At 38.6% G+C, this 72089-nt stretch overlaps 1 protein-coding gene across 1 annotated transcript; it reads left to right on the top strand.

Moving 5' to 3' along the window:
* Window positions 1–19258: 19258 nt before the first annotated feature.
* Window positions 19259–45984, top strand: LOC149145983 (ras-related protein RIC1-like). Its single transcript, XM_089448765.1, has 8 exons — window positions 19259–19578; window positions 20154–20226; window positions 20454–20501; window positions 20635–20682; window positions 20938–21009; window positions 23469–23624; window positions 44579–44682; window positions 45504–45984. The coding sequence occupies exons 1-8, from the start codon at window positions 19565–19567 to the stop codon at window positions 45595–45597; spliced, it is 609 nt and encodes a 202-aa protein (XP_089304891.1). The 5' UTR covers window positions 19259–19564; the 3' UTR covers window positions 45598–45984.
* Window positions 45985–72089: the final 26105 nt, after the last annotated feature.

The raw sequence follows: 72089 nt of genomic DNA, 5'->3' as shown, positions 1-72089 counted from the left end.
AACTCGTTGACACACGAAGACGAATCTTTGACAAAGGATTCAGTCTGACCAAAAAGAGGCTTAATCTTATTAGCTAAAAACTTATAAAAAAGATAAGTCAGCCCTCCTATGGTGTTGACTATGGGATGCATGGGGGGGGCTTCATTATGGATCTTTGGAAGACCATAAGTCCTAGGAGTGAGAGGGCAACTCTCAATAAGCTTCTTACTAAGGGAGCTAACAATGCTACTAGATTTTATGGCTAGAGCAACTATTTTAGAAATCTTCTTTAGGGGATTCTTATTAAGTTTTTTGTAGCTTCCACTATTACAAAGGTGATCTAAAAATTTTCTCCAGTAATCCTCTTTTTCTAAGATAAAAACAACACCCCCTTTGTTAGCTTTAAGAACAACGATGTCCTTGTTATTGTTCAAGGCTTTGAGAAGCTCAAACTCAGGTTTGTTAAGGTTGTTCGTAGGGGCTTAACCTTTCTCAAGATAACCGCACAGTCTTGTCTTATGATATCTTTATTAGCATATGGTAAGTCCCTTATCCTGAATTCAATGTCACAAATGATATCATACACAAGGATTTTTCAAGGAGCTAAGGAAAAATTTAAACCTTTCCCCAAAAGACTATAAACATGAGGATCAAAATAAAAACTTGAAATATTAACAACTCTATTACTAAAAGAAATTTTATTTCTATACTTAATACTATTGATATAATCATTAGAAAACAATTTATCATTATTATTATTAATAGAAAGGATATCATTATTATTACTATTATTATCATTATTATTACTAATATAAGAGAAGCGATTATTATTATTATTACTGACAATCCCAAATAATGATAATAAGAGTAATAATAATGATAACCTTTCTATTAATAATAATAATAATAAATTGTTTTCTAATGATTATATCAATGGTATTAACAATAGAATAAAATTTCTTTTAATAATAGAGTTGTTAATCTTTCAAGTTTTTCTTTTGATCCTCATGTTTATAGTCTTTTGGGGAAAGGTTTTGTTGGGTCCCTATAATACTAGTGATTACCCCATTACTATTGTAGTTATACCCCCTATTTATATTGTTGTGCCCCTATTACCCCCATATTGTTATTTCTGTGCCCCATAGAATCCCTCTATTGTTATTTTTGTGGCTTTATATTATTATTGTTAGGTCGGCTGGATTATATTGTGACTCCTTAGACTCCTATATATAGAAAGGAGGTTTTGTCATTTGTATCATCCAAGAATTGTTCATTTATGTAATGTAAAGGAGGTTGCCCCCTCGAAGAGACTGAATTCTAAGGTGTGGATCTCTCCTTTCTATCTTTTTGTGAGCTGGTTTCATAACATTTGGTATCAGAGTTTTGGATTCTAGGGTTTCGCTGCTCCAAACAGGTCATCGTGGAATTTTCGCTATAACTTTTTTTCTGTGACGTTTCAGAAGTCGCAAAAAAAACCCATTTGAGAAGAAAGCGCGCTGAATCTTGGGTCCGAATTTCAGAACTTTTCGCGCGATATTTGCGGAGATATGATCTGAGGAAGTTGGTCTTTTTGCAGACTCCTGAATTACATTCAAAACAGGTGACCTGTGGAAAATTGTCATAACTTTCTCTCTGGGGATCGGATTGAAGTTTCGTAAGAAGGTACAGAAAGAGGATGGACTGTAGTTTCTTGTGGGTGTTTTTCAGATCCAAAGGTTGAAACAGTGACTCGTGGCATGCCGTACAAGTTCGCTCTACTGAACTAGTCTATAATCAAGTCACTGTGGGAGATTTCGCATAACTCTTCCTTGGAGAATCCAATTTGGGTCAGACTTGTGGCATTGGAAAGAGGACACAGAGGGCTACTACAGGTCACAAATTCAGGACTAGATAATCAGAGAGTACAGAGATACATCAGAGGCAATATCGAGCTCCTACAAAGTGAAAAAAGGTGTGTAGATTTTCTTTAATTTTTGCTTAAGCTTGGTTTGAAAATTTATTTTGAAGGAATTCAAAGGGCATAGTAGAGCATTATTATCGGTAACTGATGCCCCGAGGAAAGAAAATGCAAACACCTAGTAAGGAACCTGAAAGCTCGGGCATGACTCATGAAGAAGAGGAAGAAATGCACCATGATATATCAAAATTACAAGACCAAGTGCAACAATTGTCCCTTACACAAAAAGGAACAGAATCTAAGATGGATGGTTTAAAGAAAGGTGTAGAAGCTAAGATGGACTGTTTAAAGAAAGGCGTAGAAGCTAAGATGCTTGACGTGGAAGCTAAGATGGATGATTTGAAGATAGATTTGAAGACAGACATGGAAGAATTGAAGAAGTTTCTACAAGAAAGGGTCACTAATGGTGAAAAGGTAGTAGAGGAAACTCATGATGAAAACAAAAGAAATGTTAATCATGATTCCATAGACTCTAATGTTGGATCGAAGACTCACCATGTTCCAAAAATCGATATGAGGAAGTTTGATGGCAAGGATCCCGCCACATGGATATTACAGATGGAGCAATTCTTTGATCTCAATAATGTGCAAAACACACAAAAGGTACGTATGGCAACTTTATATTTGGAACCAAATCAGTTTGTATGGTATCAATGGCTTTGTTCTCGTAAACAATTTATCACTTGGGCAATTTTTACGGAAGAATTGATAGCACATTATGAGGATACAAAAAGCAACACTTTTTTTAGCCAATTGATAAGTCTCAAACAAAAGGGTTCAATAATGGAGCACATTGAGGAGCTCCAAAAATTGAACATAAGGGTAAAAGATATTCCAGAGGAGCATAGGATTGATGTGTTCATAGGGTCTTTAAAGGATAATATCCAACATGATGTGCGCCTTTGGGAACCTGATTCTTTAGAGAAGGCATTCAGGTTAGCAAGAAAAATGGAAAGCAAAATTATGGCAACTAGGAAGCATACCATTCACAACTATAAAGACGGAAGTGTTGTTGCCCATAATCTTCCACAACCTACAAGGTTGACACCACAACAATTGGAAGAAAAAAGAGCAAAAGGGCTTTGTTACAATTGTGATAGCAAATACACAAAAGGTCATAAGTGTGCTGAGAAGAAATTATTCTACATAGATTGTGAAGAGGAAGAAGAAAAGGAGCAAGAAAGGTCAAAAGAAGAGGATATATTCCAGGAACAAAGCCTAGACGAAGAACAAATAAATCCGACCATATCTTGTAATGCATTGGCGGGAATTACCACTCCTCAAACCATCAAGATAGAAGGACAAATCAAGAAGAAAAAGGTAATAGTGTTGATTGATTCAGGAAGCACCCACAATTTTATTCATTGTAGGGTAGCAAAAGAATTGAATTGCTTCCTATATCCAGCACCAGAGTGTCAAGTGATGATTGCAAATGGAGGAACAATAAATTGTTCTGGAAAGTGCCATAATATCAAGCTATCCATGGGAGAATATGTATTGACTAGCCCAATGCTTTCCATTCCCTAGCTCCTAGAAAAATCCCTATGCATGATATTATTTGTGACATTGAATTCGAGATAAGGGACTTACGAGATGCTAATAAAGATATCATAAGACAAGACTTTGTGGTTATCCTGAGAAAGGCTAAGCCCCATAAGAACAACCTTAGAAAACCTGAGTTTGAGGCTCTCAAAGCCTTGAAAAATAATAATAGTAATAATAATGATAACCTTTATATTAATAATAATAATAATAAATTGTTTCTAATGATTATATCAGCAATATTAACAATAGAAATAAACTTTCTTTTAATAAAAGAGTTGTTAATCTTTCAAGTTTTTCTTTTGATCCTCATGTTTATAGTCTTTTGGGGAAAGGTTTAAATTTTGCCTTAGCTCCTAGAAAAATCCCTATGCATGATATTATTTGTGACATTGAATTCAGGATAAGGGATTTATCAGATGCTAATAAAGATATTATAAGACAAAACTTTGTAGTTATCCTGAGAAAGGCTAAGCCCCATAAGAACAACCTTAACAAACCTGAGTTTGAGGCTCTCAAAATCTTGAACAATAATAATGCCATCGTTGTTCTTAAAGCTGACAAAGGGGGCGTTGTTTTTATCTTAGACAAAGAGGATTACCGAAGAAAAATGTTAGATCACCTTTGTAATAGCGGGAGCTACAAAAAACTTAATAAGAATCCCCCTTATTGGCTGGACTGAATCCTCTTGTTCGCTGGACTGAATCCTTTGTCAAAGATTCGTCTTCGTTTTTCAACGAGTTAAAGGGTATAAGATTGGATCTTGGTGATAATATGGTGAGTTTCGATGTGGTCTCCTTATACACTAATATCCCCATTAACGAGGCCATTAAAGTCGTCAATCACATTACGGATCCAGATACTGCTTATCTAGTTGAAATCTATCTCACCTCTACTTTCTTAAGTTTTGAAGGGGAATTTTATGAACAAACATGTGGTGTTGTCATGGGTTCCCCCCTTTCCCCCATTGTGGCTTATTTTCATGGAGGACTTTGAATCCAAGGCCTTGTCCCCATCTCTATTCCAACCCAAGCTTTGGAAAAAGTTTGTGGATGAAACTTGTGTCGTCTAGTCTCATGGTAAGGAAAAGTTGGAGCTCTTTTTCCAGCATCTTAACAGTTAATATAGTTCCATAAAGTTCACAATGGGATGTGAAATTGATGGTAACCTGCCTTTCTTCGACGTTATTATTTCAAAAAGAGATGATGGTTCTTCCTCCCACCAAGTTTTTCAGAAGAAAACTCACATAGAGCAATATCTTCATGCTAGTTCGCATCATTTCCCTGCCCAAATGATAGGTGTTCTCAATACCTTAGCCACTCAAGCATTTCGAGTTTCTGATGAAAACCACCTCAATGATGAAAAAACCCACCTCCTTAATGTTTTTAATAAGAATGGTTATAACAGGAACCAGTGTCTTAGAGCTTTCCTTAGGGCTAAAAAAGGTCTTAGAAATAAAAAAGATTGTAAGGATTAGTTTTCTGGAGTACATATTCCATTTATTCAAGGGACCGTGGATAAGATTGCAAGGATCCTAAGAAAACATAGTGTTCCTTCAACATTTAGGCTCCTTAACACTATTTGAGGCTCCCTAAGATCATTAAAGTACCCTGTGAACCCGAAAGATGGGAAAGGTGTTTACATCATTCCATGCTCATGTGGGACTCCATACATTGGTGAAATTGGTCGATCAATAAATCAAAGGATTTATGAGCACACATCCGAAATCAAACATGGAAGGTCCCACTCCTCCGCTTTGGCAGAACATGCAGAAAAGACAAATCATCACATCTGCATTGAAGAGGCTAGGGTCATTGCAAGGATTGACCATTTTCATCACTGTAAGTTTAGGGAGGCCTTGGAAATTGAAAAGAGATTTATAAATATGAATAGAGACGATGGTTGGAGTATTAGAAGGTTTTGGATCTGTGCCCTGTCTTCCTAGGTTTTTATTGTTATTTTTATTTAAAAATAAAAAGTAAAAAATTTTATTTATTTATTTATTAATAATTATATTTGACTGTATATTTTTTTTTAATTCTAGAAGACCTTCACTTTGATTTGATAACAATAATAGTAATAATATAATTAATTTTTATTATTTCTTTTTATCGATAATATTCTTTGTAATAATAAAAGTAATTCCATTCATTATTTCTTTTTATCTTTTATATTTTTCTATATTGTATTATATTGTATTTTATTTATATTTTGACCATACCATATTTAGGACCTTCCTATACCATATTTAGGACCTTCCTTTAATTAAAACAATATATTAGTAATAATTAATTTAATTTATTCCTTATTTCCAACTTTTAATAATTTAATATTATTATTGTTATTAATTCTTGAGTCAAACTAGTTGTTATATTATAACGGCTAGTAAATATATCTCAACATCTAGTTGATTTGATGCCAAGATCTAGTTCTTCATCTTGTCCTGAAGATGAACCACACTAGTTGGTTCGAAACACGTCAACAAGATTTTCTCCTATGTGATAATCACCGAAAGGAGCATTATTATTTACTCACGTGGAACCTAACGGTGATTCAAAAGTTACTTCACCACTTAAACCTCAAAAGAGCTCATACATGACTCATAAGGAAATTGAGTATGTCCCATATCGGGTAACCAATTTGGAAAACCAATTATCATTGGTACAAGGATCAATTAAAAATTCTAGAACAAATGATGGGGGAAAACAAGGAAGAAATAGAAATAATACATGATTTCCATGGAAAAGCGTCTCTTGAAGAGTCTTCCTAAAAGTGATATGAAGATCCAAAAAAATAATGAAAATATAGAGAACAATTGTGTTGAAACTCAATCACATAAGGGGAGTATTTTATACCAATTAGAGAGAAAAAATAGTGAATCACAAAATCATGATTCATCTTCTCAAGTTCCACTTTTTCATGGATTCAATATATAACTAAGGAACTTCTTCATTTCGAAGCTTGACATGAGGAAGTTTGATGGTGATGATCCTAGGGCATGGATAATTCAAATGGAGCAATACATTGATCTACACCAAGTGACAACCTTATAGAAAGGTAAATATCGCATCCATGTATTTAGAACATAATCAATTTGTATGGTATCAATGACATTATGACAAGAAAAATAATTCTATTGTGTCTTGGTCCATTTTTATGGAGGAATTTTTAGCACATTATATGGATATTAAGAGCAATACATTATGTAGTAAATTGGTAAATCTTTGGCAAACAAATCTAATTACAAAGCACATTCAACAATTCCAAAAGTTGAGTCTCAAAGCACATTATGCGGATCGTTTCCAGCTATCAATAATGCCTTGGGTGAGACTCCACTGCGGATAAGTCCCCCCAAGTTTCCAACAGACGGGAGAAGAGATGTACTTAATGCCAGATGAGAGAAAGGAGATGTCCCCCAAGTTTCTCGCCATACACAAGAGAGTGAGGTCATCGTGAAAGAATTCAGTCGGAATTAACCGACAAGGTGGACACCTCAACAAATGGATGAAAGAAGAGAAAAAGGATTGTCTTTCAATTGTGATAACAACTATACTAAGGGGCATAAATGCAATGAGAAGAAGGTATTCCAAATAGATCGTGAAGTGGAAGAAGATCAAGAATTGGAACCATCATAAGATCTAGAGCCAGAAGAGATTACTCCAACAATTTCCTGGCATGCATTGACATGCATCACTAGTCCACAAACTATCAAGATAGAAGTATATATCAAAAAGAAAAATATAATAATGTTGATTCGTACAGTAGTACCCCTAACTTCATCAGTTACAAATTAGAAAAACTTCTTAATTGATTTCTATTTCTAGCACTAGAATTTCAAGTAATGATTACAAATGGAGGTACCATAATTGTTTAAGGAAATGGCATAGTATTAAGTTGAATATGAGAGAGTATTTGTTGGATAGTCCCATGATTACAATCCAAATGGATGGTATTGATGTTATATTAGGGGTCTAATGGTTGAAATCATTGAGAAAAGTGGCCCTTGATTTTTAAGATCTTTTCATGAGATTTTCCCTAGAAGGTAAGGAAATTGAGCTTAGAGGTATCTAAGGGAAACCCTCTAAAGTGATAAGGTCAAATAACATGACAAAAGTACTCAAAAAGGGACACCATGGTGTATTTGCACAATTGTTCTTATTAGATGCTCAAACATCTATATCCTCTACTCTAGTGGATCTTCAAAAGGTTATCAATAATCATTCCAAGGTATTCAGAGAGATGCATAAAGGCCTTTCACCTACTCAAGATTATGACCATGCTATTCATTTGCAACCTAGAAGTATACCACCTAACATTATGCCTTACAAGTATCTATATGCACAAAAGAGTGAGATTGAACATCTAATTCAAAAAATGTTAGAGGTTGGCATCATTTAACCTAGCCAAAGTGATTTATCTTCGTTAATGATGATGGTTACGAAAAAAGATGGTTTATGGTGTATGTGTCCAAATAAATTATTAAGCCCTATATAAACCCAATGCTAACCCTAAATCTCCTTATTAAGCCCTATATATTGAGTTATGACATTTCAATTGTTATATTATTATGTCTGTTAGAACCTTTCATTGTACCATCTCATTATAATTATATCTTTGTCTCCTACACACACACACACGCACACACACACTGAAGAGACCTAGTCTTAGGATGATCAAATGTTGTCCTATACATTGTATTCATTGTAAAAGGAAGCTTTCCCCTCAAAGTGGATAGTAATTATTGGTTTATTAACATTTTTTAAGACTCAAGGTTCATAACGTAAATTAACACCGAGGTATCATGGCCCCAATAAGGTGTTGTAGAGGATTGGAAATATGGCTTACAAATTGGAGTTGCCTCTATCTTGACATGTATATCTAGTCTTCCATGTTTCTTGCCTAAAGAAGGCAATTGATGACAATATCTCCATCCAAATTATTTTATTAGAGATTAATGATAAAGAGAAAGTCAAACTAGAACTAGAAACAATCCTTTAAATAAAGATTGAGTAGCTAAAATATCGAGCAATTATTGAGTACCTCATGAAATGGAAGAACCTACCAATAAAAAAGGCGACATGGGGTAGAAACACTCGTAGTTAGTGAAGTGTTGAGGACAACTTTGTTTGAAGGGGAGGGGTATGGTAAGCCATAGACATGCCTCATGCTAACCATAAAATCCCTTATTAAACCCTAGATATTGAGTTGTTGCATTTTTGTTGTTGTGTAGGCCAAAATATTTGATTCTACCCTTTCATTACAGTTGTACCCTTTGTCTCCTATATATATACCATGGAGACCCATTCTTAGGATCACATCTCATATTGTATTATACATTGTATTCATTGTAAAAGGAGGTTTCCCCTCGAAATGGATTGTAATTATTGGCATGTTATCCTTTTTAGGCACATGGTTCATATCACATAGTTAATGATTCAACCCTTATTTTAGAGTTGCAATTGTAGGGATGAGTGGTGGGCATTAGGGTGCCTTCAATGTCAAAACTTGTGTCATTTAGTGATGCAGTAAAAAACATATATACCATTCCAAATACTTTGCAATCTATTATTCTTATTGTCTATATAGTGGATCAAATTGAAGAGGTGTCATTGGTGGAGATCAACATCATCGATAACCCATCTATATTCAATATTTGAAAGAGGTGTTTATTTTTTATTGAATGTGTATTGACCTCCTTCATTGGTGTTGTACTAGTGGATTTACTTGACTTGGACAAAGAATTGCAAGATCTCTCTTTGCTTCAATGTTTCCCCCCTCTTGTTTAGTGTTACACATGTTAATTATCAGAAAGTATTTGAAGAGCGCCCTTTGTTTTGGGGAAGCATGGGAACTTTATATAACCTCATGGTTCTTAAAATTTGATCTTAACTCTATGTTATTTACTAGAATGTTTCTTTTTTGTTTGTTGGGTTATGTGAATCCTTAGAGGACTAGCATGCCTAACCTGTGGCTTGAGTAGCCACGAACGAGGGGCATCTACACCGTCAAAATCACATGGGGATCACAACCAACTTGAGCCACACCAACCCTTAGTATGGTTGGATTCTTGCCCACAAAGTTTCAAACCGATGACCTTTACACTACGAAGTGCCTTAACGGAACACTCTGTCATTGCATGCTCTACCCCCATGGGCATTAGTTACTCGAATGTTAGTTTGAGTTTGCTTTAGTAATTTTCCATTACATTTCTAAAATTTATCAATTTTTGAGGATATTATGAACATTTTGGATACTCATATAACTAGATATTGAGAGTCCCATTGTAGGATTTTGCATGTATGTTAGCATATGTATTGAGATAAATCATAGTAAGGACCTTTTGAACAAAATAAATGAAAAATTGTTAAATACACTAAGGTTTGGATCATGAGAACATAACATTCAAATGCCAAATATGTGAAGTTCTAAGACATTTACAACTTATTTGTCCTCATGCTCAAGCTCATTCTTTAGGAAAAAGACACCAAATCAATATTAAAGCGCTAGAACTTTTTGGAGGAATCAATGTACAATAATGTCAGTGATTAGAATGAGGTCAATCAACAATTGCAAGGGACATGAAAATTGAGGAATCCATTCCTTTAGGAAATAAAGTAAGGTGTTTTCAGAATGAAAAATTATGTGATTCATAATGTTATGAGAGAATACTTCCGGTAAATCACATCTTAATTTTTGTTGTCAATGCGTTTCGAACCCCTAAGTATGGTTCATCATAAGGACTTGGATGAAAGTACTGACCTAACAACCATTATATATAATGTAGGGATGCAAAATGGTCAGAGAAATGAACAATGAAGGAAACAATAAAATAGTCAAAATAGACATTAAAGATTAATATAAGAAGAAAATATTAAACTAGTGAAAATAAAAATATGTTATTTTTATTTTGACATAATTTATTATTTGATTTGAAATTATTACTTTGACTTAATACTTTGAAATAAAAATAATAATTCCAAAAAAAAAATCACTAAATCTAATCCTAAAAAATCTCTCTAATAATATTTTCTTAATATTAATATAAAAAATAATTTAATATTATTTCTATGACTTAATCTTAATATTTGGATATAATAGTACTAATTTCAAAAAATATAAAAAATAAGATTATTCCTTTGACCAACTCTTATTCCCTAGACTACATCTTCATGTAATGATAAAATAATACTAATATAAAAAAAAAAAAAAAGGTAAGACTTAGTCTTATTACTTAAAAATAATAATAATAATAATAATCACTGGGAAAGCATGAAATCAAGGGAACATTGAAAAAAGGAAACACTAAGGAATCAATCTAAAGGAAGGGAAAAACAACACTAAGAAAGAAAGGAGAAGGGGAAGGGCATAAACCTAGGGAAAAAGAGAGGGGATCCAACAAATGCTAATTTTCCACCCATCATCCCTACTCAACGTGATAGACCTCTTTTCAATTTCGATAGCCTCCCTAAACTTACAATGATGAAAGTCGTTGATCCTGACATTAACACAAGAATATTCTAGATAAACATGGTGTTTAGTTTTGTCAGCATGTTCCGCCAAAGCTGAGAATCAAGCCCTACAATGTTTGATATCAGCTACATGCTCATGAATTATTTGATTTATGGAGCGGTCAATTTCTCCAATGTAGGGGGTCCCACAGGAACATAGGATTAAATAAACACCTTTCATGTCTTTTGGATCCATCTGTTCTTTGACGAATCTGAGGGAGCTACGAATAGTATTCAGGGGTCTAAAAGAAGAAGAGATCCTATGCTTCCTTAAAATTCGAGCAATCTTGTTAGTGGTACCTTGGATAAAGGGAAGCTGAACATCAGAAACTAAATCTCTTTGATCTTTTTTTAATCTAGGGCCTTTGCTAGCCTTCAAGAAAACTCTGCTACCTTGGGACAAACTATAACCATTATCCCGAAAAAACTTTAAGGAGATGGGTTTTCTCATCATCCAAGCGATCTTTACCAGAGACCCTAAGAGCACGAGTGACCAAAGTGTTGAGAACACCAACCTTTTGAGCCAAAAAATGATGGGAGTTAGCATGAAGGCATTGCTTTGTGTGGGTTTTCTTCTGAAAGACTTGGTGAGAGAAAGAGCCATCATTTTTCTTGGAGATGAGGACGTCAAGGAAAGGAAGGTGATGTGGATGGTTACCAAAATTGATGTGGTAGTCTTACAATTAGACTAATGGTTCACTTAAAAACCAATCAGCTGCGCGTTAATAAGATTATGTACGTGTATTTCCTTACGAGGTTCCCACCAAGCTAACCAATCACCGCTGGTCCCACTTTGACTTTTCCACTCCCAAGCACTTCAATTTGCACCGTTAATTTGTTTACCCAATCCTACAGATATCGCGACGTATCGTGTGCCAACTAGCTAGGCCGATCTCCACCGTCGATCTATCCCGTCTGATCCAACGGTTGCTGCACAATATCGCGCGCTTTCTAGCACAATCGATATCAGGTCGAGAACGCGCAAGAAAAGTGGTTTTCTTGTGCTACGAGTCACCAGCTTAAGTTAATCGCGCAATTTGGAAAAATACCATTTACCATTTATTTTCCACGTGATATACCACTTACTGTTTTCCAAATACTACCCATGTGCTTAATACAAAACCTTTAATAAATGTGCTTAATAAGATTTAACGCCTAATCTCGGTATTAACCCTTAACGCTATTTGGCTGTAATTATAAATGAAATACAGAAATGGGAAATAATACCCAATTAGGGTATAGAATGCCGATACACAGATTCAAGAGAAATTCTGCACCAGGAATAACACGCAACACCACACTTAATCAATTATTCAATAACATAGAAATTACAGAGTCTTGGCCCTCTTGCTCGATTACAACAATTTGTCTAACCTCTGCTTCACTCGCAAATCTTATCTTTCTCTCTCAATTTCTCGCTTACTCACTCTCCTATTCCATTCCAACCTATCATTACATTTTTTTCCTTTCTTTTATGGATCGAATCCTATCCTAACAACATTGACAACTTAATCTCTATTTTTATCAGCTCAACAATTAAATCCCTATTCTCAAGCTCTGATACACACCTATCCTAACACTTATCTCCTATTCTAAAAATAATATAATGATTTAATTGTTACAATAATTGAAATAAATATTAATTTGAGAGGTTCAACCCTCTCTATTAAAACCGATTTTGACCACTCAAGTCAATAAATTCATCTCTTTTTAGCCACAACATGTGAACATACAATCACATTGTTGGCTAAGTCTGGATGCTCCTCCATCAGACTCTCGGGGAGGAAAAGAATCATTCATCAAACTTTCAGGATTGACTCCATACTTTTGTAATTTTGTTGTTGTTAACCAACTGGCATCCTCCATTGGCTGTCCCCTCCATTTGACTAGATACTGAAAATAAACATGTCCTTTGGTTCTTTTGGATACTCTTTTCTCCAGAACAGCTTCCACCTCTTTCTTAATTGTCTTTGGCATTTGTTCTTCCCAATTTAAAGTCTGAACTTCATCTTTTGCAGGTTCCTTTTGTAGCTCTGACTCTGTCTCCTTGTATGGATATAAATTTGCAACATTGAAGATAGGTGATATTCCAATCCCTTCTGGCAACTCAATTTCATAAGCATTAGTTGAAAACTTCCTCACAATTCTGCATGGCCCTATCTTTCTCAATTTCAGTTTGTTATAAGTCCCAACAGGAAATCTTTCTTTCCTCAAGTACACCATCACTAGATCACCCACTTGGAATTCTTTTTCCTTTCGCTTCATATCAGCTCTCTGTTTGTATTTTCCACTGCTTTCTTGCAATCTGTCTTTGACATCTTCTTGTAGTCTCTGCATCTACTCTACAAACTCTTCAGCCTTTGCACTTCTTGTCTCATGTTTGCTCAAATTTCTGAGCTCATACACACCTCTTGGATTCATCCCAAAAACAATCTGAAAGGGACTCATCCCAGTACTCCGGTTAGGAGTGTCATTATAAGAAAACTCAGCTTGAGCAAGTGCTAAATCCCACTGCTTAGGATTTTGATACACTAAACTTCTCAATATGTTTCCCAAGCTTCTGTTTACCACTTCGGTCTGTCCATCTGTTTGAGGGTGATATGCTGAACTGAAACTAAGGTTGGCACCTAGTTTCTTCCAAAGAGTTCTCCAGAAATGACCAACAAACTTTGTATCCCTATCAGACACAATACTTATAGGCAATCCATGTAACCTTACAACTTCTGAAAAAAACAGATTAGCAATATGTGTTGCATCACTAGTCCTTTTACATGCAATGAAATGTGTCATTTTAGAAAATCTATCTACCACAACATAAATGGAATCATTTCCTCTTTGAGTTCTATGTAATCCCAAAACAAAATCCATACTAATTGCATCCCATGGTCGGTCTAGTATTGGTAATGGCTGGTGCAATCCTATATTTTGGCTTCTCCCCTTAGCATGCCGACATATCCTGCACTTTTCAACAAATATCTTAACATGAGTTTGCATCTTTGGCCAGTAGTAAAAAGCATTTACCTGAGCAAAGTTTTTCTCTTGTCCAAAGTGCCGAGATAACCCTCCACTGTGTTTCTCCTTGATTATGTTTTCCCTCATTGAACATTTGGGAATGCACAATTTGTTACTTTTAAATAGTAAACCTCCTTGGATAAGATAATCTAACCACTGGCTTATATTATGAACTGTCGGATTTTGTATAACTGCATAAATATCTTTAAATTCTGCATCATCTTTATACATATCAACCATTTCTTCAAATCCTACAACACCAACTCTTATTCTTGCATAATGAAATTTACCCTGCTTAAAGCATCAACAACTTTGTTCAACTTACCACTTGTATGTTTGATCACAAAAGTAAAACTCTGTAAAAACTCTACCCACTTTGCATGCTTTTGATTCAATTTTGGTTGATTGTTTATAAACTGCAATGCATGATTGTCAGAGTACAATACAAACTCCTTTGGTAGCAAATAATGTCTCCATTTTTTTAAAGCTTGCACAATAGCATAAAATTCGTTGTCATAAGAAGAATATCTCTTCTTATCTTCATTTAGTTTCTCACTAAAATATGCTATTGGTCTGTGTTCCTGACTTAAAACTGCTCCAATTGCAACTCCACTAGCATCAGTTTCTACTTGAAAAACTTTTCCAAAATCAGGCAAAGCTAAAACTGGTTTTTCTATAGTTTTCTTCTTCAGCAACTTAAAATTTCGGTCTACTACTTTTGTCCACTTGAATGGCTAATTAGTCTCTTTGATTGTTTCAATAATTGGTGCACAAATCTAACTAAATTTTCTGATAAATTTTCTATAAAAACTTGCAAGCCCATGAAAGCTTCTTACATCAAATATGTTTCTTGGAATATGCTAGTTCCAAATTGCTTGGACTTTCTCTGGATCCATTTTCAGACCTTCTTTAGAAACTACAAACCCCAAATAGATTAATTCTTCTTTCATGAAACTACATTTCTTCATATTTATTAGCAGTTTCTCTTTCTGCAGAGTCTTCAGAACCACTTTAAGATGCTCCAAATGCTCCTCTTTGCTTCGACTGAAAACTAGAATATCATCAAGGTAAACAATGAAAAACTAGCCTACATATTCCTTCAAGACTTCATTCATCAATCTCATGAATGTGTTGGGTGAATTAGTGAGTCCAAAAGGCATCACTAACCACTCATACAACCCACTGTTTGTTTTAAATGCAGTCTTCCATTCATCTCCTTCCCTAATCCTTATTTGATGATATCGACTCTTCAGATCTATTTTAGTAAAATACTTTGACCCACTTAAACAATCCATCAAATCATCCATGTGTGGTAAAGGAAATATATACATGATAGTAATATTGTTTATGGCTATGGAATCAGTACACATGCGCCACTCACTACCTTTCTTTGGGCTCAACACTGTTGGCACAACACATGGACTAAGACTCTCTCTGATCAACCCCTTGTCCAACAACTCCTACACTTGTCTCTCAACTTTTGCATTCTCCTGAGGAGTCAATCTGTATGCTGCTTTATTTGGCAAACTTGCTCCAGGTATCAGTTCAATGTGATGACTAATACTCTTGATTGGTGGCAATGCATTTGGCAACTCATCCACAATAATATCAGCAAAATAATTCAACAAAGTTTTGATTTCTTCAAGTAAATCATCCAAGTTTGTAGAAGTCAAAATTACCTTAGGTCTCCCTATGACAGCAAAATGCATTTCTTCACCTTTTCCAACTTCTTGCAACAACTCCTTTCCACTCATCAACATAACACTATTTCTAGTTGTTCCTTTGTTAGCTTCATCCTTTAATGGCAACAATGTATGCTTCACTCCATCCTTCTCCAAGGTATAGGTGTTTCTTCTCCCATCATGTATAGCTTTCCGATTAAACTGCCAAGGTCTTCCCAACAATACATGGCATACATCCATTGGCATTACATCACATAATGCCACATCCTTATAAGTAACAATTTGGATTTCTACTTTGCATTGTTCTGTCACAATAAGTTGATGTCCTTTTTGCAGCCATGACACTTTGTAAGGAGTAGGGTGTACTGTTTTCACTAATCCTAACTTGTCCACCATTTTTGTAGAAACAATGTTATCAATACTTCCACTGTCAATTATCACTTTACAACATTTTCCTTTGGAATTGCATGTAGTTCTGAATAAACTCTTTCTCTGAGCTGGTTCTCCTGTCCCTTTCTTTGCTTTGAGCAATACCCTTTTCAATAACAAAGATTCTCCTACTTCGGGTGATTCTTCCTTATTTGTAATTTCAGGTTTTTCTTCCTTTTCCTCAGCCACATTCACATTCCGTTGATTTGTTGCTTTATTATGAGGATAGTCCCATGATCCATGTCCCCATTCTCCACATGTATAACACCAAATTTCTCTTCCTCGACCTCTTCCTCTGGGTGCAAATCTCCCTCTACTAAAGTCTCCTCTCTCTGGTGGTCTACTACTTGAACCTCCTGCTTCACCCTGAGGGTGCTGAAATCTTAATCTGGTAATTCCTCGACCTCTTGCTGAACTTTTCCCTTTGTTCCTCTGATTTTGTTTCCTCAACATCTTCTCCTCTGCTTTCAAAGCTGCTTGATAGGCATCTCCAATTGTCTTCAGATTCAGCAAGCTGATTTCATCGTGTATGTCATATCTCAAGCCATTGATGTACTTGGCTACCTTTTCTACATCATCCTTTGCATGTTCTGCTCTAATGCTTAGCTTATAAAACTCTTTTGTATATTCTTTGACAGTCATTCCTTTTTGTCTCAAATTTTGCAATTGTCTGAAAATATTTAACTGATAATCTTTTGGCATAAATTTAGCTTTCAACCTACTCACCATTTTATCCCATTGTTTAATCTTGGGCTTCCCCTTTCTTGCTTTGGATCTTTGTAGTTCATCCCACCAGATAGCTGCATGACCCTTCAATCCGGTAACTGCAAATTTCACCTTCTTTTTGTCATCGACCTCCTCATAGTCGAAATACTTGTCTGATGAACTGATCTAGTCCATCAACTCTTCTACATTGAGATTCCCGTCATACAAAGGTATTTCCACCTTTGGTCTTCCACTTGCTTTAGCCAATATCTTGAGAACTTTGGCAGCTTCACTTTCATCCTCTTCTTCTTCCTCAGAAGATTCCTCTGCAGCACTGGCATCTCCTTCATCAGGTGCTCTCCTTTGAGCAGTTTCCATTGTCTCCATCCTTGTGCGCAAGTTTCAAATCTCTTCCAGCAGAACTGCATTCGCTACAGGTCTCCCCCGACCTATGCCAGCTCCTCTCCTAGGTGGCATGTTTACTGTAGCAGACTTAATCCTTGGGCTCTAATACCAAATGATGTGGATGGTTACCAAAATTGATGTGGAAGTCTTACAATTAGACTAATGGTTCACTTAAAAACCAATCAGCTGCGTGTTAATAAGATTATGTACATGTATTTCCTTCCAAGGGTCTCGCCAAGCTAAGCAATCACTGCTGGTCCCACTTTGACTTTTCCACTCCAGAGCACTTCAATCTGCATCGTCGATTTGTTTACGCAATCCTACAGATATCACGACGTATCGTGTGCCAACTAGCTTGGCCGATCTCCACTGTCGATCTATCTTGTCTGATCCAACGACTGCTGCACAATATCGCGCGCTTTCTAGCACGATTGATATCAGGTCGAGAACGCATGAGAAAAGTGGTTTTCCTGTGCTACGTGTCACCAGCTTAGGTTAATCACGCAATTTGGAAAAATACCATTTACCATTTATTTTCCATGTGATATACCACTTACTGTTTTCCAAATACTACCCACGTGCTTAATACAGAACCTTTAATAAATGTGCTTAATAAGATTTAGCACCTAATCTCGGTATTAACCCTTAACGCTATTTGGCTGTAATTATAAATGAAATACATAAATGGGAAATAATACCCGATTAGGGTACAGAACGCCGATACACAGATTCAAGAGAAATTCTGCACCAGGAATAACACGCAACACCACACTTAATCAATTATTCAATAACATAGAAATTACAGAGTCTTGGCCCTCTCGCTCGATTACAACAATTTGTCTGACCTCTGTTTCACTCGCAAACCCTATCTTTCTCTCTCAATTTCTCGCTTACTCACTCTCCTATTCCATTCCAATCTATCATTACATTTTTTTCCTTTCTTTTATGGATCGAATCCTATCCTAACAACATTGACAACTCAATCTCTATTTTTATCAGCTCAACTATTAAATCCCTATTCTCAAGCTCTGATACACACCTATCCTAACACTTATCTCCTATTCTAAAAATAATATAATGATTTAATTGTTACAATAATTGAAATAAAGATCAATTCGAGAGGTTCAACCCTCTCTACTAAAATTGATTTTGACCACTCAGGTCAATAAATTCATCTCTTGTTAGCCACAACATGTGAACATACAATCACATTGCTGGCTAAGTTCGGATGCTCCTGCATCAGAAGGCTACCATTAATCTTCGTCTCCATGGTGAAGGAATAAATCTAACTTCTCACGACCATGAGGCGAGTTGATGAATGTATCATCCATGAACCTCTTCCAAAGCTTAGGCTTGAACGAAGCATAAGCCAAAGTGTTGTATAACGAGATGACGATTTCACTCGGAAGGTGAATTTCTCGTCAGAATCCAATGATTTTTTTCTTCAAAAAATCTGACTGTGAGAATGTTTGAATAATTTTTTATGGTGAAAATAGATTCAACACCATTAAAAACCCTTGAGGCACCCAAAATTTTAAAACTTCACAATTGTAACTTGAATTTTCAAAAAAACTCTACTAAATTTCATCAACATTGTGCTAGATTTTCCATTCTTTTCTAAACGAAAACATCACCTCCTTAAACTACTCTATAAATAAAATAAATGAATATTAACTTTCCCCCATAAATATTTGTAAAAATCTATTAAAAAGACTTTACAAAACTCATATCTATAATTTAAATAAAAAATTAGTTATTTAATGAATCTTAACCCCCGCCTTTTAATTCAAAATTTAGTTATCAACATTATTCAGAGTAATAAAAATAAAAAATTACATACAATTTTACTTTTATATACTGTGCCTTTTAATTTTAATTTTTAATTATAGTAAAATAAAACAGAATATATCTACCTATAGACCCATCTAACGCCTTCCAACTTTTCTCAAACGTGTAAGTGGCCCCCCTAAAAATATCGTAAAAAACAAAACATTTTATTTTGTCCACGTTCTCCACTTTTCTTCCGCTGCTTACTCAGTTCCTTGTTCGTCCAACCGGAAGACGACGGTGGATGCCACGTGGCCATCGCCCTGGGCACCTTATTTCTTCAAATTCGCGCAGGCGGAAAGATTCAATCTCTTGCAAATCAGTTGGCTCCCCAGCATTCTATCAATTGCTGATCGAAATCACTCAGAATCGAGTCGAGATCTACCGTTCGAAGCCCTCTAGCCCTGCAATTGAGGGCCATTTGGACTTCTGCGGCTTAAAGTTCTCAGAAATTAGTGGATCTGCGGGCCGATTTTTATCTTTTCGGTGACCTTTTCGGAGGATTTCAAATTTCCACCATGAATCCTGAATAGTAAGTATCAGAAACTTAAAATTTACGTTTCTAGCGAGCTATTTGTATTGGAATTTGAAGTAGTTAAATATATTTTCTGTGTATATGCACCTGGATTTTATGCCATTGGTTGCATTTAAAGCATATGATTCATTGGAATTTACGGTATCTGGTATTTATTTTTCTGCATATACAACGAATTTGAGCTATAGCGTCAATCTTATGCTTTATTCGCCCTAGTTCCTAAAGGGATCTTTGAAAATTACTGCGATCTAACTTTCTTTAAATATTTTTTTGCCGTTTGAGGGTTCAAGATCCACATGGTGGCGAGTCGATTTCCTTTTGGAGGAAATATTGGCGGAGGCAATAAAGCATGCCAATAAGACATTGCTTGCTAATTTAAATATTAACTGGAAATGCAAGGCACTTTGATAAGGATGTCTAAGTTTGTTGGAAGATCATGCTTTGTCAATGCATTGGCGTTAGGCTGATCAAATGTTTTACTAGAGGCATAGCACATGTACCGGGAACAACCAGTTCTGAAATGAAGTTATACTTACAAATTGTCCTAACTTTGACGTACCTATTCTTTGCAGTGACTACTTATTTAAGCTTTTGCTAATTGGTGATTCTGGTGTTGGAAAATCCTGTCTTCTTCTGAGGTTTGCGGTAATGTTCAACTACCTTCCCTTTCTTTGTTGCCTTTGAATGCTAGGTTTTGAATTGGCACAGTTTTTGCCATGTTGCATGGAAGGAATTTTGTTTACATAAATGGAAAGATCCCTCTCTGCAGCGATTCCATTATGTAGTTTATTTACGCGGGGATCAAAACTGTCGTATTAAGGTAGTTACAGCTCAAGCCAGTCATACTAATTATTAGTACAAATTGACTGTAGGATGATTCATATCTGGAGAGCTATATCAGTACAATTGGTGTTGATTTTGTAAGTGATCTTAGTTGCTGATTTATTTTAAAAGTTTCATTTTGATTGTAAATGTTTTAATACTGTGGCTTTTCCAGATGTATAAATTTGGTGTTGTGCAGATCTTATTTATTATCAATTGTGTTTTGTACAGAAAATTCGTACAGTGGAATTGGATGGGAAGACAATAAAACTTCAAATTGTGAGCATGCAATGCCATGAATTTTGGATTGTGTAGTCTTGCTATTGCATGTTATCTATTATTTATTTTTTGGTGCAATGCATGTATTCCCTTTTTGCTGTTTTCCTCTAAAATTTAAATATATTTAAAACAGGAAGTAGATTGTTACATTGAAGTCATTCGGGATTTTGCAGTAAAACTGTTTGTGCTTATTGTGCTGCTTATGGTAATAAAGACATTTATAGCATATCTCTTGACTAAGCTGTTCGATTACAGTGGGACACCGCGGGACAAGAGCGGTTCAGAACAATAACAAGTAGCTACTATCGTGGTGCTCATGGTATTATTGTAAGTACAGCTAGATTTCCAATCGTATCGCTGATTTATGTGATGTCATAGAATGCATGCGTTTTACTTCATTTGGGTCATCTACATGTAACGGAAACTGATCCATCCCTGTTAACTTCAGTTTCTTATTATGCTAGCTTGGATTTGCAACTGTGTCAGTTTGGGAAAGATGGGGGTTCTCTTGCAGACATCCATCAAATTTGGCGGTAGAGCTGATTCATAGATTTATTCTCTCTATGATGAATGTCTATCCGGTGATTGTGTCGTTTATTTTAGTCAAACAAAATCTTTTGAGACCTGTAGCAGTCATTATGTGGGAATTTTTTATGGTGTGCGTGGTGGAAATTTCTGTTCCTGTCCAGTTCCTCTGCATGTGAGCTCCCATATTAACAATTTGTAGTTTAGCTTTAACTCTAAAGAAGCTTTGGGCTACCCTGCATGTGCATTTTTTTTAGTAATGGAATTAGCATACCTTAGCAGTACTTATTCAAGAAATGTGACTAGAATATGAAGGTTGATGTCCTTGTTGTGCTGAGAGGTGCTTTACCGCTTATGGGGGAGATGTTGTAGCATAACATAACGAAAATGGATATGATAATAAAAGAAATTAAAAGACAACAATAACTAAAAAGAGATTGCATGTCAGCCGAAAAACCAAATTTGTATACATCTATCTATAATTTGCTCAAACTCAACATGTAAACTTAAAAACAGCCTAGATCCATCTTAACTCAGGATCTATTAAGGGCTGACAGGGATTAAATGATAAATCCATTGAGGTGCAAACCTTTCCTTAAGTTTTGCACTCTGAAAAAGGTGAAACTTGACCTATAGGAATTTGATCTGTCTTGGTGCTTGATAGATCTGGAGTTAAGATAGATCTTGAATGCACAGTCTATTGATATTTGTTGTCAATGGATTCCTTGTGTACTTGCCGTCTGTATGCTAACATCATCGAACGGTATGAATTAGAAATTAAGCTTTCAAAAAATCACACAAAAATTGATTATGATGCATAACAGGAGTTGGATGTAGAGTGTGTCAAACATGTGTTTTAGAATATGAAGATGAGGCAAATAATAATTGTTGTGGAATTGAATGACAGTGAAAACTGACTTCACTGGGTGGTCAGGCTGCGCCTGTCCTTTTAGAATTATTGCTAATCACATGATATGACCGTTGATTGATGCATTGAAGATTCCATTTTAGTAGAATGCATTACCATATACGGAAGTCGTCATGTTGGGACTATTGGGAGGAATTTTTACCATGCTTTACTGACAAAAGCAATGCATCAGGTTGTGTAGTTCCTGGATTGACTGTTCTAATTTCTAAACAAGGAACATGAGGGGCGATAGCATATTTCTAAGAGTTTTAAAAAGTATGAATAAAGCGATGACAAAATAACAACCTCCACTCTAAGCCCAGAATGATATCTTTCGAGGATTTATCGAACATCATTTAGAACACAGGAGCTGAAAGGTAACGTTAAGAGAGGTTGAGAGCCATCACGTTACATTCAAGTCCATAACTAATCAAATATTTTTACCAGCTAGAAATGCAATATTTGAATCACTCAACAGAAGTCACAGTAAATGCGAACTCACTAAAAAAAGGGGGATCAGTGTGGCTTTTTACATATGCTATTAACGACTTAAAACTTATGGAATGGATATTTCCAGCATTATGCTTGGGGAAAGACAAGAAGCACACCTTCCTTGGGTTAATAATGGTGCAATAAGCTTCAGAACTTTTTCCATTCAATTGAGTTTTTCTCACAATCAAGGTGTTGGATAATTTATGTATGTTGTAATATTGTCATAATGTTGAGAAGAAAGATGGGATTGGTTGGAGCTCAGAAATGGTAGTATGAAGAATATTCTGTAGGGTTTGGGAGAATTGGTATTAATGGTACTTTTTTTTTGAGGTCCACTTTTTCAGATTCTATTTGGTAGCTGATGTCTTTCGATATTATCAACTCCTCATTTTTTAACATTCCTAGTGTTCATAGAATAGTTGCTGGACATTATAATATCTTTTTCAAAATTCTATTTAAAGAAAAAGATACACAGTATAGGGCATGTTACCAAAAAGATGAGAGCAGATGGGCTGTTGCCACAATCCAGATCAGGGGCTAGAAGTACTGTTTACCAAATTGAAAGCCAGAACCTAAAGGACCTAAGAAGCTACACTGGCACAAACTAAAATTCTTACCTTGACAAAACACAAGTTACCATGCCGGTGATGAACATGAACCTGGCAGAGACCAAATAGCTTATCTTTTTATATGATGAATATTCTTTGTTTAAATTTTTACTGGAGTTTGCTGATTTTCATTTGTCAGAGTATTATTTTGTACTAGCAATTACTTAAAACAAGCTATTAGATTTACTGAATTTTCATATTACGCTGAAACTAAAATTTTCCATAATTAGATGTTTATCTCTTTGTTCTGGCAGGTGGTATATGATGTTACTGACCAGGAGAGTTTCAACAATGTCAAGCAATGGTTGAATGAGATTGATCGCTATGCAAGTGAAAATGTGAATAAGTTGCTTGTTGGTAACAAGAATGATTTGACTGCTAAGAAAGTAGTTGATTATCAGACAGCCAAGGTAATTTCATATGTTAACTCATCTTCTATCAAGTAATACGTTTGGAATTTATTTTTCTGTTAATGGTCTTTTTGGTGTGGTCCTGAGTAACATTGGTGAGGCTTAGATTATGTTCTTGGTTGCCTAGTTTATGTTAATTTTCTTTCTAGCTAAAATTCAGTTGTGTAGAATTAGCTGAGATTTCCTGTTCATATAACCCTTTTGATTGGCTTAATGGAAATCAGAATTCTTCTTAGTTCTAGAGCCTCATGAAGTGCTAATGACAGATCTCCATTAATTGGGTAAATGTGATGGAGATGCTGCCTCTATGAAGACCTGCGAATTATCACCACACATGCACACATATTGTACTTGCACACTGATATTATGTAAATGCAGATTTACTAGGTTATTTGACTGATTAGGGCTTTGGGAGATGATCTAGGTTATCTTACTTATGTAGGTGCATTTAGAGATGTAGTAAAAATCGTACCATGTTTTGCATGGAAATGAATATATAACAGAGCTGTGTGAAAACAACATAAAACAGCTATGGAATTGCAAGAAGAATTGATAATTATTGATCATCATGTGGATGTCAAAATGTAAATAAAGAATTATTCAAGATTCATGTAAATTTAAAGATAATTTTATTAGTTTTCGATTATAACCACAAAAGTTACTGACTGGAGCTCCTATTTTCTCTGTTTCAACAGTCATTAAATGTTTTCATAAAATGGTCTGTATTTGGTGGTTTTTTCTTTAATAAAATTGGAAGCATACTCTTGTGGATGTGGGATAGAACAACGCATTTTTTATGGCATAGTGAAAACCATGATATTGATTTTCAATGTAGTTCATGACCAGGCTTTTTCTTTAAGATATTGTAAAATTTGTTAGGCTCTAGTATCCGCTACGGAGAAACTATAAACGAGTTTTATATTCAGCAACAGTAAATAAAGATTGAATATTGGATTATTTTTTGGAGTTGAAGGACAAATACCAACTCAGAGTTTGTCTTCAAATATTGTCACCATTTGCAGGGTTTATATTCAGCAAATAGCATTAAGAAGAAAATCTTAATTTAATTTGTCCTTGAATTAAATTGTAATTCTGATTCTCATAGCAACTTGTGATAGTAACTAAGTTAATTTGACTTAGTTGGCTCGGTTAATTCGAGTTGGGAGTCTATCTGAGTCATGTAGAGTGGTTCCTAAATTTTAGGGGCCCAGGTTGAGTTCTTTTTAGTTGTAATTATTTAATTCAGGTTAACTGAGTTAAATTCAGTTAAACTTGTTTCAACTAATGGAGGAATTAGTGGGAGATCCAGTAGTGGGGTATAACCTGCAGTAGTGGGGTGTAACTAGCACTGCTCAACTAGTAAACTGAAGATTCACTCATAATTAACTCATGCATGTCAGATCAGAGAAAGACCCAGTTGAGATTGGAGTTCAAAGACAATGTACTATCAGTTGTAAAATCATCTAAATTAAATAGATGGTGCATGCAATAAGAAAGCCTAAAATAAATCATTCCTTAATTAGAAAACTCACTAATTTTAGCCATTCGAATTGCCTTTAAAAGGAGGAATGAAGGCACAAGTTTAATCATTGTTTTGGTGAGCACGAGTTGGTGATACCAAGCAATAGGAAGCACAAGTTTGTGCGTGGAGCTTGTGAGGGGAAGGTATGCCAAGAGAAGCTTGTGCACATGCTGGTAGTGAGATAGATAGAGATAGTGCAGAGGTTTCTCGGGCTTGAGTAAAGCATTGTAATCTTCTCATGTTTTTTGATTAATGCAATATACAGATAGCAGGGGTTTTTCGCTGTGGCTTTCCTCAAAAAATCATTTTGTTTTGTGTTGATTGAATTCTTTCTCGTATGCTTTGTGATTTCGCGATCGTTTATTTGTTTTTGCTGACGAGTAGAGTAGATTCAAGTCTATTGTTTTAGCATATTACAATCTGCAGTTTGAATATACAAGGAATTTCTACATGGTATTAGAGCTATATTTGTAGAAATTTCTACATGGTATCAGAGCTAGATTTGTAGAAATTTCTACATGGTATTAGAGCTAGATTTGTAGAAATTTCTACATGGTATCGAAGCTGAAATCACAATAGAAGAGAAGAATTCAAAGTTGTCCTTGCAGATTGATGGAGCTCTAGTTTAGGGCAGATCCAAAAGACCCTATGTGCAAACTTCTTAATGGAGCAAGAAGGTTGCTAGTGGGCAAATCAATGAGCCAATGTTTAGTGACACAAAAAGGAGTTTTGATCATTGATATTGGCAAAATGAGGAGTAGAGAGATTTCCCACAGGGAGATCAAGACTCAGAGGGAGTCTAGTTTCAAAGGGAGCAACCCTATGGAAGCTAGTACTTCAAGATCTGGGGAGATTAGACTCCTGATTGCAGTAGTTATAGCAACAATGCAGAAGCAGCGACATAGCCGTAGCAACAACAATATGAGTAGATCAGATTTAGCTAATGCATGCAAAGCCTTGAGGAGCAAGGCAGAGACTAGATATTTGGTGGTTGAGAGGGAGCATGAATTACTTCTCAACATGTAGTTTCAGAAGCAACGTCAGAAAGTTGTGGAGCAGCCACAATTGGAGAAGCAGAGAGGAGTCCAAGTGGTGAGATTTATCAGTAGGGTCCACAGGGGGAGAAAAACACACAGGGCCATGAGAAGGAGATTTGGCTATTTTAAGTGCTGGGATAGAGGTTATTATACTGTCCAGCGCTAAAGGCACAGAGTCGATAACCGGATCTATCGACATGTCGGGCCTGGAGGGAGGCCTAGGGATCATATTGAGCAAAGATTGAAGAGATTCATTTAAAGAGGAGAGGGGGAGAGAACAAGTACCCGCCGATTGGGGAGTAGGGTCGATTGTAACCACCTCCTCCTGAGCCTCCCAATGAATATCCTAGTGATGATCCTGCTCTAGCAAGACCTCTATCTCTGACTGCACACTTTGGTCGTCCTGAATTTCCATCGACACTTGCTCACTGTCCTGTTGGTTCCTCAATTCCTCTGTCTGTACCATTTCCTCCACTTCAACTTGAGGCCGATCCTCTGACCCTAGATTGCTTCTATGTCTTCTCCTTCTGAATCCCAGGGGACAATCCTGTGCTAAATGTCCATACTTATGACATCTATGGCATCGGAAAGGTAACTGCTCATAATCAATGAGCTGAGAGTAAGAGTAATCTTGAAGTTGAAGATGAATTTTCTCTGCCAAACCCTCCCTTGGGTCTAATCTTACCAAAACGTGAGCCAAACTCCTATTTCTTATTTCCATGAACGACATATCTGCCTCTAGTAGAAAACCCCAAGTGTTACCTATTGCTCTGAAAACATCCTTTGTCTAGAGCTACGGGGGGAGGGCCGGTAGTCGAACCCATACTGGTACCTCTGCAACCTTTTCTCTCTGTGCATCAAACAAAGGTGTCCACCTCTTGAAAAGAATTGGCGCTCTCCCAAAACACCAGTTTTGCTTCATAACCCATTCCAACGTACAAAATTTGACCATAAACCAACCCCTAGCCAAAGTGGTCACTTCGACTTGATGATTTGGTGCCTCGCTCCATGCCTTGGCTATCCATTCTGATATGTAATTTGCTGAATATTGTTTACCTTTTGCTCTTCCAAGCAATGTTAATTATGAGGCTTCCATGGCCTTATCAATCTGGATATCGACCCCAAGAACTAAATTCGGGCTTGCCATCTTCATCTTTATAATTTTTCCTTTCTTCATCTTCGCACCGTTGTTCCGGTCCTTTCAGGCTGCTCCTGAAAATGATTGCCCCTCTTGCTCATCGATCCCTTAGAGAGAAGCCCTAACCTCTCCTTTGCTACTCATTTCCAACTGGTAAAAACCCCAGGAGCTATATGCTGCCCCGCCTCCCATGGGTCTGAAGTTTGGAGCTGCTCCTCCACCTCCTGGGTTCCGAAACTTTGGAACCCTTCATCTTCATATATCAATGTTCCAGAAGAGGAACCGACCACTCTTTTTTGCCCCCTGGTTTAAGTTGAATCTGCTCCTACCCCTTTAGTTTGTACCTGAATCTCTTGGAGAGAGACCTCTCCTGTCTCCGCTTCCGGCTTGAAGATTTCACAGAGATTAATCGCCTCACTAGCCTTCTAGCTCAGCGTATTCTTACATGCATTAGATCTGTTCAACCTTTTTTCCCCCCATCGACTTCATTTTGCACCAAGTCCGTAACCAAGCATGATTTCAGGTCCTCGTCTCCCCGAACACCATTGCTAATGACAATGTCCTCCAACCCTCCCGAAAAAATTCCCGATACAACAAAACACGAGAGGATTTTTGAGCTTACTCGATTCTTCGTCGACTCCCCTGTAGTCTGAACCATGGATGACGCTGCTGTTGCCTGACTCTCCAAGAAACTAATGTCAGACCCCCAGCCCCTTTGAAACACAGGGAATTCCTGCTTCCAGAAACCCTAATCTGCCTTCCGAGCTCCAATCTATCAACGCACCTCCCAATTTACCAGCCGTAGATCTACTTGGACGAATCACCTTGGCTAGGTTTTGTTGAGTAGGCTCCAAACCCCAAATTGATAGAATATCTTTCGGTTCGGACTCTAGGTCGACACAGTCCCAAGGGTTGACCATTTCTATTGTCTCTGCCTGAAGGGTGAGCAAACACCCGTAAAACCTCCCGTTGTTAAGCTTCTGAGACGGGCACGTGTAGGTGAGGGTAAACACTAGTAACACAAACAAATAATGCTATAAAACCCTCCTTTGAAATCGCCTGTCTACCTTACTCTGTTTCCAAGCGGCTCCGTTCCCCAGGTGAAATGTTAGGTTGCCAGGTTAGGTTGCCAGGTACGGCCTATGCGTTGGTTGGTCCCTGCCACCGGCCGCCAAACGTACAGACTTTTTTGCTATCCATTCTCGTTCCCAATGTAGCCCTCCACCGAAACCCTAATCGCCATCGCTCTTCTTCTGTTTTCAATAGTTTGGTCAGTTGTTCATCTTCCAATTAGTTCTCGTAGCAACTTGTAATACTTAACTAAGTTAATTTGACTTAGTTGGCTCAGTAAATTTGAGTTGGGAGTCTATCTAGAGTCATGTAGAGTGGTTCATAAATTTTGGGGGACTAGTTTGAGTTCTTTTGAGTTGTAATTATTTAATTCAGCTTAACTGAGTTAAATTCAATTAAACTAGTTCCAACTGATGGAAGATTTAGTGGGAGATCTAGTAGTGGGCTGCAGCCTGTAGTTGTGGGGTGTAACCAACACTGCTCAACCAGTAAACTGAAGATTCACTCATAATTAACTCATGCATGTCAGATTAGAGAAAGACCCAGTTGAGATTGGAGTTCAGGGATAGTGTACTATCAGTTGTAAAATCATCTAAATTAAACAGATGGTGCATGCAATCAGAAGAAGGCCTAAAATAAATCATTCCTTAATTAGAAAACTCACTAATTTTAGCCATTTGAATTTCCTTTAAAAGGAGGAATGAAGGCACAAGTTTAATCATTATTTTGGTGAGCATGAGTTGGTGAGACCAAGCAATAGGAAGCATAAGTTTGTGCATGGAGCTTGTGAGAGAAAGGTGTGCCAAGAGAAGCTTGTGCACATGTTGGTAGTGAGATAGATAGAGATAGTGCAGAGGTTGCTCGGGCTTGAGTAAAGCATTGTAATCTTCTCATGTTTTCTAATTAATGCAATATACAGATAGCAGGGGTTTTTGGTTGTGGCTTTCCCTAGAAAATCATTGTGTTATGTGTTGATTGAATTCTTTCTCTTGTATGCTTCGTGATTTCGTGATCGTTTAATTGTTTCCACCGATGAGTAGAGTAGATTCAAGTCTATTGTTTTAGCATATTATAATCTGCAGTTTGAACCTACAAGGAATTTCTATAGGTTATGTATTAAGCAACATGAAATAAATATTGTGGAGATAAGATAATATACTTCCAGTCGATTTATTGAAGGGAAAAGCAAACACTTACATATTTATCACTTTGCCTGAGGAAGTGGAAAATTGTTCAAACAGTTTGCTTATGAAATTGGAGCATTAGAAGGTGTTTGAGAAAAGCTATCAGGGTGAGTGTGGCGAAAACAAATGGGAAAGAGCCTAGCTTGAAAGTGTTTGAAGGATGCACTGTTTTTATATTCCACCTGGCCTATTGTGGGTTCCTTTAAATCTGCACATGTGAATCCGTTGGATTTGAACTAGTGGCATGGAAGAGATATTACTTTGATCATAGTTGCTGCTAACCAAATCTTCTGGTTTTGTCTCTTGCACGCAACTAGTTGAGGTAACGCAATATATCTCCAAGTGGGATGGTTCCCTAAGAAAACTGTACAATACGTTAAATGTTTTTTTATTAATTAGTTTTTGGAACTGTACAATGTGTCTTGTGAACAAGAAATAACGTGTAGAATTCTTTAAGTTGCAGACTCACATGTTAGTATTATTGCCAGTCTGTGATCTGTTATGATGCATGCAAGATTTGTCATTGGCTGAATCATCCCTTGTAGGACAACTTTCTGACACCCATATATGTACAGTATAAACAAAGTCAAAATAATTTATAGGATGTATTCTGACAGCTAGTATGGAGGCAAATTGGTACAAAAATTGGATTTCTTATGCACCTCTATATGGGGTGTCCCATTGTCTAAGCTATACCACACTTGTGAGTTACAGGGGAATATGGGAAAATGGGAGTACTCGGAAAACCAAAATAATGATGGATGCCCTTGAGTTTTAAAAATATTTGAGATTTTTTGGTTGCAAGAAAGGGGAATTTCTATGATAGTGGGCCTTTGCCTATGAAAATAATATTGTGAAGTCTGAAAATTAGGGACCCTCAGGTCCCATGCTCCTTTGACAACAGGAACTATTATCTGTATGGTAACCATATTTGTTCCTATAACCTGAGTTGTACTGCATTGCTTTAAGTGCTTTCAAAATTTATGCCCATTGTTACGAAAAACTTTGGATTCCATGTCCCACCAAAACCCATGATCTCTTTCATTAATGTTATTGGAATGAAGATTTGCTTCCACCATCTTTTCCTTTTACAGTTTTGCTGAACCTCTGGATTTACACAACATTCCAGTTAAAATTGCTGATTATTGGACTTCTGATCTTTTCCATAAATTGCTTATGTAAATCATTATTTGTTTTGCACATAGGAACATAAAAATAGACTTATTGGACTTTTGATTTCTTTCATAAATTGCTAATATAAGTCATTATTTGGATTCTACATAGGAACATGAAAATTGACTTACGTCTCATTTGATTCCAGACTAACTCCTTTAGCCAGGGGAAAGATATTTCTATGCTTCCTAATGGTCCTATTTTTGTACTGGTTAGAAGGGTTAGCCTGTAATTGAAGCAGAGATGCTAGTCTTAGTTTTAGTGTTTCTATATCTAAAGCAAATAATGATTTACTGAGCAAACATTTAGGAGTAATCAAATTCTGATGTGTGTGATATGTCAAATAGAATAAAAAACATAAGGAGGTCTGAACTTTGAATCACTTATCGAGCCTTAAATTCTAATATACCCTTTGGGTAAAAGTGAATCACTTTCTCCATTAATGCCATTATTTTTCCTTCTGCTTTATTCTATGACTTGCGTGGTGCTGTTTTTTTTCCTTTGTCTGACATGGTATGAAAGCAGATCTGGGTTTTGTAAGGATTCTTTGATAATGTCTCAATCTTTTTGGTATGAGCGTCTGATTTGAAATTTTCTGTGCATTTTTATTTTGTCCTGGCTTTGTTAGCTGTTTTATTAAAAACCAGTTGCTTTCTGTACTTCGTAAAAGTGTTGCATGCTGGAAAATAGAGGAAGGGATGTGTTTTAATGAGCTATTCTTGTACGGTTCTAGCCCATCAATGGCTGGTCAAAACATTGAAGTAAACCAAGTTTGAGATCCTGCATATCTTTGGTAACACTCTTTTGGAGGTGTGTGATCTGTCTCATACTCTTCTTGTTGTGTGAGGTGGTGCTCACATGCTGAGATATTGGCATCTCAATCCCTGTCTAACTTGTCCTGATGGAGACCTGAAATTCTCAGCTGCAGTTGATTACTTAATTATTCTGTTTTTTCGTGGGCTTTTCTTGAGCTTCAGATTAAGACCTGGAAGCTCGTAGCCCTAGTCTAGGTACATATGCCAACACAATCTCTTTGGCTTATGTTCCCTTTGTAGGAGTGCTTCTTTTTAAATGCACAATTTCATTGATTTCTAGCAAACAAATCTAAGAAACCCAATTGAATTGAGGAAATATTGGAGGAGCTTGAACTTTTATGCTTTAGCTTGAGTCTTCAAAAATGCATTGCAATGCTACTTGGCTGTGTGCTGGCTTCTTGAGAATTCTGCATATAGAGGTTTTCTTGGCTTGTGATTGCATGAACTTTCATGTGCTGTTGTGACATTCAATTGATGGCCTCTACAACCTATTTGAACCTGTGCTCCATTTCCTTTGTCTGTGGTGACACTGTGTCAATCGTGGTGGTGAAGAATTGTTCACGTTTCTCACTGGCTTTTTACCAAATAATTCTTTCGAAATGCTGAAGTGCTTAAGTCAATCCTTAAAGACGCTGGTACAGGGAACCGTTGTTGGTGCAGGATATATTAATAGATGTGCAGGCTGCTGTGGACATGCATATGGCACATGAAGGGTATCATGTACAGGTTGGGTACAGATGAATGGTGATGAGGACAGTTACATGGCACATGCAGGAAATCATGTATAGTGCATGGTTGCAGGGTACACATGTAAAGTACAAACTTCTCTCAGTTCAGCAAATCGGCTGGAGGATGACTCAACATGCTATTTTTGTATAGTCTTTAGGTGGGATCAGTGCTGTGTTGGACGTTGTGACCATTAAGATGGGTATTGGGTGTAGTGGTTACTCAAGTATGTGCATTTTCCTTTAACAAATTGTGTGTGTTAAATATAATAAGAAATATAAGGAAGGTCAAGCATCGCTTAGGAAACCTTATATTCCGATGTGCACTTCAGGGAAAAGTGAATAACCTCTTCCATTAGTGGAACTTCGTTTTTCTTTATGCTGCTTTCCATTGCTTTAATGGAGTTTATTTCAATTTTTGGCTCTGAAAAGAACCTGTGTATCAGCAATTTTACCATAATCTAACAGGAATCTAGCTGTTGGGAGAGTCTGAGGAGCTTATGAAGGCAAAAAACAGTGAAAGGAGATTTTCAGAATCTGGCAACAGTGGTGGCAATAGATATCACCCGAGACATTGAAGTACACTGCGTTGAATGAATGAAGCGCTGCCCTGGGACAATTGAGAACCAATGGCAGCATCACTCGCAGCCCCACAAACAGTACAAATGGCAGCATCACCTGGGACATGATTGGCACCTTAATAATGGTGTTTATCATGTCTCCATTTGGTTGTTTTTTGGTTTATATATCTGACATTAGTGACAGATTCTGTGTTGTGGCAGAACCGAGGGTCTAATGTATTTTGTAAGGACAGAAGTAAATTCTGTACAGCTATATAATAGGTCTGGGTTTCTGGTATGTAGTTAGCATAGTAAAAAAGGCAGGGACCTGAGAGACTAATTTCATCAAATTGCTGCAATGTAATTTTATAGGCAAAGGCCCACCATTTCCAACTTTTTGTATTTGGTTTGACTTGCTAAGGATTTTTGATCTCTTCATCAGGGGATTCAGAATTTCAGATATATTAGTTTTCAGAGGACTTGAATATATCCTTCATCATCTTACAGTTCAACAAGCATTCCATTGATAAAAGTACTGGTTAACAGTGTTGGTATTTGTGAGCCCACACTAAAATCTAGATGTAGAGAAGAAACAAAAAAGATAACAAGGAAGCATTCAGACAAGACAAAGATTTACATGGTAAAACCCTGACAGCATGTGAAGGAATATCCCCAGGGCAAGGTATGGGTATTCTTATTGCTCAAGAAAGAAGATTACAATCTTCTCAGATCAGGCTTACAACAACACTAACATACACCTCTCGGGCTACAAAGATGTATCTTTAACATCGCACTGTTACATGCGTAACATGACTGCCTCTGTTACATAAACCACCACTATTATGCAAACCACCAAATATTTACTTGAAATAAATTTTCTTTTTAGTTGTTGTCACGATTCCAACAAATAGAAATATTGGCTTTCAGATAACTGATTAAGATTCATCAGCCATGTGTCATAGACATTGGTTTCCAGGTTTTTACTGGCATTTAAACATTTAAACCCTCAGGTATTGATAGGAAATGTGCTTTTAGTGCGGATGGAAACATTGTCTCGAAGGGAATCTAATTTATGAGCATGTATTATGGACACTGAGATGGAGGTGATGGTGGATACGGATATGCCATCTAAAAGACAAAAGTTTTGGATACAATATGGCCAAATGTGCAACATATCAAATTAGATATTATACACGTGCAAAGTATTTGTCTTAAAGTATGATGCTAACTATAAATTAGATTCCATGGAGAACAAGAGTTGTCAAAAAAATCTTACTAAAGCTACAAAAGTCGATTTTTCTGCATGGCCCTGGATGTAGTTACTGTTTGATTTTTAATGTACCTTGGACAAGTGGTTTCCCATGGGTTAGTCTCTACCTAGGGAAAATGTCCAAAATAATTCTTTTTCTTAAGTGTGACAAATAAAGTACAATGTGGGTACTTTATTTAATGGGTGAGTTAAAAAATAGAAAGTGAGAATTAAATGCACATTTATTCTCATCCCTTGATCTAAATGAATTTGAGCCATTAGATCTTAGGGTTGCCCGAAAGTCATTTAGGGAAACAAAAGGAGGAAAAGAAAAGAGAGACTGCATTAATTCTTCATGAATAGATTGGAGAAAGGAGGTTGAGAGCTGGAGAAAAGTTCTGAAGGAGAAATTTGTTGCAGCAAGTTGAAGGAGTGATTTCTGGACAAAGTTGGGCATGGAAATCAAGGCATAGAAGACAACAGAAGGTATAGTACAAACAACATTTAATGCTGTGAGTTGCACGCCGTTTGAGAGAAGTTTTTGAGTTTTTTTTTTAAATAATCAGTACAGTCCATACAGTGCGGTATGGACATCCGTATAGTCCATACGGAATTCGTACAACACAATATGTATCTGTACAGTACATATTTTCAGCGTCAAGTGGGCATGGAAATCGAGGCAAATTGGGCATGGTTTTCAAGGAGTTTTGCGCTGAAGAGATAAGTTGTATTTTGTTGTTTTGTTTTGTTTGCAAATGTATTTTTCCTGAACTTGAAAGATAAATAAATTTGAAGAGCTCTCTAATGAGTGTCGCTGGTCTATTTATGTCCATATTTATTTTCAGCATGTGTTGACAGTGCCATGTGTTTTAATCTGAAAATTTCATTTCCAGAATTCTATATGTTAAATGTATGTTTATGGGAAAGGGCATTTAACTGAATGAGAGTGATAAGGTGAAATTGAAACCGGGTTGGGATTGCAGGAAACTTTTTAGTCATCAAATTTCAACATGGTATCAGAGCTACTGGCTGAAAATTGCTATTTGAACAATAGACAATAGTTTGGGGCAGCAAAAAGTGCTTTGGACAACAAACTGGATTTTTGGACAACAAACTCAGTTTGGACAACAAACTGATATTTTGGGACAGCAAGATGAAATTTCACACGGACTGAACTTTTGGGACAACAAGGTGTGTTGGAAAGTTCATTTCTCTATTTTCTTGGTTTTGTAAATTTTGGACAACAGTCATGGCCATGTTCTCAAGGATAGAGGACAGACTGGATGGGATATCCAACTAAGCTGTTTGGAAGGACAAAATTTAAATAGTGTTCGAGGGGGCAACAGTTTGGGACATAGTGTGGCAAGTGGTTGACAACAAGATGAAATTTCACACAGACTGAACTTTTGGGACAACAAGGTGTGTTGGAAAGTTCATTTCTCCATTTTCTTGGTTTTGTAAATTTTGGACAACAGTCATGGCCATGTTCTCAAGGATAGAGGACAGACTGGATGGGATGTCCAACTAAGCCGTTTGGAAGGACAAAATTTAAATAGTGTTCGAGGGGGCAACAGTTTGGGACATAGTGCGGCAAGTGGTTGTACCTCCTACTGCTGCAGAGGAACTTGCTGAATTCACAAAAAAATAAGGCAAAAAGGATTTTGATGGATAGTCTGAAGGATCATGTGGTTCCTCAAGTGAGAGGAAACACATATGCATATAAGATGTGGACAACTCTAACCACTCTCTATCAGAGTACCAATGAGAGCAGGAAGATGGTGCTCAAAGAACAATTGAAGAACATCAAGATGACAAAGGCTGAAAGTGTAGTTCATTATCTTGGTGGGGTCAAACAGGTACGTGATGATTTCACTGCTATTGGTGAGGCAGTTGCACCCACAGAGTTAGTCAGATAGCTGTAGCTGGACTTCCTAAGTCTTGGGAGGTCTTTGGAGATGTTGTTACCTCTAGGGAGAATATTCCCAATTGGGACAGATTCTAGGATGATTGTGTGTAGCATGAGATACAAATGACTGGGCAGTGGTGGGGTGAAGATAGCAGATGAGGAAGATGTAGCCTTGATAGCCAGGGGAAAGAACAAAGGGAAGGCCAAGAAAGGGGCCTCATCAGATGGGGCTAAGGGAAAGGAGAAGAAGAAGAATAAAGATACAGATATGTCCAAAGTCAAATGTTGGGCATGTTAGAATGTGACACTATGCTGCTACATGTCCTCAGAGGAAGAACAAGGGGAAGAAGGTTACTGCAGCTTCAATAGAGGTGGAACTGTTTGCTTCACAATTTGACAAGGACTTTGCATTATTACTTCTACATCTAGTAGGAGTACGTCATCCGATGTGTGGTTCATAGACAGTGGGGCTTCCCGCCATATGACAGGTGCACAAGAGTTCTTTTCAGAGCATGCAGAGAGGGAACTTGATATTGAGATTGTATTAGGAGATGACCGCACTGTGAGAGTTGTTGGTGTGGGGACTGTGACCTTTGAGAGGGAGTCTTTGCCTCCTTTGAAGGTCATGGATTTTTGTATGTTTTAGGGATGAAGAACTTGATTTCAGTGTTTTCTATGGAGGAGAAGGGGTTTGACGTCACTTTCTTAGGAGGGCAGGTATTGATGCATCCCAGGGGAGCTTCCATCTCTTCGGCCAAAGTGATTGGAGTCCGCTCTGGGAAACTATGCAGGTTCAGTTTTCAGTCGGTAGGAGCATTGGTGAGTAGCACATTTGGTAGCACTCACACTAGTACCACCAGCAGTTGAGACTTGTGCGAGTTATGGCACCGGAGGATGGTGCATATTCATCATGGAGCTTTGAGAGTACTGAGGGAGATCACTACTGGAGTTCCTGATTTTAGTGTCGAGCATTATGAGGTTTGCAAAGGGTGTGCTTTGGACAAGTACACCAAGTTACCATTCCCAGCTAGAGACAACAGATCTACAGGTATACTAGACTTGATTCATACTAATGTTAGTGGTCGTATGTCTCATGTGTCTTTGGGTGGTTATGAGTATTATGTTATATTCATTGATGACTACTCTAGGAGGACTTGGATATATTTCCTGAAGACCAAGGGTGAGGTCTTCAGTCGCTTTAAAGAGTTCAAAGCTCTTGTGGAAAAGCAGATAGGTAGGAAGATTCGGGTCTTGAGGTCAGACAATGGTGGTGAGTACACCGATGGTGGGTTTTTTGACTTCTGTGCATAGGAGGGCATTAAGAGAGAGTTCACAGTTCCTTACAATCCCCAGCAGAATGGGGTGTCTGAAAGGAAGAACAGAGCTATTGTTGGGGCTGCTAGAGCAATGATTCATGATCAGGGGTTGCCTTTGTTTTTGTGGGTTGAGGCCTGCAATACTGTTGTTTATCTTCAGAACAGGAGTCCTCACAGAGTATTAGGGAATATGACTCCGGAGGAGGCTTTCACTGGAGAGAAGCCTCATGTGGGACATCTTCGTATCTTTGGATGTCTCACATATTCTTATATCCCCAAGGAGCAGAGGATGAAGCTGGAACCCATGACAGAGAAGGGTATCTTTATGGGTTACAACGAGAGTTCGAAGGCCTATCAGATCTTCATTCCTTCTAAACGGAGAGCAGTGATTAGGAGGGATGTAAAGTTCGAGGAGTAGAGGGCCTATTGGAGATCACGGGAGTATGATGAGAGAGAGTCACAGACTTCTCCTCAGCAGGGAGGTCAGGTACAGGGAGCAGGACCTCAGGGTTATAGATCGACTGGTATAGGAGGTACTCCAGTGTTAGTGAGATTTGGGGCACTAGTGGCGAGTTCACTGAGCACTTCTTTAGGGAGTCCACTGGTACAAAGTTCACATGGCACTTCAGCTGACAGAGGCATAGGTGCCGGTACAGGTCCTTCGAGGACAGGTGCTAGTACAGGAACACCAGGGTCAATTGGCAAACCTTCAGGTTAACCAGACTGGGAGGCAGAGGATGAGGTTCCCTACGGGGAAGCTTCTTCAGGGAAGAGGAGGCCCAAGTGACTTCAAGACACCTTGAAGGAAGCGGAGTCCGTTGGTCCTTCGAAGAGGGTGAACAGGGAGAGTGTGCCACCTGAGCAGTTTTGCAGTTATGTAGCCAAGGTTACCAACATTGTTGACTCTGAGCCTACTAGCTATGAGGAGGCTGCCAGCCAAGAGGTATGGAGAGAGGCTATGGTGGAGGAGTATGCCTCTATCATTAAGAACAATGTCTGGGAAGTGGTGCTTAGGCTTGAGGGCAAGTCAGTTGTGACTTCCAGGTGGCTCTACAAGATCAAGCATGCTGTGAATGGCAACATTGAGAAGTTCAAGGCAAGGTTTATGGCTAGAGGGTTCTCACAGATAGAGGGAGTTGACTATGATGAGACCTTCGCTCCCATAGCTCGGTACACTTCTATCCGGTCCCTTATTTCTATTGCTGCAGAAATGGGTTGGCAGATCCATCAGATGGATGTGAAGACCACATTTTTGAATGGATTTATAGAGGAGGAGGTGTATGTTGAGCAGCCACAAGGCTTTGAGGTACTTGGGAGACCCATGTATGCCGGTTGAGGCAAGTACTCTACGGACTTAAGAAAGCTTCAAGAGCTTGGTATTCGAGGATTGATGCTTACTTGCAGCAGATGGGTTTCATGAAGAGTGATGCAGATCCGAACCTATACTACATTGTTGTAGGGGATGATCCGCTCATTCTTGTGTTGTATTTTGATGACTTGTTCATTACTAGGGCAGATAGACTGATTAGTGGTTGCAACGAGGATCTTTCTATGGAGTTCGAGATGGACATTGGGCTAATGCATTACTTTTTGGGGCTTGAGGTGTGGCAGGAGGAGGGGCATATCTTTTTGGGGCAGGGGCAATATGTTGTGGATGTGTTGAGCAGATTTCACCTGGCAGACTGTAGACCAATGTCTACACCAGTGATCACCAACTGGAAGAAGCTTCATGCTTTAGATTCTAGTTTGGTGGATCCCACATTGTATAGGTAGCTTATTGGGTCCTTGATGTATTTGGTCAACACTAGGCCAGATATATGCTTTGCAGTGAACACACTTAGCCAGTTCATGGTTGAGCCTAGGAGGGTGCATTGGGTAGCTGCAAAGCACATTCTTCACTACGTGCAGGGGACTATTGATTATGGTCTGGACTATAGGCGGGGAGATGGAGTGAGGTTGGCAGGTTACACAAATTCAGATTGGGCAGGGTGTGCTTCTGACAGGAAAAGCACTTTAGGGTGTTGCTTCAGATTGGGTTCGACAGTTGTGTCATGGTTCAGTCGAAAGAAAAAGTCAGTTGCTTTGAGCTCTTTTGAGGCTGAGTATATGGCTGCTAGCCAGGCTAGTTGTGAGGCCATTTGGCTTCGCAAGTTGTTGTATGGCCTATTTGATTAGAAGTTGAGACCGACGGTTATTCAGTGTGATAATCAAAGTTGCATTAAACTCACGGAGAATCTAGTGTTTCATGACAGGTCAAAACACATTAACATCAGATATCATTTCATCAGGGACTATGTTCAGAAGGGGGCAATGAAGCTGGAGTATATATCAACAGATGAGCAGGTGGCCGATGTTCTTACGAAGTCCTTGCCAAGACGTTAGCATGTCCATTTCAGGGACAAGATGTGTGTGGTGAGAAACACTTTCCTCGGTAAGAGGGAGTGTTGATTTTTAATGTACCTTGGACAAGTGGTTTCCTATGGGTTAGTCTCTACCTAGGGAAAAGTGTCCAAAATAATTCTTTTCCTAAGTGTGACTTTATAAAGTGAAAGTGACTTTATAAGTGGTAAAGTCAATGTTAAATTATAAAGTGAAAAGTGACTTTAGACATAAAGTACAATGTGGGTACTTTATTTAATGGGTGAGTTAAAAAATAGAAAGTGAGAATTAAATGCACATTTATTCTCATCCCTTAATCTAAATGAATTTGATCCATTAGATCTTATGGTTGCTAAAAAGTCATTTAGGGAAACAAAAAGGAGAAAAGAAAAGAAAAGAGAGACTGCATTCATTCTTCATGAGCAGATTGGAGAAAGGAGGTTGAGAGCTGGAGAAAAGTTTATGAAAGAGAAATTTGTTGCAGCAAGCTGAAGGAGTGAAATCTAGGCAAAGTTGGGCATGGAAATCAAGGCATAGAAGACAACAGAAGGCACAGTATGAGCATCATTTAATGTTGTCAGTTGCACGCCATTCGAGAGAAGTTTTTGAGTTTTTTTTGAAAAATCTGTATAGGTTGTACGGAATCCGTACAGTACAGTGTATATCCATATAGTACATATTTTCAGCTTCAAGTAGGCACAAAAATCGAGGCAAAGTGGGCAACATTTTCAAGGAGTTTTGGGTTGAAGAGTGAAGCGAACAAAGTTCCTGCTAAAAACTAATTACTCCAGAAAACATGGAATATATAGATTATTATTTATGATTATTATCTTTTACATTATATTTATACCATTTATATATTTTATTCGTTACATTGCCTCCTTCCTCAAAAAGCGTTGTCCTCAAAGCTTGTTGATGACAAAAGGCTTGATCTCTTTTTCGGCTTCAAGTGTCTTTCTATCTTGGAACAGTCATCTTCGTCGATACAAGCTGATATGATCTTCTTAGAGACAAACAGAATTGTCGCACTGAGAAGGGATCAGACCATCCCAAATTAATCTTCGTATAATACTCCGATCACTGGAATTTTGTAACGACTTGTTAGCATAAGACTGGATTGATTTTACGTCATTATTCTCTGAAACATCAATTTGTTGTTTCTGGTTTGAATGGTCCCGATATGTAGCATGGTTGAGTTGTCTACTCTCATGATTCGGATGTCGATATAAAGTTTTTAGATTTTCTTCTGGCGAAGATGTTGTTGAATTGGTTATGGAACATTCACTTGGGATGTCTATTATATGAACTGCAACATCTACATGTGTCGTTTCTTCAACTGACTTGTCTTCTTGAGCTATCATATTCACGGGATCGGTATTCGTTCCCTTATTTTCAATTTGAACGGTTGCGACTGGAGATTCTGATACTTCTACTTGAGTGACTTGTTCCAACTTATCTTTTAATGCTTTCTTATCCTCAAGTTTCTTAGTTTGATTGAGCAGACTTTGATTATGGTTTCTCAAACGTAAAAGTTCATTGGTTTTCGATTCATCAACCTTATTTTCAGTGTTTTGAATTTTAAGTTTTTCATCTTTTAGATTTCTGATTTGTTCTAATAAATTTTTATTAAGGTTTTTTAAATGCAAATTTTCCTCTTCTTGTTCTGATAAATGCTGCTTGAGTTCTTTCTTTGATACTTTAGTCTTCTTTACTTGTGCAAGTAATTTTTCGACGTGGTCCTTGAGACGAGAAATTTCTTCATCCTTTAACATTATTTCTTTGTAATGTATATCCACAAGATTTTTATGTTCGCAATCTAACACTTCCTTGCTTTGTTGAATTTTGGCTATTTTGTCATTCTCTTGATCTTTTAGTTGCACTTTCTCGGTACACTAGATAACGTCATTCTGTGGAAGTGATGATGGATATAGAGAATCGATGAAGGAATTCATTCTCTTTCTCTCCTCAGCCTGTCGCTCCATTCTTGTAATTAATTGTTCTATATCTCTTGCGATTGATTTTTTTTGTTCCCAACTCAGGGATTCCATATTTATTTATATTTATATTTTTTATTTATTTATTTATATTTTTATTTTTTAAATTTACTTCTCTCTTTTAAAAATCTAATATATATATATATATATATATATATTTCAAATATTCTCTTCTTCTTCTTTTGTTCAGTCTTTTAATAATTTTTTTATATAATAATATTTTTTTTTTTAATATATACAATTTTAATTTATATATATTATAAAATTATAATTGTATAAAATTTATATATACTTTTTTGAAACCCACTTTTCCTTTTATATGTAACTATATAAGGCTTCTATAGTATCCCTTTTTATAATTATAATAATATTTTTTTTCTCAGAAAATTTGGATGAGACATGACTCTTGGTATGGTCACAATCTTTAGATTTGACGATTAAAATTATTTACATCACACTTTTTTTCTCCAATGTTATCAAAATATCTTTTACTTTTAAAATACCATGGGCAATTACCATGGGTTGTTTCTAAAACCTTGGGTAATGTTCTCCATGTAAAATGTAAAACTTACTACTGGTTTCTAAAATACCATGGGCAATTACCATGGGCTGTTTCTAAAACCTCGGTTAATGTTCTCCACGTAAAATAAAACTATGTAAAACTTACTACTAGTTTCTAAAACCACGGGCAATTACCAGTGGTTTCTAAAATACCATGGGCAATTACCATGGGCAATTACCATGGGCTGTTTCTAAAACCTCGGTTAATGTTCTCCACATAAAATGTAAAACTTACCATTGGTTTCTAAAACCACAGGCAATTACCATTGGTTTCTAAAACCACAGGCTTCTCCACGTAAAAAGTTTTAAATATACTTGAAAAGATTACTGCTTATCTTTATTATGCACTTTTTATCAATAATGTAAAACCCTTATATATATATATATATTTTTTTTTTTTTTTTCACTTTTTTTTTGTTTGTTCAGAATATATTATTTCCTTTCCTTTTTTTTTTCATATACCCTTCTTCTTTATTCTTTATTATTTTTATTTTTATTTTAAATAGTAGCAAATGGCCAAAGACCTAAAAAATGGAGAATCTCCCAATGTGTGGTGAAACGCTTCAATTATGACAGCAACAAGGTTGATGAGAAGTTGATAGCCAAAGGCCTGGTGATCAGCCAAATGTGGCTCCGATACCAAATGAAGCAAACAGAGTTCCTTCTAAAAATTAATTACTCTAGAAAACATGGAATATATAGATATCCATTGAGGAAATAAATATTATATTAAAATGAATAAGAATAGAATGAATAATTTACAAATGAGAATGAGAGGCTTGCTTATATATTTTCACTTTTTTTTTGTTTGTTCAGAATATATTATTTCCTTTCCTCTTTTTTTTCATATACCCTTCTTCTTTATTCTTTATTATTTTTATTTTAAATAGTAGCAAATGGCCAAAGACCTAAAAAATGGAGAATCTCCCAATGTGTGGCGAAACGCTTCAATTATGACAGCAACAAGGTTGATGAGAAGTTGATAGCCAAAGGCCTGGTGATCAGCCAAACGTGGCTCCGATACCAAATGAAGCGAACAAAGTTCCTTCTAAAAATTAATTACTCTAGAAAACATGGAATATATAGATATCCATTGAGGATATAAATATTATATTAAAATGAATAAGAATAGAATGAATAATTTACAAATGAGAATGAGAGGCTTGCTTATATACCAAGCAAGTGTCTCTTCATGAAGAGTCATGTCCTATTAGACATGCCTCTTCAACCTAATTACTAGCTTAACTAACTATTATTTATGATTATTATCTTTTACATTATATTTATATTATTTATATATTTTATTCGTTACAAAGAGATAAGTTGTATTTTGCTGTTTTGTTTTGTTTACAAATGTATTTTTCTTGAACTTGAAAGATAAATAAATTTGAAGAGCTCTCTAAAGGGTTTTCCCCGGAGAAGATTGAAGAGATTTTGCCTGGGTCTAAGTTGACAAAAAATCTGTGTATTTTTATGTGTGTTGCTGGTTTGTTTATGTCCGTATTTATTTTCAGCATGTGTTGACAGTCCCATGTGTTTTAATTTGGAAATTTCATTTCCAGAATTCTATATGTTGAATGTATGTTTGTGGGAAAGGGCATTTAACTGAATGAGAATGATAAGGTGAAATTAAAACAAGGTTGGGATTGCAGAAAACTTTTTAGTTATCAAATTTCGACACTGTCGTTTTGAATATTATTACCTCTGAATTTGTATAATGACTGTTAAAATAATGGTCTCATAGATAGACGATATACTTGCCTAATATCTTACTATTTCCCTATCAAATGCTTTCTATGCAGCAATGCATATACATGATATGACATGTAATCTGTTCCAGATAGCGCTGGATTGAATCACATATAGATTTATGTTTTATTAATTCTGGGATTAGGTTCGTAAAGGGTCTGATACATATCCAAGGATTCACCACTTTATTGTGGCTTTGATTCACAGTTCTATAAAATTGTTAAAGCAGAGAAAGTCCCAGTCATTTTAATATGTGATTTTTCAAGTGTCTTAGACACAGCCGTGTGTGTTTAGAAAAGTATCAAAGGCTTACTCATAAGAGTGAATTTCAAACAGTTCTGTGGATTATGTGGAAATATTTAAAGATTTTTTCTGCTGGATGTTGAATGCTTTCTATGATTGCCCTGTATTATTTTTTTGTGGTTTGGTCGATGCTTGGACTGGTTGTAGTTTTTGCATAATTTTTATTTTAATAAAGTTGTAGCATTCACATTCAGTACCAGTCTGTCTGAGCTATCCTCTTTTTTATATACCCTGAACTTTTTGAATATAAGTCATTTGTATTCTACTCCCAGGCATTTGCAGATGAAATTGGGATTCCATTTCTAGAGACAAGTGCTAAGAATGCAATAAATGTTGAGGATGCATTCTTGACTATGGCTGCTGAGATTAAAAACAGGTATGTTTTTCTTTACTACAAGCCTTTATTTTTATTTTTTTTTGTTTCTTTTGGTCTAATTGAATGACGAGTTTACTTGTTTTTATGTAAGGAATTGCCCATCAAAGTAAAATACAGAAATTGTCTTTGACAGATAAATGGTAAAGGGAATTTTAGAAATGTGTTGGCTGTCTAGGAAATGATGAAAGATTATCTTCTGCTATAGCCATTGCTAATAATTTTTATTTTTTAAAAGAAATGTTGATGAAAAGCTTGTCAGATCATGTAGTTTTTGTCTACAAGGTACACCAAAACATATTCAACAATTCAAGTACAACCCTGAAACATGAATAACAAAGTGCTAAGATACCATTTTCATCAAATATTGATAGCGTTAGGTTCCTGTTATTTCCTAGTATGTTTGTCAACCTTCTCTAGAATCTAAAAGATTCAAAAGACACTTATTATCTTTGATTGGGAGAGTCTTCCTGCGAAGCTTTGTACAGATGTTGTGCTTTGACATTCTTTTGTGTTTCACAACAAATTTGGAGTATGCATCATCTTTGATCATGTTCCACCTCAGTTGAGATAATGAACTATACTACATATTTGGTCATTCTTGTTCTTGCTTTTACTCATGGTCATAGGCATCATCTTGCTTACAAAGAGGTAAATGTTAGTTTCATAGTTTGTACAGTTCTGCTAACAGCAAATGGATTTAAGTTGTTGAATATGGGTTGCTTTTACAGCTAATTTTTCATGTTTTTGTTTTGGAGAATTCAAACAGTGATATCAAAGATAACAATCAATTTTTAAAGATAACAACCAATTTTTGATTGCAGGATGGCAAGCCAACCTGCGATGAATAGCACAAGACCAGCCACAGTACAAATGAAAGGACAGCCTGTTGTCCCCAAAAGTGGTTGCTGTTCGTAGATAATTCACTTCTAGTTACATCATGGTTGCTGAAGTTTGTTATATAGTTACATCTTGGATTCAATTGATGGGCACCTTGCAATGGCTCCTACGAGGTCCAGAATTTATGGAGATCTTGAACTATCTGTTGCAGTTTGGACCTTGTTTAACGGGTTTCTACTTTTTAAATAATCTGTATAGCAATTTACTGTTGTACTTTGCCCAGTGTGACAAAACATTTCATATGTTCTCCAAGGATATAGCAGTTTGATCCTGGTATTTGCTAGAGGGATGTGAAATATTACCTCTTCATTACTTTACCAGTGCTCTTACCAAATTTTAGTTCTTATTGTTTAGTGCCTGCTGAATATTATTTTTTTCTGAAATAGAGCTATTCATTATTTTTTACATTGCAACAATAAGTTCAGTTTTGTTGGTCTTGCAGCAGAGAATTTATGGTACTAGAGGATGAGATTTTATGGTATTAATTTCCCACGAAATGTTTTTGTATTCCATGACCATTGCTTTCCCTGTTAGGAATGGAGTTTGATTACTTACGAATATGCTCCTTATTGGTGCTTTTGGTTGAAATATTTTGGTAACTTTTTCCATTACCTCGGTGCCTTTCTAAAAACATGTCAACATTTAGGCCACAAAGTTACAGGGTGTTGGGTCTAGTTACCCATGATTCAGTATTTTGAGAATGGTAAATATGGCATGATCTGCGCCGTTTGAGAGGCTCCTAGTAGATCCCTTAGTCACATGATATTCATAAAAACTATAATTCTTAGAATTAAGAAATTTTACAATTTTTTTGCAAAATACTATGGTTGACATTTCAAAGTTTCTCCATGACATATAATTTGTTTCTAAGAGACATTATGAAATTCTAGTTAGAAAGAGACATGGTCAGCTCCATAAATTGTGCATCTCTTTCTTTATTGATACTTTATAATTCTATCTCAAGGCAACCAAGCCTCTGTTGTAGTGATGTTTGTGTAGTGATTGAATGTTGCACAAAGAATGATGGGATTAGGAAAAACCAGAGCTAAAGGAGTTTAGAAGATGGGTTTTCTGCATTATAAGATTGCATAGCAAAATATGGTGAATATATCTACATAATATGGTGAAGATATTTAAATGTGGACTTGAACACATATTTAGATGATATGGTGAAGATATTTAAATGTGGGCTTGAACACATGTTTAGATATGGTGAAGACATCTAGATGTGTTTTTGAACATATATGCCATTGTAGTGATAAATTGATATTCCCATGACTTCAGGTTTATGAATTTTGAGACCTTGTGGTGATTGTTAGATGATTATTAAAGTTATTGAAGGCCACCCTTGAGTATTAATGTTTTTTTATGATGTTTTCTATAGGCATTAAGCTCCATTAGGCATTGGAACTAGTTTGGAATATGAAAATGCCTAATGAAAATTTCTTCTTACCCAACTCATCTTCTTTTCCCTTTTTCATTTCCAGGTTTTAAACTTGGGATGAAATACTTTGAAGGTCTTTTTGTGAAGACTTGGTGTATGTATCAAAGAACTTCTTTATTGGTTTTTTATTGGACATTGACTACCTCTTTGATTCAACTTGTCTTCCAATAGTTTTTGATGTTTTTGATACGCTTCTCTAAAGGTAACTTTTGCCTTCATTTTTGAATTCATCCTTAGTATGGTTGTATCATTTCTGGGCTGAAGTGCTAAAGTTGAATTGACTAAGAAATTAAAGATAATGATAAATAAAGCATCTTGAGAACAGTTGTAGGAAATCTTAACCCCAGATTTTGCATTTTGTTTTGACTTATAGAGATTCAAAATATTAATCCTTTGGGTCCTTTCAAATTTGCTTTATTTGTTTATTCTCTTTTGAGCCAATCGTGTTTTGTTTATCTTCCTGTTTTTGGTTGTTGTTAGTTGGCCTTATTGCTCTGTAAGTTCTATGTGCTTGTACATTGGCCTTTCATTAAGCTGCAATGCTTGGTATATTTTTATGTGATACATGCAAGACCTTTAGTGGTTTGGAAGGTTTTTCCTCACAAGGTTTATGATGTGGTGACTAGACTCTTCATTGGTGTGAAGTATCTATAAGAGGAGGATTTGGGGTAGCAAAAGTTGAGGAAATGTTTCCATGGTTAATATCAATGGTAAAGTGCAATTGGTACTCCTTTACAATGATAAAGCACATATGGTTTTCCATTTCAATTACTTGCATGAATCAATCCATATTTACTAGGCTCCTCTTGAAGCTTAGTTGATGTGTTTCAACAAGTTTATGGTCATATTCATTTCTTAGCTTAGGAAAGCTCTCAATAATATATGATTGTATTCATCTCTTAGCTTGGTAGACTTGTCACATTCACCACCTAGTTCATTATATTTTTCTCGTATTCATCTCTTATCTTGGTTGTTGGAAACACGGGGGTAGGGTTTGTGAATCAATGTTTCTTTATAATTGTTAAATTATGTCAATTAAGATCACCATTTAAACCATAACACAAGATGTACAACAAAGGACATAATTTTATTAATGAAAATGACGAGGACTTCAATCCTCTTATAACAATCAGGCTCCAACCTGTACAATAAAATTCTAACTCCTTCAAAGCTCCAACCTTGGTCTCAACGAGGCTCCAACCTCATATGAGGACTCCAATCCTAAAAAAAAAATACAATCTCCAACCTGGTTTCTTACAAGGCTCCAACCTTGTATGAGGACTCTAATACTATAGGGCTCCAATTCTCTCAATTTAGTTCAATCCTTCAAGGTAGCTTCAAGTCTTCCGAAAGCTTCTTCAACAAGACTTGAAATATCTCTTCAACAATACTTCAACAATGCTTCAAGGATGTCTCTAATACTACTCCAACAATGCTTCACATATTGCTCCAAGATTTCAATAAATGCTTCTAGATGGTCTCTTAGACATTTCTGGTTCAATTCAAGGGTTCAATATTTATTGAAAGTGTCTCCAAGGCTCTTCATATTTTAATAGGCCCCAACAATACTCCAACAAGTCTTTACCAGGGTGTTCTTCAACAATGTTCAATGCTCCAAGAATATCTTCAAGAATGCCCCAAGAATGTCCTTAATGATGCTCCAAGTGTAGACAAGGATGTTTGCTCCAACATGTGATCTATATCAGGTCAACAAGTCTGCTTCAATAAGGGTCTTAGGTCTTCACAATATGTTTTCTCCAACACTATCTTCAAGTCTTCAACAAGGCATCTAAAAACAACTCTAACAATGCTTCAACTTAGCTCCAAAGGATCAACTTCAAGAACCAATTCCAATTTCTAAAAGATGCGTAGGCACTGCCCTCAAAATTCTGCTCCAAAAGTGTCTTTGATTTGCTCACAAGAGGAAAAATTGTAGTCTATTCCTAGGTCGAATTGGTCTATTCATGAGGATTTTAGGTCTGCTCCTCGAGGATTGATCCAATAATCCTAAACCCTACTCCTTTCCAAGTCAATGTTTATCCCACAAAATTGAGGTCTAGATTGAGTTGTGTTAAGGGTTGTTTGTCTCAGGATAGAGCCATAGAAGCGACGACAGTTTGAGCCACAGATGGGCCGATAGTCTGAGCCACAGATGCGTCGAAGTCTAGCAGAGAAGATGACTGAGATCCAGTCTAGATAGGAAAAAGTGTTCCTTTGTAATAGTAGAGTTATGCCTTAGTTGTTGGGCCGAATTTGCTCCAAAAAGACTGAGTTTGATTCAAGGTAACACCACGAAAACTGATGAGCCTCAGTATTGCAACAAGAATGTTGCAACTCCCAAGGCCAATAACTTTAATTATCAACCCGGGGTTCGTACAAACTTAAGAGGAATTGACACTATATATGCAGCATACAATGTGTCATTCCTTTGATGTCATGATGTAATGGAGTGAATGTAATAAAATCAGATCCTAAACTAATTGCAGAAAATGAAATGCTCGAAATAGAAACCTTAACCTATTGCAAGAAAGAAAATACAAGGAAAGAAACATATTCTAATTGCATAAATTAAATATCATGAAGTAAATGTCAATCATTACATTTCAAAGAGTTTAGGTCCATTAACAGAGTTCATTGGATGTGGCAATCATCATTGTATTATCCATTTCATAAATCTGTCCATTAGCCCAAATCGCTGAAATGTTTTGCATGGGTAAAGAGACAAGTCCTAAGTGGTATTTAGTCTTCCTTAATCATTTATTTATAATCTAGGGGTCTTGATTCAACCTTAAGGGACAATAAACAAGCTTCTAGAGCGAACCTAGGCAAGTATATACATGTTGGAAGGCTGCTACAAGAGACCCTGTGATTACTACAAGAAATTGTAGATTTACTACAATAAACTATAATTCACCGAATGACCAAGAGAATCAAATCAAAATCGGCATGGGACAAATTTTGTTATTGATTAGGATGCCTTGGGTTTCCATTCCAAGTGGAATCACTCAAAAAGACCTTTGTTAACCCATGCTAAAAAATAGCAGAAAATTACTAGTATAAAATCTAGCAATTCGAGAACTAGCGAGCTAGTAAATCTATCAAATGCATAAACTAATCAAGTGCAAATGAAATGGGGTAATTTTTTTATTAACTATAATGTTTTTATGATATAATGAAAATGGAATCAACTTGATTGAAGCTCATTAGAATTCTCTAAAAAATAGCAGAAATTTACTGTTATTTGCCACAATGGACTTCCATAAATTTAGATTTGGGAATAAGCAAACTAATCTAAGTAGATGGATGATTACTATGACCTTCCAAATCTGTTCTAAGGATGAAATGATACTTGTGATCCTTCAAAATAACTTACTTCAACCATTTAACCCAATCCTAAAACAAGAAATCATCAATACTAAATGTAGAAATAGAAAAACCAAGAACAAGAGACACATGTGAATAAGAAGTGAAAGGAATAAAAGTAACTGATACAAAAGGGATCTGAGGCTCCTAGGATGGCCAAGCCCAAGGAAAATCAGAGTCCTATGAAGGAGACCAAGATTTAGAAGCTAAACATGGCACCAATCTTCATTATTTCTATCAATACAATTACATCCCTTTAGAAAATGAAAGTGGAGTTGCAAAAATACGAGTTCTATCCACAAGAAGACTAAGAAAAATCCCTCCCCCTAGAGGAAAATTCGACTTGGTACTTATAAAAAATGATTATGAAGCATTCCCCATGAAAGGAGGAAGCTTCCCCACCAAAATCCCTAAAATATTGGATCTGGTTCCTAATGCTAGGAATCTACATTAAATGACAGGGAACACATTCTTAGATTTTCTGAATCATTGGAGCTCCAAAATCTATGCAATAATTTCAAAATATTTTCTTGATTTATTATTTAATATTGATCCTTTTGTAGTAGGGAGCAAGTCCCTAAATTATCTCCTCCAAATCTTCATAATCTGCCCACTATTCTCACAATATTCCACAAAAATAAATAATATTAGGCACAAGTATGCAATTATCCATAAACCTTCCTAATGAACATATTAAAGTTAAAAATACATTATCTAATGCAAAAAGAGAGGTTTAATGTGCTGAAGGATGGTCAAATGGACCTTAAATTATGTTTAATTTGGAGGCCCATCATATCCCCTGCTAAAAGTGTTGCTTATCCTCTGAGCAACTTAGTGACCTCATTGTGCCTCATTCATGGATCTGGTGGCCTCCCTAATTTGTACATTCCTATCTTTTTCCCCTTATGCAATATGGGTTCTTTAAGATTTTTTGATTTGGAAAGGTCTTCCACATCCGTTTCCAATCTCCTGCTACCTTTTTCCACCATTGGACACCTCTGGAACCTTCAAAACACCTTTAAATGAGAACTAGGACATCCTGTAGTAACTACAGGAAACCCTGTAGTAATTCCTGTAGTAGCTACATGAAACCCTATAGTAGCCTGTTTAAACCTGTTTTGAGAAGAAATGATAGTCTGAGCCTAGGGTAGGCCCTCAACTTGACTTCCATGCCTCTCTCCCCTTTCTAACATCTTTTAGGCCTTAGACAAAAGCTAGAAAGAGATTAGAGACCTCTTGGAAAGCCTCTTTTCAATACTGTAGTTTGAGTTCTATTTTGCTGGTGAATGCCTTCTTGCCTTTTGTTGCCTTCTTCTTCTGTTTTATGGCCTAGATGATTGGCTAATGGCCTTGGAGTTCTCTGTTTTGATTAGGTCTCTCTTAGGCACTGCCATTTTGGGTTTTAGCACAATTTGTTCATTTCTTCCTTCTTGCAGCAGTATTTTGCCTTTCTGTAGCAGTCATTCATTATCTTTCAGGGTCTTTTAACTGTATGAGAGTGATGAGAAATGATGTAGAGGGTTTGGAGGATGATGCTAGGGCTCAGAGGGAGTAGTGTAGATTTGTGAAAATGGAGAGGATGTGCTATGTGTGTTTTTTTCAAGAAATTTTCAGGGTGAGACAAAGTGTAGGGTTTGTTCGTGAAAAATATTATTTTTTTTCATATGAAATGGGATTGATGAATGATGGATAGATAGTAGATATGATGTGGATGAAGGGCTTGAAGTGCTATGGTGACTTGGCCTTTGGAAAATTTTCCCCCTTTAACTGTTGTCCCCATTCCTCGAAATCATCACCCTTCCTAATTTCTTTTTTCCATATTGCATGAGTGAAGGAGTTAGGTGTATTAATTAGTTGAAGGTGGCTGGGACTACTGACCCATCCTTAGCTTATAAAACTTCATATCTCATGCATTGACAACAAATTTATAACTATAATATGCTCAAGAGAAGAGGTCAAGAATATTGCATACTTGTACCTACCTGATGGTTGTTGGAGAGGCATGTATGCTGATAAGCCCCAAATTTGGTAACATTTTGGGCTCATTTGGCCTAACTACCCTTGCTGAACCCTTCATTTTTCATAACTTATGCATCATTTTTTAGTATGTTTATGTCATTTGTACGAATAAGGGCAGTCACTATTCCTAGGTGGCTAACACGTGCTCATTTCAGGTTTTTTGACACATGTTGGAGCAAAACTGAGCAGATAAGGGCTAGGAGACAGCCAAGATGGGGTTGAGGATTCGTAGGAGGGTTGTCCACGGCATTAAATGGCCTTCCTCGGGATCTTCACCCCCAACTCCGAGCTCCAACAGCCACCACAACCGGATCTAGAAGGCAGCCAAACGGATTTTGAGGAAGCAGCTGTTCACTCCCAGTTTGGTCAGCCGAGTCCCACAGATTTAGGAGGCCAGCTTGGGGCCTCGTGATGTATAAATGATAAGGCTTTAGCCTTCGAAAAGGACTTTTGAAACATTGTTGCACATTCTGCACTACGAGCTGCTAGCTTGGTTTTGCTATTTTGTAGCCATTATTGGCATACTTTTTGACTTATGATTATTATTTTTTAATGGGAAGCAGTCAGATTTGATCTCAGTTCTGAGTTTTTAAAAGGAGCCATAGCTCTCGGGGTTGGGCCCAACCTGAGAGCCTAAGGCCTCCTTCTTCTGTATTGTTATCTTTTCTTTCAGCATTACGGTTCTCTTTACATGCATTTGAAACGCAGTTTGTTGAGTTAGATTTCGTGGTATGGTTAAGTAGGTTATTGTTAGAAGATAGATTTGCTCCAGATGTTAGAATAGAGTAAAGAGATTAGAATTGATAAAAGTTCCAGAAAAGGGTTGCCTACACTCTCATTTTCACCTCTCTCTAGGGGCTGGAATTGCAGACAGTGCTACCCACCAAAAAACACTAGTTTGCGTACTCATGCAATCTTTGGTGCAATATTTCCATTTGTAGAAGTTATCCATGCGCTCAGACCTCTTGGAATATTTCTTTGCTTCAGTACCATGCATGATTCTCTTTAGAAATAACGTTGCTGTTCATTGGTTTCATTAAACAGTTAGAATAGGTTAGTAATATTTTGGTTATGTGCAGGACGTGGATGATTTGGTTTAGTTTACACTGTGCAGTGCTACTCCCTCACTCTCTCGTCCTTCTAAGCCTCGTCCAGGCCAACTGCTCATCTCCCAATTAGGACCCTTGTCTCTCAACTACTCTACTGCCCACGTTATCCTCTCTTCTCGGCCTTCCACTCCCTCTACCCTCTTTAAGACAAACTAGTTTTCCACATCTTCTCATCACCTCATCTCCCTGTCACTAAGTCATTACAAGCCCCTCTCCTACCTCCCTACCCATCCATGTAGCCTCTTCTACTCACCCATCATCCAAAATCCAATCGTAGAAAATCCTGTAGGAATTACTGAACATCCTGTAGAAATTCTGAAACATTCTGTAGAACCCCTGCAGACTTCCTGTAGAAGCTCATAAACTCAGTTTTTGGCAGCCAAACTTTGTGAAACTCTCTGGAAGGGTGTTAGGGACCCCTTAGACCCTCTCTGAACCTTCCCAACCTTTTCCAAGCCCTTCTCCTCCTTGATCCACCTCTGCACAGTAAAAAGCTAGTTAAAAGCACATGCATGATAATTCTAATAACTGGAACAAAAATACAAACAATGTTTTCTTCAGATAGAGGTAGTCTAGACACATGCATTTTACCTTCATAGAAGTAATGGCATCTCTTTCAGTAGTTTGCATTCCCATCTTTACATCAGTAAGACTAGCTGGTAGAATTAGGGTTTGCTAGGGTTTGCGTTTCTTGTTGGCTTTCAGTTCCTTTCTGCAAGTAGATTAGCTTCCTTTGAGTTAGCTTTCGTTCATCAGTTAAAAAGCTTCTTCTAAGAGCTCATAGAAGTTGGCTTGAGCCCCTAGCGGACTTGTGCCAGCTGACCAAGTGACAGCTGCGGCAAGAGCTAGTACTTGTGCATACAGCACTGTCGCTTCCAAGTTTGTTACGAACTACCGGGTTGATAAAACTAAAGAAGGAAGCTCCAGGAGTTGTAGCATTATTGCTACAATACTGGAGCCCACCACCTTTTTGGCGCCATTGCCGGGGAAGCGTCAGAGTATTAGTGATTGTTGCTTTTCTTCTATTTTCCTACTCTCGCCTTCTGCTAAGTAGTTTATTTCATTTCCATTCTGCAAAAGTAGCATAGACATTTCCTGCTTTCATAGATTAACATTTCAATTCCGCAATTTCATTTTTGCAAGCGTAGATTAGCATTTCAATTCCGCAAGCGTAGCCTAGCATTTCATTCCTGCAATTTCATTTGAGCAAAATAGATTAGTTCTTTTATGCTTTCATTTCAATTCCGCATTCCCATTTCAGTAAGATAGTTAGTTGCAGTTCAATTTGTTTTAGTTTTGCAGGTACCAGAACAAACAAAAGCAATCAAAAGTCTTTCCATTTCATGCCTCGTAGAAATCGGGATAAAACAGGCAAATTCCTACCCAACACCCCCACCACATCACTGAGTCACCCTTCTCTCTTCTTTGGTGACAGTGATCCAGAAGAACCTATAGGCGAACCTCCTGAGATATACGAAGATCCTATAGCAGAAGAAGAGTTAGAGAACACTCCATCTGAAGCTATGGCTGACAATAGGGGAGAAGATGAGAGAATAGAAGGGGCCTTCCCCATCCGAGAGACCAATGGAGACATGAAAATGAAGAACATAAGCCCCTCCGCTTTACCTCACTTCCATGGACTGACTACTGAAGACCCTGATACCTTCCTGTTTGAGTTTGTCGTCCTTTGTCGAACCTATGACTATACCGAAGATGAGCAAAAACTGAAACTCTTCCCCTCTACCCTTAAGGATGCAGCATTACGCTGGTTCATGGGCTTACCTGGGAACAGTATCACCACTTGGGCCCAGATGCAGCAAGCTTTCAATACCAAATACCGGGACTACTGTAGGTCCAAGGAAGCCAAGGGAGAAATCTTTCGGATGACCATGGGGAATGATGAGTCTTTAGAAGATTACGAGGAAAGGTTCCAACTTAGCTATAAACGGGCCAGGTGCACACTTGACCCTGAATCTCTCAAGTTGGTCCTGCTCCGAGGAGTCCCTGAAGACCTCTTAGATACCCTTCACATGCTAGCTGGAGGAGATATTTACCAACTACCTTATGAGGACATAAAGACTGTGTTTAGAAACCACTCTAGGGCAACCCGGAAAAGAGGCAGAGGAAACCTCCTCTCAGCTGGTATTCCTTTCTCCAAACATGAGTTTGCAAATCAATTATAGGACCTCAAGAGTGAGGTGAGACAGACCATCGCCATGCAACTTGATACATTCTGAATCCAGCAGAAGAAAGAGGAAGCTGAGAGGGCTTTGGCTATCTTCTACCCTAGGTGTACAAGGAAACACCCTAAGAACGAGTGCCCATTACATTCGGTTGAGGTATGTTTTGTTTGTGAGGAGGACCACCCCACAAACCAATGTCCAACCTTACCTGGGCTTAAAGCCATCTATCAAGGGACAGAAGCGCCCACTGAACCTTTCTATTTCCTCACCCAAAGGAGGCCACATGGACCTAGACCTTACCAACAGGGGATGCAAGGGGCACCTCAACCTTATTATAGCCCCAACCAATCTGCTCCTATGCCTTCCTGGGGTCCCCCTGCTCATCCTTCCTGGTCTGTGCCTCCTCCATGGTCTTACCCACCTCAGTACCATACTCAGCCCACTACTCATTCGTTTCACTCACATGCCCAGCCACAGCCTTAGTGGAATGCACCTCAACCGGGGTGGAGGCCCCAGTACAATACTCCTCCCGCCATTTTGCCTCCACCACCAGCTCAACCACAACCATTACCTCCTGCTCCTCCAAGGCAGCCCCAAATGCCTGCTCAACCGAACCCGAACCCCAACAACCGACAGGCCCAACAGGTATATACTGGGGAAACATCATGCCCTACCTATGCTGTGGAGATCTAGGAGATCAACCTGCGATCTGGAAAGACTCTTCCGGATCGCCAACCTCCTCCCCGGAGGACGAGGAAGATAAACAGGAAAGTGAACCAAAGGCCATTCCACCCTTTCCTGAGAGACTAACGGCCACCACACAACCCAACCCAGAGGACGATGAGCTTCTGGGAGAACTCAAACAGTTGTGTGTGAGAATACCACTTCTCCAAGCCATCAAAGATGTACCGATATACAACAAACTGGTTAAGGAAAAGTGTTTCAGACACCCAGGCAGGCGAAAAAGAGATGCTTCAACCATCAATGTCATAGGACAACTGTCTGATCTTATGTTGGGGCAGGCCATCTGCCCAAAGTATCTGGATCCTGGGAGTCCTGTAGTTGATGTCCACATCAATGGCACCATCACACCTCACACATTGATTGATCTAGGAGCTGCCATTAATGTGATGACCAGGGATACCATGCTCAAACTCAACCTCCAGGGTTCCTTGAGAAAGACCTCGACAGTCCTGCAACTAGCAGATCGCTCCACCGTGACTCCTGAAGGGATTGTAGAGGATGTCTTGGTCTCTGTTGAATCTTGGGAGTACCCTGCAGACTTATTGGTTCTGCAACCAAAGGCAAAGCTTACTGGATACCCCCTTACTTTGGGAAGGCCTTGGTTAGCCACTGCAGATGCTTACATAAGCTGTCGTGCAGGAAACATGACCATAAAAAACGGTCCTATGTCCAAGAAGCTAGTCCTGTACCCTCCTGCCCAACCCTTATTAGAGCATGACTTACCACTTTGGGTGGAGGAAGGAGAAGAGGATGAGGTGTACTCAGTACCTTTGTGCACCCTAGACACCACTAGGGGAGGCCCCCCAACCGAGGATGATTTGATTGAGACCTTGATCCAGAATCCACCTCCGAGTGCATTGTCCTTAGAGGAATTGGTGGAGGATGCCCAAGCCAGCACCTTAGACCTTTGTGTGACCAACCCTGTCGCTCCCAGAGTAAAAAATGTGGAGTTCGGCCCTAAGAGAACGTTAAAGATCAGCTCCTCCCTATCTCCTTCCCAGGAAAAGGAGCTGTGTAGTCTGTTGGCCAGTCATCTAGATGCTTTTGCTTGGAGCTATAAGGAGATGAAAGGAGTCCATCCTTCGGTCTGTACCCATCACATCTACATCAAAGAAGATTGTAAACTGGTTAGGCAACCCCAAAGGAGAATGAATCCAGCCCTTAAGGACATCGTCAAGGAGGAATTGCAAAAACTGTTGGATGCCGGATTCATTTACCCCATCTCGGATAGCGAATGGGTGTCCCCTCTGGTGTTGGTTCCCAAGAAAAACGGGAAGTGGAGAATTTGTGTGGACTACCGAGAACTGAACAAAGCCACCAAGAAAGACCATTTTCCTCTACCCTTCATAGATCAAGTGTTGGATGGACTGGCAGGAAAGAAGTTTTTCTCTTTCTTAGATGGGTTTAGCGGATATAACCAGATCCAAATCAGCCCGGAAGACCAAGATAAGACCGCCTTCACTTGTCCTTGGGGTACCTTTGCTTACCGAGTTCTTCCCTTTGGACTATGCAATGCTCCTGCCACCTTCCAGAGAGCCGTCTTGAGCATCTTTTCTGAGCTGGTCCATGATTCAGTGGAAATCTATATGGATGACTTCACTCCTTATGGGTCCAACGTCCAGGAAGCATTGTCCAATCTGGGAAAAGTCCTAACCAAGTGCATTGAGATGAACCTGTCCCTTAGTCCTGAAAAGTGTGAATTCTTGATGACTGAAGGGACCGTGCTAGGCCATACCATTTCTTGCCAAGGGTTACAGGTGGATCCTAACAAAATTGCTCTCATCAAGAAGGTTCCACCTCCTCAGAAGGTAAGAGATGTTCAAAGTTTCTTAGGTTTAGCAGGGTATTATAGGAGATTCATTAAATACTTCAGCAAGCTAGCCTCGCCATTGTTTAGCCTCTTGGCAAAAGATGTTGAGTTTAAATGGACTGACGATTGTCAAAAGGCTCTGAATGAATTAAAGGACAAGTTGGTGTCTGCCCCAATCTTGAGAGTCCAAACTGGGCCCTACCTTTCCACATCCACACTGATGCCTCGAACAAAGCCATAAGGGTAGCCTTAGGACAAGTTGAACAAAAACTTCCATACGCCATATACTTTGTTAGCAAAAACTTATCCAAGGCAGAACTGAATTACACTGTAACTGAGAAAGAATTCTTGGCCGTGGTCCATGCACTGAACAAGTTCCGAAATTATATCACTGGCTATCAAACATTTGTACATACTGATCATGCTGCAATTAGATATTTAATGAATAAACCAGATGTGAATGCTCGTATTATTAGATGGTTACTTTTGTTGCAGCAGTTTGATTTGACTATCGTCGATAAACCAGGTAAAGAAAATGTTGTTGCTGACTTTTGTCTAGATTGGATTTATCTGCAGGAGAGGATGGAATAGTGGATGACCAGATGCCAGATGAACATCCGTTTGCTATTTCAGTACTCTCTCCATGGTTTGCTGATATAGCAAACTACCTTGTCTCAGCACAGTTCCCTCCGCACCTATCCTCAAGAGAGAAGAGCAGGATCGTCAGGAAGAGTGCCTCTTTCACTTGGATCGGGGGCAACCTGTTCAAGCTTGGCCCTGATCAGATCTTAAGGCGTTGTGTAAGGGAGGAGGAAGTCTTTGATATCCTCCTAACCTGTCATGACGGACCTTGTGGAGGACATTTTGTAGCCAAAAGGACTGCCTTCAAAATCCTACAGGCAGGCTACTATTGGCCCACGCTTCACCAAGATGTCAGAAGGTATATCAGCCAATGTGACCGATGCCAAAGGATGGGGAAACCGACTCCAAGGGACGAAATGCCTCTCCAACCTCAAGTGACTCTTGAGCCATTTGAGAAGTGGGGTATGGATTTTGTGGGTCCAATCAATCCTCCTTCGAGGCAAAGGTCTTACATCATTGTGTGCACAGACTACCTGACAAAGTGGGCAGAAACCAAGGCAATCAAAGCAGCGACAGAAGAAAAGGTGGCCGAGTTCTTAAGAGAAAACATCTTCTACAAATTTGGCTACCCAAGAGAGCTAGTCACCGATCAGGGAAGCCAGTTCACCTCCAACTTAATTGAAGACCTACTCGCTCATCACAAAATCAAGCATAGGACTTCCACCCCCTATCATCCTCAAGCAAATGGGCAGGTGGAAGTCACCAATAGAGCATTGGAAGGGATCTTGACTAAGGTTGTGAGCAGCAGTAGAAAAGATTGGGCAAATCGTCTGGTTGAGGCCACGTGGGCTTACAACACCACTTGGAAGACCACAACCGACTTCACACCTTATGAGCTGGTCTATGGGAAGAGAGCTTTGCTGTCAATTGAGTTTGAGTACAACACCTTGAGGATGGCAGCTCAGCTAGACCTGGATCTCAGCCATGCCCAACAAGAAAGGTTATTGCAGCTGAATGGATTGGACGAGCATCGAATGCAGGCCCTTCTCCACTCAGAAGTGGTCCAACTTCAGAGGAAGGTGTGGCATGACCAACACCTCAATGACAAGCAATTTCAGCCGGGAGATTGGGCGCTGTTGTACGATTCCAGGCATAAGGATTTCAAGGGGAAGCTGAGAACCAGATGGCTGGGACCATATACCGTGGAAAAATGTAATGACAATGGATCTGTTCTTATTCGGACAATTGATGAGGAGGCTATCCCCATGCTTGTCAATGGGCATCGACTAAAGATCTACAGAAAACCTCTTTCAAGGCAAGAATTCATCAAAACTGTGGAAAAATCAGTGCTGGTCATAGAGAAGGGTTCTGCTTCTGTTTTGGGCATACCCTGAAGATCTAAAAAAAAAAAAAAAAAAAGAAAGAAAGAAAGAAAGAAAAAATAATAAAGATCCTTGGGTGAAAACCTTTCTGAGGCTCCCAAGGCAGATGGTAGGGGTGAAAACCTCATTGAGGCGTCTCTGCTGTCTTCTGAAAATGTGTGAAAAAGGACCCTTGGGTGAAAACCTCTCTGAGGCGCTCAAGGCAGATGGTAAGGGTGAAAACCTCATGGAGGCGTCCCTGCTGTCTTTAAAAAAAAAATAAAAAAAAAACAAACAAAGAAACAAGGAAAACAGGTTCAAGATTTGATAATTCATGCAGGTTGCAGGTGTTCCATGCAGGAAAAGAGGTCCCTCAACTCAAAGACAAGTGTCCCTACTATGCTACCAGAGGACCTCACCAGCACTCCCTCCAGAAACACTCATCTCTTCCAAGGTCTGGGCATGATTTGATCACAGTTTAGCCTTCTACAGGAAGCTACAGGACTTTCTACAGGAAGTTCTGTATTTCTACAGGAAACTTCCTGTAGAATCTCAGGACGGCCCAGGACCGACAGTGTGGGAAGATCTGAAGCCCGAGGCCGACATGGAGGCATGCAAGCTAATGTTTTCTCCATCACGCACTGTTTTCGCCTCCTTCTACCACCCCTATTGCCATGCAATGGAAATACCTGCACAGTCAAATCAGAACGTTGAATTCTCAGAGGAAGCGATTCTCAAATGGAATAAAGGATGCAAAGACCCCATGTGCGACTTATCAAAGCCATCCAAGGGCCCTGTGACCGTGACCATGACGCCACCGTCTCCACCGTTTCAGCATGCACCCGAGGAGGAGGAACTGCTACAGGATATCCTACAGGAATCCTGTAGCAGTTCATCCAGCTAGAGCGTACACCATCAAGGCACCTGCAACACATAGAGCGGGCACATGCACCATCCGCAGCCAGGTAATAAGTTTCGTAACCATCAGCAGTCGGCAAGAAGGAACCCCCGTGCCTGTGCATGAAGCAACAGCAGGCGGATCCGTCACCCTCGTCCCGAAACCTGAAAATCACGTCGCGGCCGCACAGGTAAGTGCCTCACCCTTTTTTCGTCAAATTACATGAACAATGCTCTGAAATGTTTGCAAGTGTGAAAATGAATGGGTTGAGCAGTCGGGTAGCCATTCAACTGGCCACCACGACCAGTCCGATGGTCTCGTCAGATTCGGAAAGTGTTGGTCGTGTCAAGCAAAACGGGAAATGGACACGTGGGAAGCGTCCAGTCGGGGAGAAGCGGCGTTTTAACAGAAATGGCGGTGGTAGATATGCAGGGAATGATGCGGCGGTCAGGCAGACTTGCAGTGAAATGAATAGGTGACGTCGTCCAACGGTCCGGCAGGGACAGCTCACCCCCGCGCCACGAATTCCGCAGGGATTCAAATCTACCGGCTAGATCGTCACTCCACTCATTTATCATCAACCGCTTTGCAGTCGAGTAAGCGTCCGGAATTCCCTGAAGCTTGTTACTCCGAGTCCTCGGCTTGTTCAAACGTCTGGTGGTTGCACAGAAGGCGCAGAACCACTGACGCGCTCTCCAGAACCTGTGCGCGACTTCTACAGGAAGCGGCGCTACAGGAAGCTCGCCGCTACGGAGGAAATCGATCTATTCACGTCAAAGGTGGCGAATTGGAAAAGGTAAGCCTGAACCTGTTCCTCCCATGCAATTGGTTTGAAGGGTGGCGAAGTCGACGTCCTAAAAAAGTAAAACTACAGTCTGAGCATAAAATTGCAAGCGTCGTCTTCCTTTTGCATGAGAATTGTCGTCGTAGTATATGCGGGGTTTTCTACAGGATTTGGTTCGTAATTGAGCCCCTGTCAAGGCTCACCTGTAGATAGCCGAGAATTCACGAACAGTGTGCTTGACAGAGGTGTAATTCTGCGCTCTGTCTCAAGAAATCCGAAAGGCCCATCTTTTGATACGCACCAGCCACCTCCGGCTAACATAGCAAGCTTTCACCATGCCGGGTGGATTCATTAGGAAGGAACCGATAGACTCAAAGAAGCTACGGGAAAACCCTGAGGTGGTAGAACTGTTCTCTCGTGCACGATGGATGTCGTTCTGCGACAAGCTTCAAGGTTATGATGATGAGGTGGCAGAGGAATTCCTGCGAGCTTTGAAGCCAAAATCAAAAATGCTGGCCGTTGTAAATTTCAGGGGTTTGAATCTCAGACTCACCCCACAGTTCATCAGCAGAGTCACTGACCTCCCAATGGGGGTACCATGGGATAAGGAGGAGAGAAAACTAGGCCAGAAGGCTAAAAAGGAGTTCTTTTTACCGGAGGAGCAATTCTCAGAGGATAAGAACGGGGTTCGCAGAGCTAGCCTACAGCCGCTCTGGAGTGAGGTCAGCCTCCAAATTATGAAATATATCACGTGCGAAGGACGATTTAGCATTGTATATGGGTACCATTTCCGGCTGCTCACAGAACTTAGGCACCAGATGGACCTACCTTCAGAAAACAAGCTAAGTATTCCCTACTTCCTTCTGCAGTCCATGACTGAATGTGCCACCAAATTACGAGAGGGCACGCCAGACCAGGTAGCCCATCATGGGCTCATTAAGCTCCTCGTGGAGGATGCACTCCACACATACACCGTCCCTCTCTCGTGGGAAGCCTTCCGAAATCTGACTAAGGATGGCGATATCAAAATGTTGACCGAGGAGCTTACTTCCTCCAGCAGCGAGGAGAAGGAGCCAATACACACAGAGAAGAAAGGGAAAGGCCAAGAAACCGCGGCCAAAGCACCGAAGAAAGAACAAAAGGGGAAACCAGAGAAACACCAGGTTGCCGAGACAGAGGATGACAAACCTACATTGACACCCAGGGAGAAAAGGTTACAAAGTAGAGTGGAAAGGACTGAACAAGTCCACGTCAGTAAAGGCACCTCGAAAGCAGCATCAACAAAGTCAAAAGACAAAGCACCCTCAGCCAAACAGGCTAAAACGGTGCCACCTGTTTCTACAGGAAAGTCAAAAACGGCTTCTACAGGAAGCCAGAAATCAGCCGCTACAGGGCTTTCTACAGGAAGTCCTGAGAAAGGAAAACCAAAGGAGAAGACAGCCAAAATCCTTGCAAGGGAGGCAGCAGCCGTGCTGGCCACCCTTAGTACACCTCCCAAGCCGAGGGAAAAACGAAAGAGGGAGATCCCTCTGTATTTCAAAGCACGGAGGAGTGTAAGGATCAAAACAGGCAGGCCCCAACCTCCATCCAGCAACCCAATTACTATAGAGGACACCCCTACCTCGCCAAGGGAGAGGTCCCCCTCAAAAATATCAGTCACTTATGAGCGGGGGAGCCCGAAGACAACTGCTTGGAAGGAGAGAATGGACAGGTTGGCTTCGAAAACCCCACTACAGGATGCTGAGGCCGTTCTACAGGAAACATTGGCCCGGCTCAAGGAGACAGAGAAAATGGAGGGAGAGGCACCCACATCACCACTTAGGGAAGACGGAGTAGAGCCACCGAGGGAAGAAGAGGTAGAGCATATTCCGGAGCCTAGTCCCTAGCCAAGCTTGAGCTCGTATTATAACTTCTTGGAGGCTGGAAAAATTATCCCACAGAAATTCACTGTGCCACTTTTCTTTGCGTTGGAGGAAGAAAGAGTGAGAACTCACACGTGGATGAAAATAGCTAAATCAAAAGGAGTGGCAGATATAGGCCCCTTGGAGGAACAACTCAAGGAGGCATGAAAAGAATTAGCTATGGCCAAACACGTGGCAAACTGCCAGCGGGTATTCCTACAGGAAGAGAATGAGAAACTTAAACTGCAGCTACAGGAACTGAAGAAAGAAAAGGGCACATCATCAGGGGACACTACAACAGAACATCAAGGCAAAGAAGGAATGCAAGTTGGTCTTAGGGAGCCAACCTCGCATCTACAGGAAAGGGAACTGCAAGCACAAATCGAGATACAAGCTCTCAAACCGCAGTTGCAGCAAAAAGAGGCACAACTAGCTTGCATGGCCAGTTGGGCCATGGATGCTCTACAATGTAGACAACCGGCCAAATCTTATGGCCTATACTTACGGGACCAGTGGCTGCAATTTCAAATTAATGCATTGGCGCAGAGGGGTATCTCCCAAATCCAAGACCCCCAGCAGTTCACAGAGTTATGCAATAGCAGTTCATCAGAGGATAAGGCCAAACTATCGGAGTTCTATCTCCATAATTTGGCCCTTCCTAATGTGACTTCATGGGATCCCAACACAGTTGTAGGGGATATGCAGTTGATGGCATTTGCCTCATGGTTGAACCATGAAGAAAAGAAGGCAGCAGAGGTCAAAGAGGTCATGGACCAAGAATTACATGAGCCACTGCTGATTAGAGCAGAGCCAGGGGATCCCACTGCATTGATATCGGCCCACCAACACTTAGCCACCAACCCTCAAACTTTATTGAAATACATGGATCAGCAGGCTCAGGCCATAACACATTTCGAGGATATGGAGCGACTATTAGGGGACAACTGTGTTCATGCTTGCACCCGCCGATGGAACACATTGTCCCACAGCCTTAAAATCAGAGAATACCACACTCCAACTCGAATGAGGGAAGCTCTAGCACGGGTGCCCCTCTACAAGAAGTCCATACAGAACCTCCAAGCCAGCTGGATTGGCCTCAAGCTAAGCCCACCTCTGTTGTTAGGATTGATGGAAGGCATCACAGAAAAAGAAGAGCATAAGCAGTGGGAAGAGGTGGAAAGGAAGGCTGGGTTCCATGCCAGTGAGGAGGAGACTACTTCTGAAGCCTGGGATGTGAGGGTGGCGGTGAAAGCAATGAAGGACGAGGAGCTGGATTAGTTGCTCAGGGATGAGCAATCATTTTAGCTGGGGGGTGATGATGAGCCCCAAATTTGGTAACATTTTGGGCTAATTTGGCCTAACTACCCTTGCTCAACCCTTCATTTTTCATAACTTATGCATCATTTTTTAGTATGTTTATGTCATTTGTACGAATAAGGGCAGTCACTATTCCTAGGTGGCTAACACGTGCTCATTTCAGGTTTTTTGACACATGTTGGAGCAAAAACGAGCAGATAAGGGCTAGGAGACAGCCAAGATGGGGTTGAGGATTCGTAGGAGGGTTTTCCATGGCATTAAATGGCCTTCCTCAGGATCTTCACCCCCAACTCCGAGCTCCAACAGCCACCACAACCGGATCTAGAAGGCAGCCAAACGGATTTTGAGGGAGCAGCTGTTCACTCCCAGTTTGGTCAGCCGAGTCCCACAGATTTAGGAGGCCAGCTTGGGGCCTCGTGATGTATAAATGATAAGGCTTTAGCCTTCGAAAAGGACTTTTGAAACATTGTTGCACATTCTGCACTACGAGCTGCTAGCTTGGTTTTGCTCTTTTGTAGCCATTATTGGCATACTTTTTGACTTATGATTATTATTTTTTAATGGGAAGCAGTCAGATTTGATCTCAGTTCTGAGTTTTTAAAAGGAGCCATAGCTCTCGGGGTTGGGCCCAACCTGAGAGCCTAAGGCCTCCTTCTTCTGTATTGTTATCTTTTCTTTCAGCATTATGGTTCTCTTTACATGCATTTGAAACGCAGTTTGTTGAGTTAGATTTCATGGTATGGTTAAGTAGGTTATTGTTAGAAGATAGAGTTGCTCCAGATGTTAGAATAGAGTAAAGAGATTAGAATTGATAAAAGTTCCAGAAAAGGGTTGCCTGCACTCTCATTTTCACCTCTCTCTAGGGGCTGGAATTGCAGACAGTGCTACCCACCAAAAAACATTAGTTTGCGTACTCATGCAATCTTTGGTGCAATATTTCCATTTGTAGAAGTTATCCATGCACTCAGACCTCTTGGAATATTTCTTTGCTTCAGTACCATGCATGATTCTCTTTAGAAATAACGTCGCTGTTCATTGGTTTCATTAAACAGTTAGAATAGGTTAGTAATATTTTGGTTATGTGCAGGAAGTGGATGATTTGGTTTAGTTTACACTGTGCAGTGCTACTCCCTCACTCTCTCGTCCTTCTAAGCCTCGTCCATGCCAACTGCTCATCTCCCAATTAGACCTCTTGTCTCTCAAATACTCTACTGCCCACGTTATCCTCTCTTCTCGGCCTTCCACTCCCTCTACCCTCTTTAAGACAAACTAGTTTTCCACATCCTCTCATCACCTCATCTCCCTGTCACTAAGTCATTACAAGCCCCTCTCCTACCTCCCTACCCATCCATGTAGCCTCTTCTACTCACCCATCATCCAAAATCCAATCGTAGAACATCCTGTAGGAATTACTGAACATCTTGTAGAAATTCTGAAACATCCTGTAGAACCCCTGCAGACTTCCTGTAGAAGCTCATAAACTCAGTTTTTGGCAGCCAAACTTTGTGAAACTCTTTGGAAGGGTGTTAGGGACCCCTTAGACCCTCTCTGAACCTTCCCAACCTTTTCCAAGCCCTTCTCCTCCTTGATCCACCTCTGCACAGTAAAAAGCTAGTTAAAAGCACATGCATGATAATTCTAATAACTGGAACAAAAATACAAACAATGTTGTCTTCAGATAGAGGTAGTCTAGATACATGCATTTTACCTTCATAGAAGTAATGGCATCTCTTTCAGTAGTTTGCATTCCCATCTTTACATCAGTAAGACTAGCTGGTAGAATTAGGGTTTGCTAGGGTTTGCGTTTCTTGTTGGCTTTCAGTTCCTTTCTGCAAGTAGATTAGCTTCCTTTGAGTTAGCTTTCGTCCATCAGTTAAAAAGCTTCTTCTAAGAGCTCATAGAAGTTGGCTTGAACCCCTAGCGGATTTGTGCCAGCTGACCAAGTGACAGCTGCGGCAAGAGCTAGTACTTGTGCATACAGCACCGTCGCTTCCAAGTTTGTTACGAACTACCGGGTTGATAAAACTAAAGAAGGAAGCTCCAGGAGTTGTAGCATTATCGCTACAATATTGGAGCCCACCATATGCTGCTGCTAAGTTGATGATCGATCCATGTTCCTCTAGAGGTGATAATTTCATTTTTTGCTTTTTCACAAGTCTTCAACCTCTATCTTTTAGTTACCGTGAGCAAGCTATCTTAGTCAAATTCGGCCTTCTTGGAGTGCTGGGCTGGGCCATGGGTGATGTTCACCTTCCCCACACTTTTCACAACTGTCATACCCCTTTCCAACATTTCATTTCACCTTCCCTATATTCCTATAGCCTTCAGCTAGTTTCCTATAGAAAACCAGGATACCCTGTAGTAACTATAAGAAACCCTGTAGTAACTACAGGAAACCATGTAGCAGCATGTTTAAACCCATATCTCCCAAATGGCATACTGGATTGACCTGAATTTTTTTGCGCATGTTTCCATCATCCTTATGCACCTCCCCATAAAACAAATTGGCCAATGGATGCACGCGTATTGAGAAAAATTAAAAATGGATGTAGGTGATGGAGGTCAATTTCTCAAAAAACTGTGCACTGACATTTGCTGAAATTTCTTGGGAATGTTACCATCATCCATATGCATCTCCCTATGAAACAACTTTGAAAATGGATGCACGAATATCGAGAAAATTTAAAAATGGATGTAGGTGTGATTTCTCGAAAAATGTGCACTGGAATTTGCTGAAATTGCTTAGGCATGTTACGATCATCCATATGAATCTCCCCTTGAAACAACTTGGAAAACAAATGCATGGTTTTTAAGATATGACAAAAATAATTTTCTGCTCTATTTATTTTTGTTTCGTGTAGTAACTACATTATCTTCTTGTAGTATTTCATGACAACAAGGAAAATGAGTGGTAAAAGCTTTGGAATGATGATTGGATGGTGGAAATATATGAGGGTGATGGATTGACATGGCCTTGGTCTTGTTGGAGAATTTGAGAAAAGGAGGAGAAAGTCAAAATTTGACTTCTTTTAACTAGGCTTGTGATCAACTTTTCTTTTGGCGGCTAACTTGTTTTTGTTGCTTACATAGGCTGGAGAGCACTTGTATTCATGAGAGAGAGATACATGGAGAAAATATTTTTATTTTTTTCTTCTAGGCCTACTAGTTGCCTCAATTAGGTTTTCAATTAGTAGGCCTGCCTAGGCACCTCAAAAGAGGTTTTCACTTAGGATCTTTTCTTTTTCTCCTTTTTTGTCTTTTTTCCAACCCATTGACTTCCTCATGGAGGGTTTCAATCAATGAGCCAATCTCAAGCACCTCAAAGGAGGTTTTCACCTAAGAATTTATTTTTTCTCTTATTTTTCATTTTTTTTCCTATCCTACTCTACTTGAAAAAAAAAATCATTTTCAAGTGTAGGAATACTTCCAATGGAGACACTTGCATAATTGGATGACAGATAAAATTATGTGTAGGCTTGAAACATATTCTTTGACATGTACCTGAATGTAGGAGACCAAATGCTTTGAATTTGATGATATCAAGCATAGTTGAAGAAGAGAGTATTGCTGCAACTTAGTGACTATCTGGAACCATATTTCAATATAGTTGTGATGCCCCTGGTCCACTTGCTGATCTTCTTCTTCCATAAAATTCGGATCTTCTTCTTTTTGCTGATTATTCTCTTGAACACACAAAGGATCCGATGATAAACATGAGGGTACTTTCCCAATCTCTGATTCTTATGTTTGCTCTTCGTCAAGTGCATCCCATGATTCTTTGGTCTTCTCATTTGAATCTTCTTTTTCTGCACGTTGTCCTCCAATGATATCAAGAGAATCTCTTTTTTGTGATACTCTTCCTGAGCTAAGATGAATACCATTTAGCTCAAGAGGAGATGTTCGGAAGTGTTGTACCTCAACATTGTAAGTGAGCTGAGCTACTTCATTGTGTGGGTTCGGAAATGGTGATACAGGTAGTTGAGTGAGAGTGGATATTTGAGATGGATGTGGTTGAGGTGGAGGTGGATGGTAGGGATAACATGGAGTTGGGTATGGAGGATATTGAGGAAAATATTAAGGATATTGTGGATGGATCCCATAAGTTCCTTGGCAACCTTGTTTCCAAGATTGGTTTTGGGGTTGATATGGCCAAGGTTGTGAAGGAAAGGGTGTGTTATAATCACTTTGAGATGGATGTGCATTAGCTTGAAATTATGAATTAGGCTTTTGCATCATATCAGGTTGAATAGGCTGCCATGGTCCTCTTGGAGCTACATAACATAGCTGCATTGACAATTGACTTGCTCCATTGTCTTCTTGGTAATATTCCTTCAACCTTGGTAATGAGGGGCACTATTTAACATCATGTGATTCTGCATGGAAAACACAAATATCAACATATTCTTTTTTCTCATTTGTATTCTTAACATTTCTACTTGTTCACTTAGATTGCTAAGAATTTATGTTTTAAAGCTATCAAGCAAATTTCCAAATTTAGCTTGACTTACTGATCTTGATGTTGATTGAATTACTCTTGCCCTTCCTCTTGATATGTGTTTGCATGTTTCACAAATTTCTTCAAATGATAATTGGTATACATCACCTCTACTCATGAGATCAAGGAGATCAATCCACTCATCCCTAATTGTTCTAAGTAAGAGGGTTTTTAGTGTGCTGGATCTTAAATGATGTAGTTTTTCCCTCTTAACATTATACACGAACCTCTCTATTAGATCCTCTAGACTCATATTATTTTTGATTCATTATGAAGATTTCTTCTTTAAGATCATGATCTTTATATTTTTTCTAGAAATATCTTTTGCATATCATTCCATGATCTTATTGAATTATTCCCTAAACTCATGAACCATTTAAGAGCTCTATCCTTCAATGTTGCCAGAAACAATCTCAATTTTTGAGTGTTTAATAAGTAACCATAAGATCTATAAAGGATTTCAAATTCAAAGAGAAAGGTTTATGGATCCTCTGACCTTAGACCATGAAAGTTTGGAAGAAAATATGGAGGGATGTTCTTCATATGCACAATGAAATCAATATATTGAATGGGAAATCCAAGAGGATCTTCTTCATTATCATCATTTCCATCCATTTCTTCTTCCTTCTCTGCCACCTCTTCTTCTTTTACCTGCAAAAATGAATGGTGATGTGGCTCTTACTGCACCATGTGATCAAATGGGGGGGGGGGGGTTGGTGCTGGAGAAGTATTTTTAATTTTTAATTTTTTGAATAAGAATGCCAATGCACTGCAATTTTATGTTTTTGAAATGAAATATGCTAATGATTTTTTTTGTTTATGTAGAAATTAAAATAAATGAAACAACTAGGGAAGAAAACTGTTGATCTAAAGATGATCTGAGGTTGTCATTGATGTCAACCCAAGAAGCACTAGGGAATACCCTGATCTTGCAAGGGAATTTTGACTTGACAACTTACTCTATTTTGAGTCAAGGATCTTCTAGATAGATTCTACTCGTCGAGATGTTTCCGTTGATATATGGCACGCTAAGTAATTCTTCACGGTTTGAGAGATATTCATGTTTGAAGTTAGTAACCCCAGTTAGTGGGCTAAAACCCTATGGGGTTGTGGCATGGCACTCATAATTGGTTTTTGTCATTTAATAGTCAATAATTAATAATTTTTTAAGCTCCTAAAATCCCTCCAACATTCTCTATAGAAGCCCCTCTCAACTCTATAAAAAGAAATCTCATATATCCTCCAAATGAAGTGATCGTGGAATTTTCGCTATAACTTCATTTCTGCAAAGTCTTCGATTCTGAAATGAAAACCCATTTGTTTCACAATCCTGATGAATGTCGTGACTGAATTTCAGATCTTGGTTAGCTATATTTTCGGAGATATGATTTGTGGAAGTTAGGGTTTTTGCAGGCTCCCGAATTTTGTCTCAAAGAAGTGACCTTGGGAAAATCGTCATAACTATCTCTCTGAGAAAAGGATTGGAATTCTGTAAAAAGTGGTAGATAGTGCAATGGACTATAGTTTTCTGTATATCAATTTCAGATCCGAAGGAGGAAACAATGACACGTGGCATGTCATACAAGTTCGCTCTACTGAACTAGTCCATAATTAGGTCATTGTGAGAGATTGGGCATAACTTTGCCTTGAAGAGTCCAAATCGGGTCAGACCTGTGACATTGGAAAGAAGAATTAGAGGGGTTCTATAGGACTGAAGATCACATGCTTGGGATCTGAAATCGCAGAGATAGATCAGATTAAATATCATGCTCCTAGAAGGCAAGAAAAACTAGATCAAGTGTTGTCAAGGGGTGCAAAGGACCAGACTTTCTAGGGAAACAAAGAGCAAGGTGCATCAAAATGAGGCAGAAGAGGTAAGCTATAGGTAAGTATCTTTGGTATATGCATGTTCATCTCTTAATTTCATTAGTTTCTTTGTATTCTAATTTGTTGTTTTTATTTAGCACTGACATATGTTCTGCAGGATGAGGTAAGTTTTGCTATTATCATGTCATGGGTATTTATTTGAAGACTTTTTGCAGGTATTATATATTCATCAAGAGAAGACTCAATGCATAATCTAATGTTTTGAAGAGTGAGAAAGGGTAGCATGACAAGAGCAACAATCAAGGTGCAGAACAACAGCAAGAAGTTCACCATATGAAGTCTTCAAGTGGGAAGCACTGCATACAATCATTGTAAAAGTATCATTGTACAGAGTCATTATAAAAACATCATTGTAAAAGTTGTACAAGTGTCTAACTACCAAGATTTTAATAGGCAATTTCGGGAGGTCTAGGATCATCATTAGGTGGTTGTGTCATAGTTGGGGTTATGGTCTAGTGTGTCTTCTTCTTCTACATCATTCTATATCATTGTAAAGTGGACCATTTTCTCTGGTACATGAGTCCATTCTTCTTTTATTCTTCTATAGGGTGGTAGGGTGGTGCTAGGCTGGTGCATGAAGTCACCAATAGGTTCAAGCCTGTGAAAAATTCAG

Source organism: Pinus tabuliformis, chromosome X (assembly GCF_031772625.1).
Source record: "Pinus tabuliformis cultivar Carrire ecotype Pingquan chromosome X, CPIR1, whole genome shotgun sequence".
Lineage (NCBI taxonomy): Eukaryota > Viridiplantae > Streptophyta > Pinopsida > Pinales > Pinaceae > Pinus > Pinus tabuliformis.
The sequence above is the reverse complement of the archived record's forward strand: the minus strand, read 5'-3'. Positions and strand labels throughout refer to the sequence as shown.

Excerpts from the sequence above, each read along its gene's own strand:
- LOC149145983 (XM_089448765.1), top strand. Across the intron at positions 20,683-20,937 it reads AGACAATAAAACTTCAAATT|TGGGACACCGCGGGACAAGA; the intron begins GTGAGCATGCAA and ends GTTCGATTACAG. Across the intron at positions 23,625-44,578 it reads TTGATTATCAGACAGCCAAG|GCATTTGCAGATGAAATTGG; the intron begins GTAATTTCATAT and ends TTCTACTCCCAG.